Genomic DNA, 72,089 nt, shown 5'->3' with positions numbered 1-72,089 from the left:
GGAGGTTACCGGAACCCCCCGGTAAGTATATGGGCCTTGTTGGGCCCTATTGGAAGGGAGGGAGAAGGAGCAAGGGAGGGGGCGCCCCCCCCCAAGCCCAATCCGAATTGGGAAGGGGGCCGGCCCCCCCTTTCCTTCTCTCCTTCCCCCTCTTCCTTCCTACTACTACTACTCCTTCCTTCCCCCTCCATCTTGGATTAGGAAAAGGAGGGGAAACCTACTTGGAGTAGGTTTCTCCCCCCTATGGCGCGCCTCCCCCTTGGGCCGGCCACCTCCTCCCTCCCTCCTTTATATACGGGGGTAGGGGGCACCCTAGACACACAAGTTGATCATTGAGATCGTTCCTTAGCCGTGTGCGGTGCCCCCCTCCACGATATTACACCTCGGTCATATTGTAGCGGTGCTTAGGAGAAGCCCTGCGACAGGAGAACATCAAGATCATCACCACTCCGTCGTGCTGACGGAACTCCCCCCGTGCCTCTGCTGGATCGGAGATCGGGGTGCGTCATCGAGCTGTACGTGTGTCAAGAACTCGGAGGTGCCGGAGTAACGGTGCTTGGATCGGTTGGACCGGGAGGATGTACGACTACTTCCTCTATGTTGCGTCAACGCTTCCGCTTCGGTCTACGAGGGTACGTAGACAACACTCTCCCCTCTCGTTGCTATGCATCACCATGATCTTGCGTGTGCGTAGGAAATTTTTTGAAATTACTACGTTCCCCAACAGTGGCATCCGAGCCAAGTTTTTATGCGTTGATGTTATATGCACGAGTAGAACACAAGTGAGTTGTGGACGATATAAGTCATACTGCCTACCAGCATGTCATACTTTGGTTCGGCGGTATTGTTGGATGAAGCGGCCCGGACCAACATTACGCGTACGCTTACGCGAGATTGGTTCTACCGACGTGCTTTGCACACAGGTGGCTGGCGGGTGTCAGTTTCTCCAACTTTAGTTGAACCGAGTGTGGCTACCCCCGGTCCTTGTGAAGGTTAAAACGGAGTCTATTTGACAAACTATCGTTGTGGTTTTGATGCATAGGTAAGAACAGTTCTTGCTAAGCCCGTAGCAGCCACGTAAAATTTCCAACAACAAAGTAGAGGACGTCTAACTTGTTTTTGCAGGGCATGTTGTGATGTGATATGGTCAAGACGTGATGCTATATTTTATTGTATGAGATGATCAGGTTTTGTAACCAAAGTTAGCGGCAACTGGCAGGAGCCATATGGTTGTCGCTTTATTGTATGAAATGCAAACGCCCTGTAATTGCTTTACTTTATCACTAAGCGGTAGCGATAGTCGTAGAAGTAATAGATGGCGTAACAACAACGATGCTACGATGGAGATCAAGGTGTCGCACCGGTGACGATGGTGATCACGACGGTGCTTCGGAGATGGAGATCACAAGCACAAGATGATGATGGCCATATCATATCACTTATATTGATTGCATGTGATGTTTATCCTTTATGCATCTTATCTTGCTTTGATTGACGGTAGCATTTTAAGATGATCTCTCACTAATTATCAAGAAGTGTTCTCCCTGAGTATGCACTGTTGGAAAGTTCTTCGTGCTGAGACACCACGTGATGATCGGGTGTGATAGGCTCTACGTTCAAATACAACGGGTGCAAAACAGTTGCACACGCGGAATACTCAGGTTATACTTGACGAGCCTAGCATATACAGATATGGCCTCGGAACACGGAGACCGAAAGGTCGAACGTGAATCATAGAGTAGATATGATCAACATAGAGATGTTCACCATTGAAACTACTCCATCTCACGTGATGATCGGACATGGTTTAGTTGATTTGGATCACGTGATCACTTAGATGACTAGAGAGATGTCTGTCTAAGTGGGAGTTCTTTAGTAATATGATTAATTGAACTTAAATTTATCATGAACTTAGTACCTGATAGTATTTTGCTTGTCTATGTTTGTTTGTAGATAGATGGCTCGTGCTGTTGTTCCGTTGAATTTTAATGCATTCCTTGAGAAAGCAAAGTTGAAAGATGATGGTAGCAATTACACGGACTGGGTCCGTAACCTGAGGATTATCCTCATTGCTGCACAGAAGAGTTACGTCCTGGAAGCACCGCTGGGTGCCAAGCCTGCTGCTGATGCAACTGACGACGTTAAGAATGTCTGGCAGAGCAAAGCTGATGACTACTCTATAGTTCAGTGTGCCATGCTTTACGGCTTAGAACCGGGTCTTCAACGACGTTTTGAACGTCATGGAGCATATGAGATGTTCCAGGAGTTGAAGTTAATATTTCAAGCAAATGCCCGGATTGAGAGATATGAAGTCTCCAATAAGTTCTACAGCTGCAAGATGGAGGAGAACAGTTCTGTCAGTGAGCATATACTCAAAATGTCTGGGTATAATAATCACTTGATTCAACTGGGAGTTAATCTTCCGGATGATAGCGTCATTGACAGAATTCTCCAATCACTACCACCAAGCTACAAGAGCTTTGTGATGAACTATAATATGCAAGGGATGAACAAGACTATTCCCGAGCTCTTCGCGATGCTGAAAGCCGCGGAGGTAGAAATCAAGAAGGAGCATCAAGTGTTGATGGTCAACAAGACCACTAGTTTCAAGAAGAAGGGCAAAGGGAAGAAGAAGGGGAACTTCAAAAAGAACAGCAAGCAAGTTGCTGCTCAAGAGAAGAAACCCAAGTCTGGACCTAAGCCTGAAACTGAGTGCTTCTACTGCAAGCAGACTGGACACTGGAAGCGGAACTGCCCCAAGTATTTGGCGGATAAGAAAGATGGCAAAGTGAACAAAGGTATATGTGATATACATGTTATTGATGTGTACCTTACTAATGCTCGCAGTAGCACCTGGGTATTTGATATTGGTTCTGTTGCTAATATTTGCAACTCGAAATAGGGACTACGGATTAAGCGAAGATTAGCTAAGGACGAGGTGACGATGCGCGTGGGAAATGGTTCCAAAGTCGATGTGATCGCGGTCGGCACGCTACCTCTACATCTACCATCGGGATTAGTTTTAGACCTGAATAATTGTTATTTGGTGCCTGCGTTGAGCATGAACATTATATCTGGATCTTGTTTGATGCGAGACGGTTATTCATTTAAATCAGAGAATAATGGTTGTTCTATTTATATGAGTAATATCTTTTATGGTCATGCACCCTTGAAGAGTGGTCTATTTTTATTGAATCTCGATAGTAGTGATACACATATTCATAATGTTGAAGCCAAAAGATGCAGAGTTGATAATGATAGTGCAACATATTTGTGGCACTGCCGTTTAGGTCATATCGGTGTAAAACGCATGAAGAAACTCCATACTGATGGACTTCTGGAATCACTTGATTATGAATCACTTGGTACTTGCGAACCGTGCCTCATGGGCAAGATGACTAAAACACCGTTCTCCGGATCTATGGAGAGAGCAACAGATTTGTTGGAAATCATACATACAGATGTATGTGGCCCAATGAATGTTGAGGCTCGTGGCGGATATCGTTATTTTCTCACCTTCACAGATGATTTGAGCAGATATGGGTATATCTACTTAATGAAGCACAAGTCTAAAACATTTGAAAAGTTGAAAGAATTTCAGAGTGAAGTAGAAAATCATCGTAACAAGAAAATAAAGTTTCTACGATCTGATTGTGGAGGAGAATATTTGAGTTACGAGTTTGGTTTACATTTGAAACAATGCGGAATAGTTTCGCAACTCACGCCACCTGGAACACCTCAATGAAATGGTGTGTCCGAATGTCGTAATCGTACTTTACTTGATATGGTACGATCTATGATGTCTCTTACCGATTTACCGCTATCATTTTGGGGTTATGCTTTAGAGACGGCCGCATTCACGTTAAATAGGGCACCATCAAAATCCGTTGAGACGACGCCTTATGAACTGTGGTTTGGCAAGAAACCAAAGTTGTCGTTTCTTAAAGTTTGGGGCTGCGATGCTTATGTGAAGAAACTTCAACCAGATAAGCTCGAACCCAAATCGGAGAAATGTGTCTTCATAGGATACCCAAAGGAGACTATTGGGTACACCTTCTATCACAGATCTGAGGGCAAGATTTTCGTTGCTAAATTCGGATCCTTTCTAGAGAAGGAGTTTCTCTCGAAAGAAGTGAGTGGGAGGAAAGTAGAACTTGATGAGATAATTGTATCTACTCCCTTATTGGAAGGTAGTTCATCACAAGAACCGGTTCCTGTGACAACTACACCAATTAGTGAGGAAGCTAATGATATTGATCATGAAACTTCAGATCAAGTTTCTACTGAACCTCGTAGGTCTACCAGAGTAAGATCCGCACCAGAGTGGTACGGTAATCCTATTCTGGAAGTCATGTTACTTGACCATGATGAACCTACGAACTATGAGGAAGCGATGATGAGCCCAGATTCCGCAAAATGGCTAGAGGCCATGAAATCTGAGATGGGATCCATGTATAAAAACAAAGTATGGACTTTGGTTGACTTGCCCGATGATCGGCAAGCCATTGAGAATAAATGGATCTTTAAGAAGAAGACTGACGCTGATGGTAATGTTACTGTCTACAAAGATCGACTTGTTGCGAAAGGTTTTCGACAAGTTCAAGGGGTTGACTACAATGAGACTTTCTCACCAGTAGCGATGCTTAAGTCTGTCCGAATCATGTTGGCTATTGCTGCATTTCATGATTATGAAATTTGGCAGATGGATGTCAAGACTGCATTCTTGAATGGATTTCTAGAAGAAGAGTTGTATATGATGCAGCCGGAAGGTTTTGTTGATCCAAAAGGTGCTGACAAAGTTTGCAAGCTCCAGCGTTCCATTTATGGACTGGTGCAAGCATCTCGGAGTTGGAATAAACGCTTTGACAGTGTGATCAAAGCATATGGTTTTATACAGACTTTTGGAGAAGCCTGTATTTACAAGAAAGTGAGTGGGAGCTCTGTAGCATTTCTAGTTTTATATGTTGATGACATATTATTAATTGGAAATGATATAGAATTTCTGGATAGCATAAAGGGATACTTGAATAAAAGTTCTTCAGTGAAAGACCTCGGTGAAGCTGCTTATATATTGGGCATCAAGATCTATAGAGATAGATCAAGACGCTTAATAGGACTTTCACAAAGCACATACCTTGACAAAATTTTGAAAAAGTTCTAAATGGATCAGGCAAAGAAAGGGTTCTTGCCTGTGCTACAAGGTGTGAAGTTGAGTCAAACTCAATGCCCGACCACAGCAGAAGATAGAGAGAAAATGAAAGGTGTTCCCTATGCTTCAGCCATAGGCTCTATCATGTATGCAATGCTGTGTACCAGACCTGACGTATGCTTAGCAATAAGCTTGGTAGGAAGGTACCAAAGTAATCCAGGAGTGGATCACTGGACAGCGGTCAAGAACATCCTAAAATACCTGAAAAGGACTAAGGATATGTTTCTCGTATATGGAGGTGACAAAGAGCTAGTCGTAAATGGTTACGTCGATGCAAGCTTTGACACTGATCTGGACGATTCTAAATCGCAAACCGGATACGTGTTTATATTAAACGGTGGAGCTGTGAGTTGGTGCAGTTCTAAACAAAGCGTCGTAGCGGGATCTACATGTGAAGCGGAGTATATAGCTGCTTCTGAAGCAGCAAATGAAGGAGTCTGGATGAAGGAGTTCATTTCCGATCTAGGTGTCATACCTAGTGCATCGGGACCAATGAAGATCTTCTGTGACAATACTGGTGCAATTACCTTGGCAAAGGAATCCAGATTTCACAAGAGGACCAAGCACATCAAGAGACGCTTCAATTCCATTCGGGACCAAGTCCAAGTGGGAGACATAGAAATTTGCAAGATACATACGGATCTGAATGTTGCAGACCCGTTGACTAAGCCTCTCTCACGAGCAAAACATGATCAGCACCAAGACTCCATGGGTGTTAGAATCATTACTATGTAATCTAGATTATTGACTCTAGTGCAAGTGGGAGACTGAAGGAAATATGCCCTAGAGGTAATAATAAAGTTATTATTTATTTCCTCATATCATGATAAATGTTTATTATTCATGCTAGAATTGTATTAACCGGAAACATAATACATGTGTGAATACATAGACAAACATATAGTCACTAGTATGCCTCTACTTGACTAGCTCATTAATCAAAGATGGTTATGTTTCCTAACCATAGACATGTGTTGTCATTTGATTAAATGGGATCACATCATTAGGAGAATGATGTGATTGACATGACCCATCCCGTTAGCTTAGCACTTGCTCGTTTAGTATTCTGCTATTGCTTTCTTCATGACTTATACATGTTCCTGTAACTATGAGAATTATGCAACTCCCGTTTACCGGAGGAACACTTTGGGTACTACCAAACGTCACAACGTAATTGGGTGATTATAAAGGAGTACTACAGGTGTCTCCGAAGGTACATGTTGAGTTGGCATATTTCAAGATTAGGATTTGTCACTCCGATTGTTGGAGAGGTATCTCTGGGCCCTCTCGGTAATACTCATCACCTAAGCCTTGCAAGCATGTAACTAATGAGTTAGTTATGAGATGACGTATTACGGAACGAGTAAATAGACTTGCCGGTAACGAGATTGAACTAGGTATTGGATACCGACGATCAAATCTCGGGCAAGTAACATACCGATGACAAAGGGAACAACGTATGTTGTTGTGCGGTTTGACCGATAAAGATCTTCGTAGAATATGTAGGAACCAATATGGGCATCCAGGTACCGCTATTGGTTATTGACCAGAGACGTGTCTCGGTCATGTCTACATTGTTCTCGAACCGTAGGGTCTGCACGCTTAAGGTTTCGATGACAGTTATATTATGAGTTTATGTATTTTGATGTACCGAAGTTTGTTCGGAGTCCCGGATGTGATCACGGACATGACGAGGAGTCTCGAAATGGTCGAGACATAAAGATTGATATATTGGACGGATATGTTTGGACACCGGAAAGGTTCCGGAAGAGTTTGGGAATATACCGGAGCTCCGGGAGGTTACCGGAACCCCCCGGTAAGTATATGGGCCTTATTGGGCCCTATTGGAAGGGAGGGAGAAGGAGCAAGGGAGGGGGCGCCCCCCCCCCCAAGCCCAATCCGAATTGGGAAGGGGGGCGGCCCCCCCTTTCCTTCTCTCCTTCCCCCTCTTCTCTCCTACTACTACTACTCCTTCCTTCCCCCTCCATCTTGGATTAGGAAAAGGAGGGGAAACCTACTTGGAGTAGGTTTCTCCCCCCTATGGCGCGCCTCCCCCTTGGGCCGGCCACCTCCTCCCTCCCTCCTTTATATACGGGGGTAGGGGGGCACCCTAGACAAACAAGTTGATCATTGAGATCGTTCCTTAGCCGTGTGCGGTGCCCCCCTCCACGATATTACACCTCGGTCATATTGTAGCGGTGCTTACGAGAAGCCCTGCGACAGGAGAACATCAAGATCGTCACCACGCCGTCGTGCTGACGGAACTCCCCCCGCGCCTCTGCTGGATCGGAGATCGGGGTGCGTCATCGAGTTGTACGTGTGTCAAGAACTCGGAGGTGCCGGAGTAACGGTGCTTGGATCGGTTGGACCAGGAGGACGTACGACTACTTCCTCTACGTTGCGTCAATGCTTCCGCTTCGGTCTACGAGGGTACCTAGACAACACTCTCCCCTCTCGTTGCTATGCATCAACATGATCTTGCGTGTGCGTAGGAAATTTTTTGAAATTACTACGTTCCCCAACAGGAGGGGCCATGGTGGGCAAGATGCCTAACGTCACCTGGCTTGACGGCTCCTTTGCGGAGACCGTGAAAGGGTGGCAGTTGGGGTGGTTCTACATCAGCGAGCCGCGTGGTGCCAACTGGGCAGCGGCCCCCGAGTTCCGATCCGGAACCCCCATGCGGCTCACCTCCTGGGAAAAGAAGGGCCTGGCCTGGGGCGAACCCACAGAGCTGACCGGACTCCAAAACTGCATCAGGAGCATGAAGGACAAGAACATCAAGCTTGTCAACGTGATCCAGGTCATGCTCGTTTGCCGGATTCTTCCGTGCCAAAGGCGGGCATTTAATTTGTGGGAGTTCGTCCCGGCCGAACACCAGACTCTTCAGAGGCTCTACGGCATGACACATAAAGACGCATGGAAGGCGCTGTTCAAGGCCTCCGAAGCACCTCCTCCCACATCCGAGGACCGTGGACTTCATGCCGCTCGGCCTCCCAGTCCGGTGAGTTTTCTGACTACCACCGGACTCAGCTCTTCCCAGTATATTCATGGGGGAGTCTTAAGTAATGGTGCATATCTAATTAGGATTGTGTGGAGACAGCGGAGCAGATTGACTGTTCAGCTCCGCTGCCAGAAGGCCCAGCTGATTCTCTCCTGACGGAGATGCTAGTCCCGGCGCCCTACAAGGCACCGGAGAAGAAGGCCGAAAAGAAGGCCCCGGGGACCAGGAAGGGTCTCCGGCGTAAGGTTGTACCGGAAGCCTCATCCGAAGATGATGAGGCAAACTCCTCCCTCGAAGGGGAGGAAGAAGAAGAAGAGGCCGCCCCATCCGAAGAGGATGGGGGGGCTGAGAAGGCAGACCAGGGGGCCGGGAAAGGCCCCCGGTGCAAGGCCGTCATTTCGTCATCGTTCGACGACGATGAGGCAGATTCCTCCCGCGGAGGCGGGGGGAAGCAAGAAGAAACTCTCCCTCCCCGCACTGGGGAGGAGAAAAAGAGGAAAGCCGCCCCAGAGGGGGAGGCTGGGACGTCCAAGAAGGGAAAGGTGTCCCTTCCGGACTACTCCGCCATGACCGCTCATAGCAAGGAGGGGTGGCTACCCAGGGGGAAGCCCCTAGCGCGATCGTAAGTATCCGCCCTCTATCATGATTTTACTTCATAGTCTTTTAATAACGCCAAACATATATGCAGTCCGGCCAGGGTTCATCCCGAGGTATCGTCTTCGAATGGGTCCCTGAGCGATTCAGCGATGAACTCGCTCCCGACGGCCACTACTCCTCAGCCCGTGGATGACACGGAGGTGTTGTCCCGAAGGCTCCCAGAGCAGGGGGAGGTGACTCTGGAGATGCCACAAGGCGGAATTCCATATGTCGGACACGCGGGGTTCAAGATCCCTGCAGATCGTATCGATGAGAGCCACAGTAGGCCGGGCTCTCAACCGAACACTTTTCCAGAACCTCCAACGGTTCCGGACTCAGGCGGGCAGCCCCTTGTTAGGGAGGGTGTCGGTGTCAAAACCGGCGGATCTTGGGTAGGGGGTCCCGAACTGTGCGTCTAGGCGGATGGTAACAGGAGACAAGGGACACGATGTTTTTACCCAGGTTCGGGCCCTATCGATGGAGGTAAAACCCTACTCCTGCTTGATTGATATTGATGAAATGGGTAGTACAAGAGTGGATCTACCACGAGATCAAGGAGGCTAAACCCTAGAAGCTAGCCTATGGTATGATTGTTGTAATGGTTGTGTTGTCCTACGGCCTAAAACCCTCTGGTTTATATAGACACCGGAGAGGGCTAGGGTTACATAGAGTCGGTTACAATGGTAGGAGATCTACATATCCGTATCGCCAAGCTTGCCTTCCACGCCAAGGAAAGTCCCATCCGGACACGGGACAGAGTCTTCAATCTTGTATCTTCATAGTCTTGGAGTCCGACTGACGATGATAGTCTGGCTGTCCGGACACCCCCTAGTCCAGGACTCCCTCAGTAGCCCCTGAACCAGGCTTCAATGACGATGAGTCCGGCGTGCATATTGTTCGGCATTGCAAGGCGGGTTCCTCCTCCGAATAGTTCGCAGAAGATTGTGAACACCAGTATAGTGTCCGGCTCTGCAAAATAATTTCCACATTCCACCGTAGAGAGAATAATATGTACACAAATTCAATCTGCTGACGTATTTTGTGGCATGACGTCATACCACCACCAAGCTTTTACTCGAAACGTTTTTTATTATACCACCTCAGCGCGTTTAGCGAAGCGGTTTCCTTGGCACGTCTTGTCGAAGCAGAGATCGTGTTCCCCTTATTCCGGGATTCCCATCAATACGGACGTGGGTAACCCAACCGCGCCATTGATGGTGGCGCTTGGGAGATAAGTGAGTTTTACCAGGCCGGTGGGGACGCATAGTCTTCGTCCGCCTATATATAAGGGGATAAGGATCCACCTTTTCACCTACGCCTTCTTCCTCCTTTGCTTATCCATCTCTGCGCACTCGAGCTCCAGCGCCCAAGTCCGCACATCTCGTCTCAACCTCCTCTAGTCATGTCCGGAGCGGGAGGCAAGTGGTTGGCCTCCTCCGTCACGAAGGAGCACATCGCAAAGCTGCGGTGCCGGATACCTTTCCAGCGACATCGCGCACCGGCTGCCCGACGAGGGGCAGCTCATCCCCACCCCCAGGCCCCATGAGAGGGTCGTATTCCTTCCCCACTTCCTCCGCGGACTGGGCTTCTCACTTCATCCCTTCGTCCGGGGGCTCATGTTCTACTATGGCCTGGACTTCCATGATCTGGCGCCAAACTTCATCCTCAACATCTCGGCGTTTATTGTCGTGTGCGAGGCCTTTCTCTGCATCCGGCCCCACTTCGGCTTGTGGCTCAAGACCTTCAACGTCAAGCCGAAGGTAGTGAAGGGCGTCCAGGCAGAGTGCGGAGGCGCCATGGTGGGCAAGATGCCCAACGTCCTCTGGCTCGAGGGCGCCTTTGTGGAAACCATCAAAGGGTGCCAATCGGGGTGGTTCTATATCACCGAGCCGTGGGACCCTAAATGGGCAGCGGCCCTCGAGTTCAGATCTGGTGCCCCTATGCAGCTCACCTCCTGGAAAAAGAAGGGCTTGCTATGGGGCAGTTCGAAGGAGCTGACAGGACTCCAGTCCTGTCTCCAGACCATGGTGAACAAGAAGCTTAGGCTTGTCAATGTGATCCAGGTCATGCTCGTCCGCCGGATTCTCCCCTGCCAACAGCGGGCCTTTACCTTGTGGGAGTTCGATCCGGCACAACACCGGACCCTGAGCGGGCTCTTCGACACGACGTACGAAGCTGCTTGGAGGGTGCTGTTCAAGGGTGGAGAAGCCCCCGCATCCGCGATAGAAGACCGCGGATTCAGCACCAAGCGCCCGGCCGGCGAGGTAAGCTTTGTTATCCTCTATGGGACACTTATTTCCATTCATAGTTTGACTCTATGTGGGATTTTAAAAACTCCCAATGCCTTTGACAGGACTGGCAGAGGACGTCCAGACAGGTAGACTGTCCGGCTCCCCTTCCCAAAGACCCAGCGGACGCCCGTTTAACGGGGCTGCTAGTCCCGGCACTTTATGTGGTGCCGGAGAAGAAGGCCAAGAAGAAGGCCACGGGAACTCAAAGAAGTTCCCGGCGCCAGGTGATATCGGACTCATCGTCCGATGGCTCCGAGGCGGACTCCTCTCCTGAAGACGAGGAGGAGAAAGAGGACTCTCTCCCAGAGGAGGGAGAGAGGAAGAGGAAGGCTTCCCCAACGGGGGAGGCCGAAGGGTCCAAGAGGGGAAGGATCCTTCCCCCGGACAGCTCCACCAACGCCAACGTTGGTGACGAAGAGTGGCCCTCAAGGGCTAGGCCTCCGGCAAGATCGTAAGTATCCGGATTCCTGAATGATTTATAATTTATCTTTTGTGTCACATAGTGTCCTTCTAATGCCGCACACTGCCTGTAGTCCGGCCGATGATGATCTTCCCGCTTCATCGAGCGGGTCCTTGGCTCCGTCGAACGTGGATTCCATTCCGACCGCCTCCACCCCTTGTGACGCTGACGACGTCGAGGTGGGATCCCAGGAGGGGACCCATCAGGAGGAGGCTCCGGAGGTGCCGCAAGGCAGCCTCCCGGACTTTGCGCCGGACTCTATGCCAGAACCCGCAGTGGTTTCCGAGTCCGGCAGGCGGCCCCTTCTTAAGAAGGGCAAGACCGTGACGCCGGCAGCCTCCGTCCAACCGGAGGCGCCTGACAACTTGTTGGAGGTGCTTAATGGCGCTTCCATCGAGGAAGAACACCGCACTATCATGAGTGCGGTGATTCAGAAGGTTTAGCTCGCCAAGAGCGGGCTGACCGAAGCCTGCAGTAGCCTTCTAACAGGCTTTGAGGTAAGAAGTTTAAAATATGTAATGTAATACCGCATAGACAGTAGCCCCTGATGCTCGGTTTGGTGTTCGGAAAGAAAAACCGGATTGAGGATCTAAAAAAGATAAATGCAGGAGTGCTAAAAATCATGTCAATATGGGTTTGCAGGCTGCGCTGCTGACCTCTGACACACTGACTGCGGAGGTCGATGCTATGAAGCAGGACATCGAGCGGTCCGAGCAAGAGCTCGGCCTTGCCAAGAAGCAGCTCGAGGACAAAGAAGGTGAGTAACACCACTTTAAAATTTGTACCTTACAGAAAAGGATTTTGGTTGCAATAGAAATAACAAGGATAACATGGGTACTGCAGAGGCCACGACGAGGTGGCGATCCTGAAGGAGGCCGTGTCCGCGGCCGAACGCAATGCGGCCGCGGAATGGGAGGAGCAAGAGAAGCAGGAGGCGCGGGTGGCGGAGGTGCGGCAAGAGCTCCAGGCTCTCATGGAAAAGCATGAGAGTTTGGAGCGCGACTCGAAGACTCGAGAGTCCGAGCTTGCCTCGGCTCTTGAAAGTCCCAACGGCGCTAAGGCCGAGGCCCGTAAGGCCCTCCAGGAGATTGAGGAGGTGAAGAAAATAGCAGCGGGTAAGGCATTTTTCATGCAAAGCAAGCATGTGAATGTAAATTATCTGTTACTTACCCGAATTCGGAGCTCTCCAGGGGCGTTTGCAGATCTGCCTCGCAGCGTGTCCGATGCCGCCGCATTCTACCGCGGCGAGGAGGGGACCTCAATGGAGAAAGTCTTCTGGTCTCAGTACGCTGAGGCCAGACATCCGGTGCCCCCTAGCAACCAGCTGAAGCAGCTGGTCGAGCTCCACAAGGTAGCCGAGCAGGCCATGAAGGGCCTCATAGTCCGGTTGTGGCCTGGAGAGGCCATGCCTGGGAGCTACTTCGGCGTCGTGCGGTGGCTGGTGGATGCGTGCCCCTGGGTGGAGGTCATCAAGCGCTCCGCCAGCATTGAAGGTGCCCGTCGGGCCCTTGCCCGCGCAAAGGTGCACTGGGGCAGGCTGGATGCTGAGAGGCTTCTGACGGACGCGCCGCCAGCGGGCAAGGAGTATCGTACGCCCGAAATGTACTATAAGACTGTCTTGAAGGGTGCCCGCAAGATTGCGGATGAGTGCCCCAGAGATGTAATTATTGAGTAAACTCGCAATGTGTTATCCTGTGCGCTGAAAACTTTGTTCATATGCGCTAAGCAACGCTTATTGATTTAAAATATTACCTTCTGTGCGGCCGTTTATAAAATCTGAGAGATGGCAAGTCATCGGCTTCAGCCCCCATGCCACGAGTGCTGGGGTGTTCGGGATAAACTTGAGCGCTCTTGTTCCCATTTTTGGGTCCATCTAGGGAGGCGCTCAACACAACGAACAAGGCAACCGGACTTATAATGCTTGAACACTCTCACTTAGCCATAGAATTCTATAGTTTTAAATTTCTGCGAAGCCCCTAGTATTCGGAAGACCGAGTTCGGGGCGCTATCCACGCCTGGGCCGGACACAGCCGGTTCCTCGCTCGAAGCGGCATAAGTCTTTAGGGACTCGAAAAGACCTCTCGAACAGCGACCAGTCTCTCGCCTTATCATGACAGTCAGTTTTAGCTTTCTCCACTAAGGCGCTCGCCCAGCTCAACCGGGGCGCAATCGCAGTGGTTCTCCCAGTGCTACCTTAGCCGACAAAACGGAACGTAAGGTACCAAAACATGGGAGCCGGGCAAACCCAACTATTGACCCAAGACATGATTCGGAGGCGATGCATATAGTGCTATAAGTTCGGGGTGCCGCACTTGTGAAAGTGTTCGGACTTATCACACCATAATGCGGGGAACATAAGCCCCTGGTGTATTCGGCCGTACCAAAATGTACGGGTGCAAGATGTCATCAATGAACATATATGTAAAAAAAGGTAATGAAATTATAGGCAAAAAGTGCTGCATTGTTTATTCAAGGAATTCTGCTATGAGTGCAGGATGATACAAATAGTGCGGTAAGCAACGGATTGGACTAATTAAACATGTCCCCCTCCAGGGGTGGGCTGCGGACTGGTGTATTTAACAAATTTAATGCTCATAATGGAGACCACCTGAGTGTTCGTCGTAGCCTTTGTCCCTCCCTGGCTGTTGCGTCGTGAGTTCGGCAGATCTACTGCCGGACAGGGCCTCTGGTGAATGGAGTCCTGTGGAAAAATAAAAGAAGAAAAAAAAGGAATGACACACTTTGGAGCCCCTGGTGTGGTTAAGCCGCACTCTGGGCCTTTCGTGGTCGTGCCCCTCCCCCTATGCCCATGGTATCTCTAGGGCGTAATGATGCACGCGAAGAGCTGGTCTTGCAATCATGCAAGGGCTGGGGTTGGGGCCGCATTGCTACGCGTGCTCGGAACGTGCCAGGTGGTCTTGATTGATGTTACTCCGGGCGCGTTTGGCTATGTCCGGTCGTTTAACGGCCGGACTTGAAAATTGCCTTCGAAGGCTGCTCTGTACTTTTGCCGTGAGAGCCGCTGTGTGTTCCTCTGTTCAGAGGGAGCGTTCAGTATTTCCGTTGACCGTGATGACTCCACGAGGGCCTGGCATCTTGAGCTTGAGGTATGCATAATGCGGTACCGCGTTGAATTTTGCAAACGCGGTTCGTCCGAGCAGAGCGTGATAGCCACTGCGGAACGGGACTATGTCGAAGATTAACTCCTCGCTTCGGAAATTATCCGGGGATCCGAAGTCCACTTCCAGTGTGACTGAGCCTGTACAATTGGCCTCAACACCTGGTATGACGCCTTTAAAGGTCGTCTATGTAGGTTTAATCCTTGAGGGGTCTATGCCCATCTTGCATACTGTATCCTGATAAAGCAGGTTCAGGCTGCTGCTGCCGTCCATCAGGACTCTAGTGAGGTGAAATCCATCGACGATTGGGTCTAAAACCAATGCGGTGAATCCACCATGACGGATACTGGTAGCGTGGTCCCTTCAATCGAAAGTGATCGGGCAAGAGGACCATGGATTGAACTTTGGGGCGACTGGCTCCATCGCATATACGTCCCTAAGTGCATGCTTCCGCTCCCTCTTGGGTATATGGGTTGCGTATATCATGTTTACCGTCCGCACTTGTGGGGGGAAACCCTTCTGTCCTCTACTATTCGGCGGCCGAGTCTCTACCTCGTCGTCGCTGTGCAGCCCCTTGTCATTGTTTTTGGCAATTAACTTGCCTGCCTGCTTGAATACCCAACAATCTCTGTTGGTGTGATTAGCTGGCTTTTTGGAGGTGCCATGTATCTGGCAAGAGCGGTCGAGTATTCGGTCCAAATTGGACGGGCCCGGAGTAGTTCTTTTGAATGGCTTCTTGCGCTGACCGGGTTTAGAGCCTCTGAATCTTGCGTTGACTGTCGTATCCTCATTGTTATCGCCGTTAACGTGGCGTTTGTTTTTTTCGACGCGACCTGCCATTGTGGTCCTTAGTATCCGGACTGCCAGCATTTTTGCTGAGGTTGTTGCTGCGAGCTAGCCAGCTGTCTTCTCCCGCACAGAAGCGGGTCATGAGTGATGTGAGGGCTGCCATGGATTTCGGCTTTTCCTGTCCTAGGTGCCGGGCCAGCCACACGTCGCGGATGTTGTGTTTGAAGGCTGCGAGGGCCTCTGCATCCGGACAGTCGACGATTTGATTTTTCTTTGTTAAGAACCGTGTCCAGAACTGTCTGGTCGATTTGTCTGGCTGCTGAATTATGTGGCTTAGGTCATCGGCGTCTGGTGGTCACACATATGTGCCCTGGAAGTTGTCAAGGAATGCGGCTTCCAGGTCCTCCCAACACCCAATTGACTCTGCGGGCAAGCTGTTAAGCCAATGCCGAGCTGGTCCTTTAAGCTTGAGTGGGAGATACTTGATGGCGTGGAGATCGTCGCCGCGGGCCATGTGGATATGAAGGAGATAATCTTCGATCCAAACCGCGGGGTCTGTTGTGCCATCGTAGGATTCAATGTTCACGGGTTTAAACCCTTCAGGGATTTGATGATCCATTACTTCATCGGTGAAGCATAGTGGGTGTGTGGCGCCTCTATATTGAGCAATATCACGACGTAGCTCAAGAGAGCGTTGTCTGCTGTGTTCGGCCCGGCCGGAGTTGCTGTATCCGGCGCGACGGTAGTCGTCGTGGGTCGTGGGGCGCCCACGTGATCCGTAGATAGATTTGGATTGTCTTGCCTTGTCCTCCAATATATCCCGCAAGTCCGGCGCATTCCCTCGTGGCTTCGTACTTTTCGAGCGATATCGGGGTATGGTCCTGATGGAGGGCCTAGATGCCTCTCTGTCACGGCCACGGGGTGGTCGATCTGCCGTATTGTGCGATGGTGATGAAGGTTTGTATGCTTCCTCCTCTAGTCGGGGGAGCAACTTGCGTTTTGGGTAACTTTTGGAGGGGCGTTCGAGTTCATACTCTTCGGCCGCGAGGACCTCGGTCCATCTGTCGGCCAGCGGGTCTTGATCAGCTTGAATTTGTTGCTGCTTTTTCTTTAGGCTATTTGCCGTGGCGATAAGCCTGTGTTTAAAATGCTCTTGTTCGACGGGATCCTCTGGCACGACGAATTCATCGTCGTTGAGGCTTGCTTCGTCTCCGGAGGGAGGTATGTAGTCTTCATCCTCTTCGTCTGCTGCTCTCTCTCGAGGGCTGGCTTCCCCGTCCTCCTGTGCTGAATCTTGCTGGAGGGGGTTGTCTTCGGCACTCTCTAGGGTGTTATTGTCTCCGGTGCCAGAATCTCCATTCTTGTTGTGGCGGGATTTAGAGCGGCGCCGCTGACGTCGGTGCTTGGGCTGTTTCTTAGAAGAATCTGCCTCCGCTGCTTCTTCGCCGTCCCCATCCTTTGGGGTGTCCACCATGTATATGTCGTATGACGAGGTGGTCTTCCAGTGCCCTATAGGCGCTGGTTCTTGATCGTCTCTGGCATCGTCGTCCATACCGTCGATGTCTTCAAAGTCATAGTCTAGCATGTCGGTTAGATCGTCGACAGTGGCTACAAAGTGGGTGGTGGGTGGGCTTTGAATTTCTTTGTCGTCCGCATCCCAACCATCCTGACCGCAGTCCGACCAGGGTTCTCTTGATAACGAGAGATGCTTTAGCGAATTTAGGATGTCGCCAAAGGGTGAGTGCTGAAAGATGTCTGCGGCAGTGAACTCCATGATCGGCGCCCAATCGGATTCGATTGGCAGGCGCGCAGGAGGTTCGGAGTCCGGCAAGGAGTCCGGCGCCTCGGAGTCACGGGCTTTATAAGGGACAAGGTCGGTATTCGGCTCTATCACCGTAGAAGTTGCAGCTCCCGAGGCGGTGTCCAGCCACCTGTCCTCGATCTGCGCGGTCTGCTCCGAACTATGGGTCAGAGCGGACTCGTGTGCGGCCTCCGGGGCACTGTCCGGCGGCAGAGCTAAATCATGCCCCTCGTGACAGCGCGGCACGCTCGGCTGTGGCTCGAATCCGTCGAAGATCAAGTCTCCGCGGATGTCGGCCATGAAGTTTAGGTTTCCAAACCTGACCTGATGGCCACGGGCGTAGCTTTCGATCTGCTCCAGATGGCCAAGTGAATTGGCCCACAGTGCAAAGCCGCCGAATACGAAGATCTGTCCGGGGAGAAAAGTCTCACCCTGGACAGTGTTGTTGTTGATTGAAGAAGCCATCAAGCCTATCGGTGACGACACACAGGAACTCTCAATGAAAGCACCAATGTCGGTGTCAAAACCGGCGGATCTCGGGTAGGGGGTCCCGAACTATGCGTCTAGGCGGATGGTAACAGGAGACAAGGGACACGATGTTTTTACCCAGGTTCGGGCCCTCTCGATGGAGGTAAAACCCTACTCCTGCTTGATTGATATTGATGATATGGGTAGTACAAGAGTGGATCTACCACGAGATCAATGAGGCTAAACCCTAGAAGCTAGCCTATGGTATGATTGTTGTAATGGTTGTGTTGTCCTACGGACTAAAACCCTCCGGTTTATATAGACACCGGAGAGGGCTAGGTTACACAGAGTCGGTTACAATGGTAGGAGATCTACATATCCGTATCGCCAAGCTTGCCTTCCACGCCAAGGAAAGTCCCATCCGGACACGGGACGGAGTCTTCAATCTTGTATCTTCATAGTCTTGGAGTCCGGCTGACGATGATAGTCCGGCTGTCCGGACACCCCCTAGTCCAGGACTCCCTCAGTAGCCCCTGAACCAGGCTTCAATGAAGATGAGTCCGGCGCGCATATTGTTCGGCATTGCAAGGCAGGTTCCTCCTCCGAATAGTTCGTAGAAGATTGTGAACACCAGGATAGTGTCCGGCTCTGCAAAATAATTTCCACATTCCACCGTAGAGAGAATAATATGTACACAAATTCAATCTGCTGACGTATTTTGTGGCATGACGTCATACCACCACCAAGCTTTTACTCAAAACGTTTTTTATTATACCACCTCCGCGCGTTTAGCGAAGCGGTTTCCTTGGCACGTCTTGTCGAAGCAGAGATCGTGTTCCCCTTATTCCGGGATTCCCATCAATACGGACGTGGGTAACCCAACCGCGCCATTGATGGTGGCGCTTGGGAGACAAGTGAGTTTTACCAGGCCGGTGGGGACGCATAGTCTTCGTCCGCCTATATATAAGGGGATAAGGATCCACCTTTTCACCTACGCCTTCTTCCTCCTTTGCTTATCCATTTCTACGCACTCGAGCTCCAGCGCCCAAGTCCACAAATCTCGTCTCAACCTCCTCCAGTCATGTCCGGAGCGGGAGGCAAGTGGTTGGCCTCCTCCGTCACGAAGGAGCACATCGCAAAGCTGCGGCGCCGGATACCTTTCCAGTGACATCGCGCACCGGCTGCCCGACGAGGGGCAGCTCATCCCCACCCCAGGCCCCATGAGAGGGTCGTATTCCTTCCCCACTTCCTCCGCGGACTGGGCTTCTCACTTCATCCCTTCGTCCGGGGGCTCATGTTCTACTACGGCCTGGACTTCCATGATCTGGCGCCAAACTTCATCCTCAACATCTCGGCGTTTATCGTCGTGTGCGAGGCCTTTCTCTGCATCCGGCCCCACTTCGGCTTGTGGCTCAAGACCTTCAACGTCAAGCCGAAGGTAGTGAAGGGCGTCCAGGCAGAGTGCGGAGGCGCCATGGTGGGCAAGATGCCCAACATCCTCTGGCTCGAGGGCGCCTTTGTGGAAACCATCAAAGGGTGGCAATCGAGGTGGTTCTATATCACCGAGTCGCGGGACCCTAAATGGGCAGCGGCCCTCGAGTTCAGATCTGGTGCCCCTATGCAGCTCACCTCCTGGAAAAAGAAGGGCTTGCTATGGGGCAGTTCGAAGGAGCTGACAGGACTCCAGTCCTGTCTCCAGACCTTGGTGAACAAGAAGCTTAGGCTTGTCAATGTGATCCAGGTCATGCTCGTCCGCCGGATTCTCCCCTGCCAACAGCGGGCCTTTACCTTGTGGGAGTTCGATCCGGCACAACACCGGACCCTGAGCGGGCTCTTCGACACGACGTACGAAGCTGCTTGGAGGGTGCTGTTCAAGGGTGGAGAAGCCCCCGCATCCGCGATAGAAGACCGCGGATTCAGCACCAAGCGCCCGGCCGGCGAGGTAAGCTTTGTTATCCTCTATGGGACACTTATTTCCATTCATAGTTTGACTCTATGTGGGATTTTAAAAACTCCCAATGCCTTTGACAGGACTGGCAGAGGACGTCCAGACAGGTAGACTGTCCGGCTCCCCTTCCCAAAGACCCAGCGGACGCCCGTTTAACGGGGCTGCTAGTCCCGGCACTTTATGTGGTGCCGGAGAAGAAGGCCAAGAAGAAGGCCACGGGAACTCGAAGAAGTTCCCGGCGCCAGGTGATATCGGACTCATCGTCCGATGGCTCCGAGGCGGACTCCTCTCCTGAAGACGAGGAGGAGAAAGAGGACTCTCTCCCAGAGGAGGGAGAGAGGAAGAGGAAGGCTTCCCCAACGGGGGAGGCCGAAGGGTCCAAGAGGGGAAGGATCCTTCCCCCGGACAGCTCCGCCAACGCCAACGTTGGTGACGAAGAGTGGCCCTCAAGGGCTAGGCCTCCGGCAAGATCGTAAGTATCCGGATTCCTGAATGATTTATAATTTATCTTTTGTGTCACATAGTGTCCTTCTAATGCCGCACACTGCCTGTAGTCCGGCCGATGATGATCTTCCCGCTTCATCGAGCGGGTCCTTGGCTCCGTCGAATGTGGATTCCATTCCCACCGCCTCCATCCTTCGTGACGCTGACGATGTCGAGGTGGGATCCCAGGAGGGTACCCATCAGGGGGAGGCTCCGGAGGTGCCGCAAGGCAGCCTCCCGGACTTTGCGCCGGACTCTATGCCAGAACCCGCAGTGGTTCCGGAGTCTGGCAGGTGGCCCCTTCTTAAGAAGGGAAAGACCGTGACGCCGGTAGCCTCCGTCCAACCGGAGGCGCCAGACAACTTGTTGGAGGCGCTTAACGGCGCTTCCATCGAGGAAGAACACCACACTATCATGAGTGCGGTGATTCAGAAGGTTCAGCTCGCCAAGAGCGGGCTGACCGAAGCCTGCAGTAGCCTTCTAACAGGCTTTGAGGTAAGAAGGTTAAATATGTAATGTAATACCGCATAGACAGTAGCCCCTGATGCTCGGTTCGGTGTTCAGAAAGAAAAACCGGATTGAGGATCTAAAAAAGATAAACGCAGGAGTGCTAAAAATCATGTCAATATGGGTTTGTAGGCTACGCTGCTGACCTCTGCCGCACTAACTGCGGAGGTCGGTGCTTTGAAGCAGGACCTCGAGCGGTCCGAGCATGAGCTCGGCCTTGCCAAGAAGCAGCTCGAGGACAAAGAAGGTGAGTACCACCACTTTAAAATTTGTACCTTACAGAAAAGGATTTTGGTTGCAATAGAAATAACAAGGATAACGTGGGTACTGCAGGGACCACGGACGAGGTGGCGATCCTGAAGGAGGCCGTGTCCGCGGCCGAACGCAATGCGGCCGCGGAACGGGCGGAGCGAGAGAAGTAGGAGGCGCGGGTGGCGGAGGTGCGGCAAGAGCTCCAGGCTCTCATGGAAAAGCATGAGAGTTTGGAGCGCGACTCGAAGACTCGAGAGTCCGAGCTTGCCTCGGCTCTTGAAAGTGCCAACGCCGCTAAGGCCGAGGCCCGTAAGGCCCTCCAGGAGATTGAGGAGGTGAAGAAAATAGCGGCGGGTAAGGCATTTTTCATGCAAAGCAAGCATGTGAATGTAAATTATCTGTTACTTACCCGAATTCGGAGCTCTCCAGGGGCGTTTGCAGATCTGCCTCGCAGCGTGTCCGATGCCGCCGCATTCTACCGCGGCGAGGAGGGGAGCTCAACGGAGAAAGTCTTCTGGTCTCAGTATGCTGAGGCCGGACATCCGGTGCCCCCTAGCGACCAGCTGAAGTAGCTGGTCGAGCTCCACAAGGTAGCCGAGCAGGCCATGAAGGGCCTCATAGTCCGGCTGTGGCGTGGAGAGGCCATGTCTGGGAGCTACTTCGGCCTCGTGCGGCGGCTGGTGGATGCGTGCCCCTGGGTGGAGGTCATCAAGCGCTCCGCCTGCATTGAAGGTGCCCGTCGGGCCCTTGCCTGCGCAAAGGTGCACTAGGGCAGGCTGGATGCTGAGAGGCTTCTGACGGACGCGCCGCCGGCGGGCAAGGAGTATCGTACGCCCGAAATGTACTATAAGACTGTCCTGAAGGGTGCCCGCAAGATTGCGGATGAGTGCCCCAGAGATGTAATTATTGAGTAAACTCGCAATGTGTCATCCTGTGCGCTGAAAACTTTGTTCATATGCGCTAAGAACGCTTATTGATTTAAAATATTACCTTCTGTGCGGCTGTTTATAAAATCTGAGAGATGGCAAGTCGTCGGCTTCAGCCCCCATGCCACGAGTGCTGGGGTGTTCGGGATAAACTTGAGCGCTCTTGTTCCTATTTTTGGGTCCATCTAGGGAGGCGCTCAACACAACGAACAAGGCAACCGGACTTATAATGCTTGAACACTCTCACTTAGCCATAGAATTCTATAATTTTAAATTTCGGCGAAGCCCCTAGTATTCGGAAGACTGAGTTCGGGGCGCTATCCACACCTGGGCCGTACACAGCCGGTTCCTCGCTCGAAGCGGCATAAGTCTTTAGGGACTCGAAAAGACCTCTCGAACAGCGACCAGTCTCTCGCCTTATCATGATAGTCAGTTTGAGCTTTCTCCACTAAGGCGCTCGCCCAGCTCAACCGGGGCGCAATCGCAGTGGTTCTCCGAGTGCTACCTTAGCCGACAGAATGGAACGTAAGGTACCAAAACATGGGAGCCGGGCAAACCCAATTATTGACCCAAGACATGATTCGGAGCCGATGCATATAGTGCTATAAGTTCGGGGTGCTGCACTTGTGAAAGTGTTCGGACTTATGACACCATAATGCGGGGAACATAAGCCCCTGGTGTATTCGGCCGTACCAAAATGTACGGGTGCAAGATGTCATCAATGAACATATATGTAAAAAAAGGTAATGCAATTATAGGCAAAAAGTGCTGCATTGTTTATTCAAGGAATTCTGCTATGAGTGCAGGATGATACAAATAGTGCGGTAAGCAAGGGATTGGACTAATTAAACATGTCCCCCTCCAGGGGTGGGCTGCGGACTGGTGTATTTAACAAATTTAATGCTCATAACGGAGACCACCTGAGTGTTCGTCGTAGCCTTTGTCCCTCCCTGGCTGTTGCATCGTGAGTTCGGCAGATCTACTGCCAGACAGGGCCTCTGGTGAACGGAGTCCTGTGGAAAAATAAAAGAAGAAAAAAAGGAATGACACACTTTGGAGCCCCTGGTGCGGTTAAGCCGCACTCTGGGCCTTTCGTGGTCGTGCCCCTCCCCCTATGCCCATGGTATCTCTAGGGCGTAATGATGCACGCGAAGAGCTGGTCTTGCAATCATGCAAGGGCTGAGGTTGGGGCCGCATTGCTACGCGTTCTCGGAATGTGCCAGGTGGTCTTGATTGATGTTACTCCGGGCGCGTTTGGCTATGTCCGGTCGTTTAACGGCCGGACTCGAAAATTGCCTTAGAAGGCTACTCTGTACTTCTACCGCGAGAGCCGCTGTGTGTTCCTCTGTTCGGAGGGAGCGTTCAGTATTTCTGTTGACCGTGATGACTCCACGAGGGCCTGGCATCTTGAGCTTGAGGTATGCATAATGTGGTACCGCGTTGAATTTTGCAAACGCGGTTCGTCCGAGCAGAGCGTGATAGCCACTGCGGAACGGGACTATGTCGAAGATTAACTCCTCGCTTCGGAAATTATCTGGGGATCCGAAGTCCACTTCCAGTGTTACTGAGCATGTACAATTGGCCTCAACACCTGGTATGACGCCTTTAAAGGTCGTCTTTGTAGGTTTAATCCTTGAGGGGTCTATGCCCATCTTGCGTACTGTATCCTAGTAAAGCAGGTTCAGGCTTCTGCCGCCGTCCATCAGGACTCTAGTGAGGTGAAATCCATCGACGATTGGGTCTAAAACCAATGCGGTGAATCCACCATGACGGATACTAGTAGGGTGGTCCCTTCGATCGGAAGTGATCGGGCAAGAGGACCATGGATTGAACTTTCGGGCGACTGGCTCCATCGCATATACGTCCCTAAGTGCACGCTTCCACTCCCTCTTGGGTATATGGGTTGCGTATATCATGTTTACCGTCCGCACTTGTGGGGGGAAACCCTTCTGTCGTCTACTGTTTGGCGGCCGGGTCTCTTCCTCGTCGTCGCTGTGCAGCCCTTGTCATTGTTTTCGGCAATTAACTTTCCTGCCTGCTTGAATACCCAACAATCTCTGTTGGTGTGATTAGCTAGCTTTTCGGAGGTGCCATGTATCTAGCAAGAGCGGTCGAGTATTCGGTCCAAATTGGACGGGCCCGGAGTAGTTCTTTTGAATGGCTTCTTCCGCTGACCGGGTTTAGAGCCTCTGAATCTTGCGTTGACTGCCGTATCCTCATTGTTATCGCCGTTAACGTGGCGTTTGTTTTTTTTCGACGCGACCTGCCATTGTGGTCCTTAGTATCCGGACTGCCAGCATTTTTGCTGAGGTTGTTGCTGCGAGCTAGCCAGCTGTCTTCTCCCGCACAGAAGCGGGTCATGAGTGATGTGAGGGCTGCCATGGATTTCGGCTTTTCCTGTCCTAGGTGCCGGGCCAGCCACTCGTCGCGGATGTTGTGTTTGAAGGCTGCGAGGGCCTCTACATCCGGACAGTCGATGATTTGATTTTTCTTTGTTAAGAACCGTGTCCAGAACTGTCTGGCCGATTTGTCTAGCTGCTGAATTATGTGGCTTAGGTCATCGGCGTCTGGTGGTCGCACATATGTGCCTTGGAAGTTGTCGAGGAATGCGGCTTCCAGGTCCTCCCAACACCCAATTGACTCTGCGGGCAAGCTGTTAAGCCAATGCCGAGCTGGTCCTTTAAGCTTGAGTGGGAGATACTTGATGGCGTGGAGATCGTCGCCGCGGGCCATGTGGATATGAACGAGATAATCTTCGATCCAAACCGCGGGGTCTGTTGTGCCATCGTAGGATTCAATGTTCACGGGTTTAAACCCTTCAGGGATTTGATGATCCATTACTTCGTCGGTGAAGCATAGTGGGTGTGTGGCGCCTCTATATTGAGCAATATCACGACGTAGCTCAAGAGAGCGTTGTCTGCTGTGTTCGGCCCGGCCGGAGTTGCTGTATCCGGCGCGACGGTAGTCGTCGTGGGTCGTGGGGCGCCCACGTGATCCGTAGATAGATCTAGATTGTCTTGCCTTGTCCTCCAATATATCCCGCAAGTCCGGCGCATTCCCTCGTGGCTTCGTACTTTTCGAGCGATGTCGGGGTACGGTCCTGATGGAGGGCCTAGATGCCTCTCTGTCGCGGCCACGGGGTGGTCGATCTGCCGTATTGTGCGCTAGTGATGAAGGTTTGTATGCTTCCTCCTCTAGTCGGGGGAGCAACTTGCGTTTTGGGTAACTTTTGGAGGGGCGTTCGAGTTCATACTCTTCGGCCGCGAGGACCTCGGTCCATCTGTCAGCCAGCGGGTCTTGATCAGCTTGAAGCTGTTGCTGCTTTTTCTTTAGGCTATTTGCCGTGGCGATAAGCCTGTGTTTAAAATGCTCTTGTTCGACGGGATCCTCTGGCACGACGAATTCATCGTCGTTGAGGCTTGCTTCGTCTCCGGAGGGAGGCATGTAGTCTTCATCCAATTCGTCTGCTGCTCTCTCTTGAGGGCTGGCTTCCCCGTCCTCCTGTGCTAAATCTTGCTGGAGGGGGTTGTCTTCGGCACTCTCTAGGGTGTTATTGTCTCCGGTGCCAGAATCTCCATTCTTGTTGTGGCGGGATTTAGAGCGGCGCCGCTGACGTCGGTGCTTGGGCTGTTTCTTAGAAGAATCTGCCTCCGCTGCTTCTTCGCCGTCCCCATCCTTTGGGGTGTCCACCATGTATATGTCGTATGACGAGGTGGTCTTCCAGTGCCCTATAGGCGCTGGTTCTTGATCGTCTCCGGCATCGTCGTCCATACCGTCGATGTCTTCAGAGTCATAGTCTAGCATGTCGGTTAGATCGTCGACAGTGGCTACAAAGTGGGTGGTGGGTGGGCTTTGAATTTCTTCGTCGTCCGCATCCCGACCATCCTAACTGCAGTCCGGCCAGGGTTCTCCTGATAACGAGAGATGCTTTAGCGAATTTAGGATGTCGCCAAAGGGTGAGTGCTGAAAGATGTCCGCGGCGGTGAACTCCATGATCGGCGCCCAATCGGATTCGATTGGCAGGGGCGCAGGAGGTTCGGAGTCCGGCAAGGAGTCCGGCGCCTCGGAGTCACGGGCTTTATAAGGGACAAGGTCGGTATTCGGCTCTATCGCCGTAGAAGTTGCAGCTCCCGAGGCGGTGTCCAGCCACCTGTCCTCGATCTGCGCGGTCTGCTCCGAACTATGGGTTAGAGCGGACTCGTGTGCGGCCTCCAGGGCACTGTCCAGCGGCAGAGCTAAATCATGCCCCTCGTGACAGCGCGGCACGCTCGGCTGTGGCTCGAATCCGTCGAAGATCAAGTCTCCGCGGATGTCGGCCGTGAAGTTTAGGTTTCCAAACCTGACCTGATGGCCACGGGCGTAGCTTTCGATCCGCTCCAGATGGCCAAGTGAATTGGCCCGCAGTGCAAAGCCACCGAATACGAAGATCTGTTCGGGGAGAAAAGTCTCACCCTGGACGGCATTGTTGTTGATTGAAGAAGCCATCAAGCCTATCGGTGACGACACAGAGGAACTCTCAATGAAAGCACCAATGTCGGTGTCAAAACCGGCGGATCTCGGGTAGGGGTTCCCGAACTGTGCGTCTAGGCGGATGGTAACAGGAGACAGGGGACACGATGTTTTTACCCAGGTTTGGGCCCTCTTGATGGAGGTAAAACCCTACTCCTGCTTGATTGATATTGATGATATGGGTAGTACAAGAGTGGATCTACCACGAGATCAAGGAGGCTAAACCCTAGAAGCTAGCCTATGGTGTGATTGTTGTAATGGTTGTGTTGTCCTACGGACTAAAACCCTCCGGTTTATATAGACACCGGAGAGGGCTAGGGTTACACAGAGTCGGTTACAATGGTAGGAGATCTACATATCCGTATCACCAACCTTGCCCTCGACGCCAAGGAAAGTCCCATCCGGACACGGGACGGAGTCTTCAATCTTGTATCTTCATAGTCTTGGAGTCCAGCTGACGATGATAGTCCGGCTGTCCGGACACCCCCTAGTCCAGGACTCCCTCAGAGGGCGAGTCGTCCGTGCCGGGGACTTCCGTCACGCCAGAGGCGTCGAATAGTCTGGTGGAAGCGCTTCGAGGCGCTTCCATGGATGACGAGCACCGTACTCTTATGAGTGTGGTGATTCAAAAGGTTCTGTCCGCCAAGAGCGGACTAACCGAAGCCTGCAAAAGCCTCCTAACGGACTTCGAGGTAAGTAGGAAATATGTAAAATTACCACCCGATAGGTAGTAGCCCCTGATACTCTGTTTGGTGTTCGGAAAGAAAAGCCAAACGGAGGGTCAATTATAATCCATAGGAGTCTGATAATAAGTCTATATTTGAATACGCAGGTCGTGTTGCTTGCCGCTGCTGTCCGCACAGCCGAGGTCGCCGGACTAAAGCGGGACCTGGAGCAGGCGCTGGGGGAGCTCGACCTCACGAAGAGGCAGCTCGAAGAGAACAAAGGTGAGTGATTCCCCGCTCTCATGTAGTGAAGGATAGATAAAATTGGTTATTCTAACGACGAAGCATCGTGACTGTGTAACAGGGGCCGCCACCGAAGTGGCGTCTCTGAAGAAAGCATTGTCCGAGGCCGAAAACAAGGCGGCCTTGGAATGCAAGGAGCGCAAAAAGCAAGATGCTAGAGTGGGCGAGGTACAACAAGAGCTCCAGGAGCTCGGCAAGAAGTTCGAGTCCATGGAGCATGACCTTAAGATGAAAGAGGCCGAGCTTGTGAAGGCCCTTGCAAGTATTAAAGATGCCAGGCTGAAGCCGACAAGGCACATCAGGAAATCCAGGCGGCCAAGAAGATAGCGGCGGGTAAGAAATTCTTTATGCAAAGCAAACATGTGGAGGAGGCGTTTCTTTTACTTACCCGAATTTGGAGCTCTCCAAGGGCATTCGCAGATCTGCCACGCAGCGTATCAGATGCCGCAGAGTTCTACCGTGCCCATGAGGGGCACTAAACGGAGAAGTTGTTCTGGTCCCAGTATGCTGGGGCCAAACACCCAACGCCTCTGAGTGACCAACCGAAGCAGTTGGTCAAACTCCGCAGGGCGGCCGAACTGGCTATGAAAGATTTCATAGTCCGGATGTGGCCTGGTGAGCCCCTGCCCACTAGCTACTTCGGCCTAATCAAGCGGATGGTGAATGCCTGTCCGCGGCTTGAAGTTATCAAGCGATCCGTTTGCATTGAGGGTGCCCGCCGGGCCTTTGCCCGCGCGAAGGTGCATCGGGGCAAGCTGGATGCGGAGAAGCTGGTGAAGGACGGGCCGCCGAAGGGCAAGGCGCATCGCTATCCCGAGAAGTATTACGATGGTGTTATGAAGGGCGCTCGTCTCGTGGCCGATGAATGTACCAAGGAAAAGATTTTTGAATAAATGTACCTCTGTCGCTGTTGTAATATAAAGGCAAACTTACTTGTGCTATGTAGCACTGTTTGATTTAAAATATTACCTTCTGTGCGGCTGTTTATAGAATTCTGAAAGTAGGCCAGTCATCAGCTTCCGCCCCCACGTAACTAGTACCGAGGTGTTCCTGGAAAAACTCGGATACTCTTTATCCAAATTTTTGGTCCCTTAAGGAGGTATCCGGCGCAGCGAACAAGGCAATCGGACTATGCGGCTTTATAACTTTCACTTAGCCATAGAAGTCTACAATTTTAAATTTCGGCGAAGCCCCTAGAATTCGGAGGGCCGAATTGCGGCGCTATATACGCCTAAATCGGACGAGGCCGATTCATCGCCTAAAGCGGAAAAAATCTTTAAGGATTTTAAGACCTCTCGAATAGCGACCAACTCTCACCGCATCATGCCAGTCAGTTTTTGGCTTTCTCTACTGAGGTGCTCGTTCGGAAGAACCGGGACACAATCGCAGTAGTTCTCCCTGTGCTACCTTAGCCGATATAACGGAACATAAGGTACCAAAACAAGGGAGCCGGGCAAACCCAACTATTGACCCAAGACGTGATTTGGAGCTGATGCATATAGTGCTATAAGTTCGGGGTGCTGCACTGTTGAAAGTGTTCGGACTTGTTTTGCCGTATTATGAGGCGCTATATGAAGCCCCTAGCAAACTAATCGTACCAAGGTGTACGGATGCAATATTAAATAAATATTTGCAAGAAAAATGCGCAAATAGGAATAATAATCTGACGCTATATATTATCTCCCATTGATGAATAATACGTTTAAGCGTATGCTTACAATGGTTGCCTTTAAGCAGAAGTAAATAGGAATATTTAACATGTCCTATCCAAGGGCAGGTTGCATGTAGGTATGTAAAACGGGTATAACGATCGTGAACAGATTCCACCTGGGTATTTCCTTTTGTGCGCAAAGCCTGTTTCCTCCTTGGTTTTCTCTCCTATGTAAGTCCGACAATCCGGCTCTTCTGAAGAGGCTGCTTCTAGAGCAATGTCCTGAAAAATAAAAAGGGAGGTGTATGAAGGTATGTGGCGGTTATGTCGCACTGTTGACTGAGTCACTGTTGCGCCTCCGCCTATGCCCATGGTATTTTGAGTGCATAATTGTGTACGCGTGGCACGAATGCTGCTTTGACGGGGCTTGAGCGGAGGCCGGACTACTAGTCACGCTCTTGGCGTGCCTGATGATACTGTTGTGGGGCGCTCCGGACTCGCTTGACGGTGCTCGAAGTTGTTGTCGCCGGATTGGTTTATCGGAGGAGGTCGCATTGTACTTCCGCCGCGAGGGCTTCAGTATGCTCCTCTGTTCAGAGAGAGCGGTCCATGTTTCTGTTGACTGTTATGACCCCGCGCGGTCCTGGCATCTTGAGCTTGAGGTATGCGTAATGTGGTACCACATTGAATCTAGCGAATGCGGTTCGTCCCAGCAGTGCGTGGTAACCACTGCGGAAGGGGATGATATCAAAGATTAACTCTTCGCTTCGGGAGTTATCCAGAGATCCGTAGACCACTTCCAATGTTATAGAGCCTGTACAACGGGCCTCTACTCCAGGAATTGCACCTTTAAAGGTGGTTTTGGTGGGCTTGATCCTTGAAGGGTCAATGCCCATTTTGCGCACTATGTCCCGATAAAGCAGGTTTAGGCTGCTGCCGCCGTCCATAAGGACTCGCGTGAGGTGGAATCCTTCGATGATTGGGTCTAGGACCCATGCGGCTGAGCCGCCGTGACGGATGCTAGTAGGGTGATCCCTACGATCAAAGGTGATCGGACAAGCTGACCATGGGTTGAATTTGGGGGCGACTGGCTCCATCGCATAGACGTCCCGTAGTGCTCGCTTCTGTTCCCTCTTGGGAATGTGAGTGGCGTAGATCATGTTGACTGTTTTCACCTCAGGAGGAAATTTCTTCTGTCCCCCCGTGTTCGGACGGCGGGGCTCTTCGTCATCATCGCTCTGCAGCCCCTTGTCCTTGTGTTCAGCATTTATTTTGCCGGTCTGTTTGAACACCCAGCAGTCTCTATTGGTGTGGTTAGCTGGCTTGTCCGGGCTGCCATGAATTTGGCACGAGAGTTCCAGTATACGGTCCAGACTGGACGGTCCCTGATTGTTCCTTTTGAACGGATTCTTCCGCTGACCGGACTTGGATCCACTGAATCCGGCATTGACTGTCGTGTCTTCAGTGTTGTCGCCGTTGTTCCGTCGCTTATGTCTGTTGCACCATGGCTTGCCGTTATTGTCGCGGACATCCGAAGTGCCAGAATGTGGCGTAGTGCTGCTGCGAGCCAACCAGCTGTCCTCGCCCGCGCAAAAGCGGGTCATTAGTGTTGTGAGACCTGCATGGACTTGGGTTTTTCCTGGCCGAGGTGTCGGGCGAGCCACTCGTCACGGATATTATGCTTAAAAGCCGCCAGGGCTTCAGCGTCCGGACAGTCGACTATTTGGTTCTTTTTAGTTAGGAACCGAGTCCAGAATTTCCTGGCTGACTCTCCGGGCTGTTGAGTAATGTGGCTCAGGTCATCGGCGTCTGGTGGTCGCACATATGTGCCCTGGAAGTTGTCGAGGAATGCATCTTTCAGGTTTTCCCAACTGCCAATGGAGTTTGCTGGCAGGCTGTTTAGCCAGTGTCGGGCAAGTCCTTTGAGCTTAAGGGGAAGATACTTGATGGCGTGTAGATCGTCTCCGCGGGCCATGTGAATGTGTAAAAGGAAATCTTCGATCCATACTGCGGGGTCTGTTGTGCCATCGTATGATTCAATGTTTACGGGTTTGAATCCTTTTGGGAATTCATGATCCATCACTTCGTCAGTGAAGTAGAGGGGGTGTGCGGCGCCTCTGTGCCGGGCTATGTGGCTACGCAGTTTGAATTGGTCTGGGTGGCTGTGTTCGGCCCGGTCCTACTTGTTTATGGTGTATCCGTCGCGACAGTCATCGTCGCGTGCTGGGGTGCGCCCCCGCGATCCGTAGATCGATCTTGGCTATCCTGCTTTGTTTTCCAGTATATCATGCAGGTCTTGCCTGTTGCCCCGGGCCGTAGTGCATTGGCGTGGGGGTGCGGGCTGGTATTCAGGCTGATATGCCGTTTTATCCTGTCCACGGGGTGGCCGGTCAGCTGTGTGGCGCTCGAGTCCGTATTCCTCGGCTGCCAGGACTTCAGTCCATCTATCTGTGAGCAGGTATTGATACCCCTGGAGTTGCTACTGCTTCTTTTTCAGGCTCCTCGCAGTGGCCATAAGTCGACGCTTGAAGCGCTCCTGCTCCACGGGATCCTCAGGCACGCCGAACTCATCGTCGCCGAGGCTAATCTCGTCTTCGGAGGGGGCATGTAGTTGTCTTCCTCCGGATATCCGTCCGTCGCCTGTTTGTCTGGGCTGACCTGCTCATCTTCCTGCTCGGCCTTCTCGAAGGCGGGCTGATCAGGGTTGTATTCTTCTTCGGCACCATCCGGATTGTTTTCGTCTCCTGGGCCGGTATTGCTGTGGCGGGGCTTGGAGCGGCGTCGATGACGCCCATGCTTTGTTTTTCTCCCTGAGGGGTTATCCTCCGTTGCCTCATCGCCATTGGTTTCCTTCGGAGTGTCCACCATATATATATCGTATGAGGAGGTGGCTATCCACCGCCCTGTGAGCGGTGGTTCATGTACTTCTCCTGCATCGTCGTCCATACCGTCGATGTCTTCAGAGTCGAAGTCAAGCACATGGGTTAGATCATCGACCGTGGCAATCAAGTGGGTGGTGGGTGGGCAGCGAATTCCTTCGTCGCCTGCTTCCCACTCGAGCCGGACATAGTTCGGCCAGGAGCCTCCTGACAAAGAGAGAGACTTTAATGAGTTCAGCATGTCGCCAAAGGGCGAGTGCAGGAAGATATCCGCAGCGTAAACTCCATCGCCGGAGCCCGACCTGGCTCGGCCAGCTCGAGAGTGCACGGACTGGAACCAACAACCGGATACGAGTCCGGGGGTCCGGAGTCACAGGCTTCCACAGAGGTGAGACATGTGTTCGGCTCCATCGCCGATGAGTGTGCGGCCTGCGGGGCGGGGTCCATCCCTCCGTCCTTAGGCAACGCAGCCTGCTCCGGATTTAGGTCCGGGGCTACTGCAGGGGTGATATCCCGAGCATTATCCGACAGCAGGTCTAAGCCGTGCTCATCACGACTGTCCGGTGCTCCTGGCACAGGCCCGAATCCGTCAAAGATCAAGTCTCCGCGAATGTTGGTCGTGTAGTTCAAGTTTCCGAACCTGACCTGGTGGCCAGGGGCGTAGTTGTCGATCTGCTCCAGATGGCCAAGCGAATTGGCCCGCAGTGCGAAGCCGCTGAACACGAAGATCTATTCGGGGAGAAAAGTCTCGCCCTGGACCGTGTTGTTGACGATTGAAGGTGCCATCAAGCCTTGTAGCAACGACACAGAGGAACTCTCAATGAAAGCACCAATGTCGGTGTCAAAACCGGCGGATCTCGGGTAGGGGGTCCCGATCTGTGAGTCTTAGGCTGATGGTAACAGGAAGCAAGGGACACAATGTTTACCCAGGTTCGGGCCCTCTCGATGGAGGTAAAACCCTACTTCCTGCTTGATTAATATTGATGATATGAGTAGTACAAGAGTAGATCTACCACGAGATCATAGAGGCTAAACCCTAAGAGCTAGCCTATGATGATTATGATTGTAATTGTGATCGGCCTTCTAAGGACCAACCTCTCCGGTTTATATAGACACCAGAGAGGGCTAGGGTTTACATGGAGTCAGTTACAAGGAAGGAAATATAATATCCGGATTGCCAAGCTTGTCTTCCACGCAAAGGAGAGTTCCATTCGGACATGGGACGGAGTCTTGAGTCTTGTATCTTCACACTCCAATAGTCCGGACGATGTATATAGTCCGGCTATCCGGTACCCCCTAATCCAGGACTCCCTCAGTAATCTCACCACTAGTTAGAAGTGGTGACAACACCTTATGCAGGTTGCAACCTGTAGCGACCCGACCTCAGACGGTCAAGTCTCTGTGCTTAAGTGTCATCCCTGGATCGGTATGCTAACACACACAGTACTCGAGGATTTATAACAGAGGTAAATCACATGTATAAAGTAACATAAATACTAGTATTACCTTAATCCAAATAGCGGAAGTAACAACAAGGTCGTGGATTCCCATCAACATCAACGGCAAAGTTGAGTGTAGAAATTGTAACCCTAACGTGTCACTTACTCGTCGTAAGATTCCCGCAACATGAGACGTTACAGCCACAAAGGGTCAGTACATTGAATGTACTGGCAAATTCACACCATAGGATAATGATGAATAATAGCTATCACTACATGCATATTTGGCTGGTGGAAAGCTCTATGGTTATAATGTTTTTGCAAAAAGCCAATTTTTCCCTACTGCAAAGGAATATATCTTATTTAACTACAAAGTTTGTTGAAAACATTGAGAAGGTAAACCCCAACTCAATCCCAATTAAAAGTTAACAACCCAACAAATTAATTAAGTAACATGATGAGATCAACATGATAATCCAAGAACCAGATACTCAAGATGTCCATAACCGGGGACACGGTTAACCATGATTAGTTTGTACACTCCGCAGAGGTTCACGCACTTTTCCCCACAAGACTCGATCTCCTCAGTTGGATTTCTCGCACTACATGGTGTTTGAGAAACGGATGACCGAGACACAGTCTTTCAGAAGCGTTAGCACCTTACGATGGGTAGATAGTTACACCTACTTTCCCCTACATCTGCTAGTCTACCACTATAAGAGTTCACACGACTTAATCAACTATGCTAGAGCCCATAATAGTTTGTGGTTGCACACAAAAGTTTCTAGCATGAATAATCTTATGATCCCTTTGAGCCTGGGTGGCAGTCCATAGGAAAAATCACACGGAACCCCGTGATTTCCAAAAAAATTCAACACTGGATTCCTCAGGTGCCTCAATCCACCCAGATGTGTATTAAAGTAGCCACCTTAAGTTGAACCTTAGTTAACAATAATCTCTCACATCTTTCATGAATTCTCTCAAACCAATCCACGTATATGAGCATAGCATGGCAGTATGAGCATAACGTAAAAGTAACTCCCAAGGTTTGAATGCAGGACAATAGGTTCCTACCTCACCAACTACTTCCCCAATACCCACATGTTATCAAATCCTAACCATGCAATGTTTGAGGGTGAAACTAATGCATAAAAATTGGGCATGTAAGGGATATGATCAAAGTGTGAACTTGCCTTGTACTGTTGATGAAGATGATTCACACTCATAACTCCTGATAGTTCTACTCGTCACACTCCGGTCAATCTATCGTAAGCAAACAATAGTAACCACACATAAGCATTCATTTAAAAGATCGGAAAGAACGGAGAAACCAATTCGGAAAACATCAAAACCAAGCAAATAACTCTTGCAACATAAAACAATTTCTAACAATACCAAAATTATGTGCATTTGGCCTTATCAGTAATTTTATGTCAAGAGCTTCGATTTGCAAAAAGAATCAACTCAAACGGTGTTATAAAACTCAAGTTATGAACAAAAGAAGTTTAAATTCAAATCTGTTTGAAATAAAATTTTAAAACATTCAAAACAGGTTTGATTTGGATTACTGGATAGAGGGGATCATAACAAAGAAGTGGGTGTTGGTTTCGTTGGATTTGGACAAACGGGTAAAAAGTTGTGAGCGTTTGAAAACCAGGGGCTAAACTATAAGAAAAATATTTACTACTAGGTCCCTGGCTGAAACTAAAGAGAAAAAGAAAAATTCAAAATAACGAACGTTCGCTACCGAACTCTAATGAACCAGCTTGTTCACTACAGAAGCTAACATAGCGGACGTTTACTAATTAAAGAAAACATTTCATGGGAAAAAATAAAACGATCTGGATCGTTGGATCCAGATCCGACGGCGAGGGAGGCAGCGGTTACCACGGCGATCGCCGGACTTCGGGAAGACGGCGGCGGCGACTTCGGACTAGGACGGGGCGGTGGCTCCGGGGCTCGGCGACGCCGGTGGAGTAGACGGGGAGGGGCGGCTCGGTGAGGCGGATCCGAAGGTGATGGCGGCGTCGGGCGAGAGCGGCGGTGGACCGCGGGGCGGTGCGGCGGATCTCGTCGGAGTTTTTGAACTCCGGCAAGTGCGGCCGGCGCGAGGCGAAAGAGAGAGAGGGCCGGGGTCCTCGCCTTTTAAAGGAGGAGGGGGAAGCGGTGGCGTGGGGGAGGGGCAAGGTCGAGGCGGCGGCGGGAGTCCGGCTGCGGCACGGGATTGGCGGCGGCGGCGTGCTGGCGCTGGAGTCCGTCGGGAGGTCGGGGGCGACGCAGAGCGGGGCTGGGCTTGGCCTGGCCCGGTTGGCTGGGCCGGCCCAATTCGGCGGGGAGAAACTTTTTTTAATAAACAGAGAGAAAAGGAAATGAAAAGGAAAATAAAATAAAATATTCTATAGGCATATAATATATCAAAATTTTCAGAAAAAGATTTTCACGACTTGAACATTATTCTAACATCAAATAAAATCCTCAATAATTCAAATAAAACAAAGAGTGCTACAGCTCTAATAAAATCCAATAAAAATCATTTTAAAAAAATACCAAAATGATTTCAAATTTATTTCTCTCCAATTTTCTGTTGTAGGGAATCATGTTACCCTATTTTCCATATATTTTATTTTTGGAAAGAAATAATTTGAATAAAATCCAAATAACTCCAAATTGAAAATAATTTCCAAAAGGGATTTTCAGTTTGATTCTTCAAAACTCCCAACTCATATTCCATATGTTTTGAAGAAGTCATTTTATCTTCTCTCATGAAAATCATTGAGTTGCATGAAGTTTATGAATTGGAAATATTTCCGAATGAAATTCAAATCTTTTCAAAACCATTTTTCATTTAATTAAATGGAAGAAGTCATGTCATCTTCTCTCTAGGGTTTTATGATGAAATGAATTTGAATTCACGGAGATTACAAATGCAAAATGAAAGTTTGGGAAAGTCCTTTTATTCCCTCTCATTTAACTTTCAAAAAGTTTCGAATTTCACTCACTTTCAGTCAATCAATCACACAACAATCAAACAATCAATCAAAACTATTTATTTATTATAACATTCCAAAATTTAGAATTTTGGGATGTTACACAACCAAACACCATGTCATATGTGCGCCTAATGCAATGCGGGCAACCAAACCCGGGTCAAAAATGGGTGTCTCATGCAACTAGGGGCATGCAGGCAACCATACTATGTGCATCTGGTTTTTTTGCCTGCATCCCCTCAAACCGACTCACTAGAGCCAGGCTCGTGGGCCAGGCTGGATTGGCAATGTAACCAAACACGCCCTACGTGATTCAGGCAATCCATCCGAACCGTAATATTAGTCTACATGGCCGACCATCAGGCCGAGCTAGGGGAGTAGGGCGCAGCCAGGTGGTACAGTGGGCTGTCTACTTGCAATTATAATGTGTTGGGTTTTAATGATTTCACTAAGCAAGACTAGATGTTAAGTCCAGGGCGAGACTACGCCGACACAGACCATCTGCGCGGTCTGTGGGCTAGGGATGGCATTGTTTACCCATTACCCACGTACCCTATTAGGGTAAAGATATGAGACAAAAATTACCAATGGGTATATAAATAGAAAAATCTAAAACCCATCAATTAGAGCGGGTACAATTATGGGTTCCTATAACCGATACCGGCAATACTCATGTATCGATATAAAATCTGACAAATAGACAAATTATCTCTACACTTAATCATGAGTGTATGAACTTCGGAAGTATGACCATGTACTACTGTTTAGAACTATGTGTTGTTGTTTACAAGAAAGCGACATTGTTTATACAATGTGTTATTGGTTATAAGTATGTGTTGTTCTTGTGATGTGTTGTTGTTTACATATTATGAATTTATGATTATATGTTGTTGTTTCATACTAAGCGATGCTCAAACTGATGTTTTGCGAACATGAGTATTTTTACCCGCGGGTAACCATTTACCTTATTGGGTGACGGGTACGGGGGAAAATTATGCCTGCTTACGGGTATGGGTTGGGTAAGCTTACAAGGATGTGGGGTGTATCCATATCCAAAATTGATGGGTGCCATCCCCAGTGGCTATGTGCTGCCTATTGTGAGGCGCACAGACGCCTCACCTACAGTGCACAGGTGGTGGGCCGGCCCAGTAGGACATGGTGCACCCTCCTGATGTCTCGAGTTTTACTTTTTTGTCTGTTTAATTTTATTTATATTTTATGCTCATTTTTTTATAAAAAATTGCTTATGAAATTAGATATGTGTTAGAAGAATAATACCGATTAAAATCAAAAAAGAAACAAATAGAAAGGCAAAAAAATTGAGAAATACGAAGAGAATGAAGAAAAAAAGAAAATAGAAGTATAACGAATAAATAAAACCCTAAGAAAATCGAGCAACTCTACGCGTCCGCCGATGGATTATTTTCAAAGATCCGCCACCTTCACAGCCATTTGATCTGGCGCATCCATCGGCCCAACTCTTTCCTCACAATTGCAACAAAGACAGTGTTGCGGAACCGTTTGCCATATCTCTTGTTGCGGAAACTTATACAACAGAGATTTTGTTGTAGATTTTTTCACATTAATTTTCTTGAAACATGTGTATCGTTGCAGATGGACTTCTGCAACACAGATGATACTGCAGAAATTTTTTTCTCATCTTAATGTTTTGTAACATGGACATTGTTGTGGGATGACTTCTGCAACCCAGATGATGTTGCAGAAAAATGGCAGAGGCATGCGTCCAGTGATGTAGGTCTTGGCGGCTGATAGAGGTTGCATGTCGTCCGACTGATGGCTGCGCATGCGACGCAACTATAGTCGTGATCAGTCGGGTGATTCTAATCGTTGTTCCTCTTGCAACAAGGCCTTTGTTGCAAAATGTTCTATTATCTAATTTTCTGCAACAAAACCGTTTTTGCAAAACCTTTTTTTCTCTAACTCCTGTAGCAAGACCCATGTTGCACAACCTCTTCTTCCCTATTTTTTTGCAACAAGACCCTTGTTGCAAAAATTGCAGCAACATCTTTGCCGCACCTAATTTTCTGCAACAAGGCACATGTTGCAAAAATTGCAACACATCTCCAGCTGCATCGTGCACTCGTGCAGTCATCGTTCGTTGCCATCGTTCTGCAACAACGATGTTGTTACAAGAAAAGATGAGGGAGATAGACATGTGTGGTCAAGCAGGGCGCGTGTCAAACAAGGAAGGCGACAGACGTCCCGTGCTACATCTACCGGCTGATTAGAATCAGTTCCCAAGAAAATCAACGAAAAACAAAAAAGAAATTATAGAAGGGGAGAATCAAAATAATATGTTGAAAAAATGAAGAAAAATAAAAAATATCTACTATTTAAAAAGAACGTGGAGTTTCCATTTCACCTTTTTTGCCACCACCCCTTCGTCCAACCTTCCAAATATTTGGTATTCCATGACCTTAATTTACTTACCTTCTGAACCAATTCCAAATTTCTAATCAAAATATAAGGTAATTCATGGTCAGAATTTGGTGAAAAATTATTTACGCAATCATATTATTATCAACATGTAAATCATAAGCTAACGTAATAGAATATTTATATCCCATTGCAACGCATCTGCATTATTCCAGTAATAAAAAGATAAGAGCATCTACAGCCGGACTTGGCAAATCCGACCCCTCAAATGCCAGCGGACGTCACCGGGCGTGTCTGGGCCAGTGACCGGGCATGCCTCAAAAAATGCATTCCACATCCGAATACCTAAAATTAGAAACCTCAAATCCATATTATTACATGCAACGTCAAACCTAATCTAAACGGAGCTCGCCCGGTGCCTCTTCGCGCTCGCCCAGCTCCTCCCTAGCAATGCCCGATGGCCGGCTGCGCTCCTCAAAATGTTGGTCCAGTCGCCGGCAAGGTAGGGTAGGGCATGGGACACGAGCAGGGTCACAGGACTCAATGCGCCGCCATCTCCCATGCCCTACTCTTTCTCGTCGGAGCCCGGAACCCGCTGGGCGCCGGTAGATGTAAGATCAATGACGGATCCGTCCGGGGATGAGTGTGTTGGGGAACGTAGTAATTTCAAAAAAATTCCTACGCACACGCAAGATCATGGTGATGATATAGCAACGAGAGGGGAGAGTGTTGTCTACGTACCCTCGTAGACCGAAGCGGAAGCGTTGACGCAACGTAGAGGAAGTAGTCGTATGTCTTCCCGGTCCAACCGATCCAAGCACCGTTACTCCGGCACCTCCGAGTTCTTGACACACGTACAGCTCGATGACGCACCCCGAACTCCGATCCAGCAGAGGCACGGGGAGGAGTTCCGTCAGCACGACGGCGTGGTGACAATCTTGATGTTCTACTGTCGCAGGGCTTCGCCTAAGCACCGCTACAATATGACCGAGGTGTAATATCGTGGAGGGGGGCACCGCACACGGCTAAGGAACGATCTCAATGATCAACTTGTGTGTCTATGGGGTTCCCCTGCCCCCGTATATAAAGGAGTGGAGGAGGGGGAGGGCCGGCCCTCTCTATGGCGCGCCCTAGGGGAGTCCTACTCCCACCGGGAGTAGGATTCCCCTTTTCCTAGTCCAACTAGGAACCCTTCCATGTAGTAGGAGTAGGAGAGAAGGAAAGGGAAGAGAGAAGGAGAAGGAAGGAAGGGGGCGCCCCCCCTCCCTAGTCCAATTCGGACTAGTTCAAGGGGAGGGGTGCGGCCACCCTTTTGGCCCTTTCTCTCCTTTCCCGTATGGCCCAATGAGGCCCAATACGAATTCCCGTAACTCTCCGGTACTCCGAAAAATACCCGAATCACTCGGAACCTTTCCAAACTCCGAATATAGTCGTCCAATATATCGATCTTTACGTCTCGACCATTTCGACACTCCTCGTCATGTCCCCGATCTCATCCGGGACTCCGAACTCCTTCGGTACATCAAAACTCATAAACTCATAATATAATTGTCATCGAAACCTTAAGCGTGCGGACCCTACGGTTCGAGAACAATGTAGACATGACCGAGACACATCTCCGTCAATAACCAATAGCGGGACCTGGATGCCCATATTGGTTCCTACATATTCTACGAAGATCTTTATCGGTTAGACCGCATAACAACATACGTTGTTCCCTTTGTCATCGGTATGTTACTTGCCCGAGATTCAATCGTCGGTATCCAATACCTAGTTCAATCTCGTTACCGGCAAGTCTCTTTACTCGTTTCCGTAATGCATCATCTCGCAACTAACTCATTAGTTGCAATGCTTGCAAGGCTTAAGTGATGTGCATTACCGAGAGGGCCCAGAGATACCTCTCCGACATTCGGAGTGACAAATCCTAATCTCGAAATACGCCAACCCAACAAGTACCTTTGGAGACACCTGTAGAGCACCTTTATAATCACCCAGTTACATTGTGACGTTTGGTAGCACACAAAGTGTTCCTCCGGTAAACGGGAGTTGCATAATCTCATAGTCATAGGAACATGTATAAGTCATGAAGAAAGCAATAGCAACATACTAAACGGTCGGGTGCTAAGCTAACGGAATGGGTCATGTCAATCAAATCATTCAACTAATGATGTGATCCCGTTAATCAAACAACAACTCTTTGTCCATGGTTAGGAAACATAACCATCTTTGATTAACAAGCTAGTTAAGTAGAGGCATACTAGTGACACTCTGTTTGTCTATATATTCACACATGTATTATGTTTCTGGTTAATACAATTCTAGCATGAATAATAAACATTTATCATGATATAAGGAAATAAATAATAACTTTATTATTGCCTCTAGGGAATATTTCCTTCAGTCTCCCACTTGCACTAGAGTCAATAATCTAGATCACATCACAATGTGATTAACATCGATAGTTCACATCATCATGTGATTAACACCCATAGTTCACATCGCCATGTGACCAACACCCAAAGGGTTTACTAGATTCGGTAATCTAGTTCACATCGCTATGTGATTAACACCCAAAGAGTACTAAGGTGTGATCATGTTTTGCTTGTGAGAGAAGTTTAGTCAACGGGTCTGTCACATTCAGAGCCGTATGTATTTTGCAAATATTCTATGTCTACAATACTCTGCACGGAGCTACTCTAGCTAATTGCTCCCACTTTCAATATGTATCTAGATTAAGACTTAGAGTCATCTGGATCAGTGTCAAAACTTGCATCGACGTAACCCTTTACGATGAACCTTTTGTCACTTCCATAATCGAGAAACATATCCTTATTCCACTAAGGATAATTTTGACCGTTGTCTAGTGATCTACTCCTAGATCACTATTGTACTCTCTTGCCAAACTCAGTGTAGAGTATACAATAGATCTGGTACATAGCATGGCATACTTTATAGAACCTATGGCCAAGGCATAGGAAATGACTTTCATTCTCTTTCTATCTTCTGCCGTGGTCGGGTTTTGGGTCTTACTCAATTTCACACCTTGTAACACATGCAAGAACTCTTTCTTTGACTATTCCATTTTGAACTACTTCAAAATCTTGTCAAGGTATGTACTCATTGAAAAAACTTATCAAGCGTCTTGATCTATCTCTATAGATCTTGATGCTCAATATGTAAGCAGCTTCACCGAGGTCTTTCTTTGAAAAACTCCTTTCAAACACTCCTTTATGCTTTGCAGAATAATTCTACATTATTTCCGATCTACGATATGTCATTCACATATACTTATCAGAAATGTTGTAGTGCTCCCACTCACTTTCTAGTAAATACAGGCTTCACCGCAAGTCTGTATAAAACTATATGCTTTGATCAACTTATCAAAGCGTATATTCCAACTCCGAGATGCTTGCACCAGTCCATAAATGGATCGCTGGAGCTTGCACATTTTGTTAACACCTTTAGGATCGACAAAACCTCTTGGTTGCATCACATACAACTTTTCTTTAATAACTCCATTAAGGAATGCAGTTTTGTTTATCCATTTGCCAGATTTCATAAAATGCGGCAATTGCTAACATGATTTGGACAGACTTAAGCATAGATACGAGTGAGAAACTCTCATCGTAGTCAACACTTTGAACTTGTCGAAAACCTTTTGCGACAATTCTAGCTTTCTAGATAGTAACAATACTACCAGCGTCCGTCTTCCTCTTAAAAATCCATTTAATTAACATGGCTTGCTGATCATCGAGCAAGTCAGTCAAAGTCCATACTTTGTTCTCATACATGGATCATATCTCAGATTTCATGGCCTCAAACCATTTTGCGGAATCTGGGCTCATCATCGCTTCCTCATAGTTCGTAGGTTCATCATGGTCAAGTAACATGACCTCCAGAATGGGATTGCCGTACCACTCTGGTGCGGATCTCACTCTGGTTGACCTACGAGGTTCGGTAGTAACTTGATCTGAAGTTACATGATCATCATCATTAGCTTCCTCACTAATTGGTGCAGTAGTCACAGGAACAGATTTCTGTGATGAACTACTTTCCAATAAGGGAGAAGGTACAATTACCTTATCAAGTTCTACTTTCCTCCCACTCACTTCTTTCGAGAGAAACTCCTTCTCTAGAAAGGATCCGTTTTTAGCAACGAATATCTTGCCTTCGGATCTGTGACAGAAGGTGTACCCAACAGTTTCCTTTGGGTATTCTATGAAGACGCACTTCTCCGATTTGGGTTTGAGCTTATCAGGATGAAACTTTTTCACATAAGCATCACAGCCCCAAACTTTAAGAAACGACAACTTTGGTTTCTTGCTAAACCACAGTTCATATAGTGTCGTCTCAACGGATTTAGATGGTGCCCTATTTAACGTGAATGCATCTGTCTCCAATGCATGATCCCAAAATGATATTGGTAAATCGATAAGAAACATCATAGATTGTACTATATCCAATAAAGTACGGTTATGACGTTCGGACACACCATTATTATGTGGTGTTCCAGGTGGCATGAATTTGTGAAACTATTCCACATTGTTTTAATTGAAGAACAAACTCATAACTCAAATATTTGTCTCCGCGATCAGATCGTAGAAACCTTATTTTCTTGTCACGATGATTTTCCACTTCACTCTGAAATTCTTTGAACTTTTCAAATGTTTCAGACTTATGTTTCATCAAGTAGATATACCCATATCTGCTCAAATCATCTGTGAAGGTCAGAAAATAATGATACCCGCCGCGAGCCTTAACACTCATCGGATCGCATACATCAGTATGTATTATTTCCAATAAGTCAGTTGCTCGCTCCATTGTTTCGGAGAACGGAGTCTTAGTCATCTTGCCCATGAGGCATGGTTTGCAAGCATCAAGTGATTCATAATCAAGTGATTCCAAAATCCCATCAGCATGGAGTTTCTTCATGCGCTTTACACCAATATGACCTAAACGGCAGTGCAACAAATAAGTTGCACTATCATTATTAACTTTGCATCTTTTGGTTTCAATATTATGAATATGTGTATCACTACGATTGAGATCCAACAAACCATTTTCATTGGGTGTAACCATATAAGGTTTTATTCATGTAAACAGAACAACAGTTTATTCTCTTACTTAAATGAATAACCGTATTGCAATAAACATGATCAAATCATATTCATGCTCAACGCAAACACCAAATAACATTTATTTAGGTTCAACACTAATCCCGAAAGTATAGGGAGTGTGCGATGATGATCATATCAATCTTGAAACTACTTTCAACACACATCGTCACTTCACCCTTAACTAGTTTCTGTTTATTCTGCAACTCCTGTTTCGAGTTACTACTCTTAGCAACTGAACCAGTACTAAATACCGAGGGGTTGCTATAAACACTAGTAAAGTACACATCAATAACATGTATATCAAATATACCTTTGTTCACTTTGCCATCCTTCTTATCCGCCAAATACTTGGGGTAGTTCTGCTTCCAGTGACTTGTCCCTTTGCAGTAGAAGCACTTAGTCTCAGGCTTAGGTCCAGACTTGGGCTTCTTCAGTTGAGCAGCAACTTGCTTGCCGTTCTTCTTGAAGTTCCCTTCTATCCCTTTGCCCTTTTCTTGAAACTACTGGTCTTGTTAACCATCAACACTTGATGTTCTTTCTTGACTTCTACCTTCATCGATTTCATCATCATGAAAAACTCGGGAATCATTTTCATCATCCCTTGCATACTATAGTTCATCACGAAGTTCTACTAACTTGGTGATGGTGACTAGAGAATTCTGTCAATCACTATCTTATCTGGAAGATTAACTCCCACTTGATTCAAGCGATTGTAGTACCCAAACAATCTGAGCACATGCTCACTAGTTGAGCGATTCTCCTCCATCTTTTAGCTATAGAACTTGTTGGAGACTTCATATCTCTCAACTCGGGTATTTGCTTGAAATATTAACTTCAATTCCTGGAACATCTCATATGGTCCATGATGTTCAAAACATCTTTGAAGTCCCGATTCTAAGCCATAAAGCATGGTGCACAAAACTATCAAGTAGTCATCATATTGAGCTAGCCAAACGTTCATAACGTCTGCATCTGCTCCTGCAATAGGTCTGTCACCTAGCGGTGCATCAAGGACATAATTCTTCTGCGCAGCAATGAGGATAAACCTCAGATCACGGATCCAATCCGCATCATTGCTACTAACATTTTTCAACACAATTTTCTCTAGGAACATATCAAAATAAACATATGAAAGCAACAACGCAAGCTATTGATCTTACAACATAATTTGCAAAACACTACCAGGACTAAGTTCATGATAAATTTAAATTCATTTAATCATATTACTTAAGAACTCCCACTTAGACAGACATCTCTCTAGTCATCTAAGTGATAACGTGATCCAAATCAACTAAACCATAACCGATCATCACGTGAGATGGAGTAGTTTTCAATGGTGAACATCACTATGTTGATCATATCTACTATATGATTCACGCTCGACCTTTCGGTCTCCGTGCTCCGAGGCCATATCTGCATATGCTAGGCTCGTCAAGTTTAACCTGAGTATTCCGCGTGTGCAAAACTGGCTTGCACCCGTTGTAGATGGACGTAGAGCTTATCACACCCGATCATCACGTGGTGTCTGGGCACGACGAACTTTGGCAACGGTGCATACTCAGGGAGAACACTTCTTGATAATTAGTGAGAGATCATCTTAAAATGCTACCGTCAATCAAAGCAAGAATAAGATGTATAATAGATAAACATCATATGCAATCAAAATATGTGACATGATATGGCCATGATCATCTTGCACCTTTGATCTCCATCTCCAAAGTACTGTCATGATCTCTATCGTCACCGGCACGACACCATGATCTTCATCATCTTGATTTATATCAATGCGTCATCACATGGTTGTCTCACCAACTATTGCTCTTGCAACTATTGCTATCGTATAGCGATAAAGTAAAGCAATTATTTGGCACTTGCATCTTATGCAACAAAGAGACATCCATAGGGCTTCTGCCAGTTGCCGATAACTTCAACAAAACATGATCATCTCATACAACAACTTATATCTTATCACGTCTTGACCATATCACATCACAACATGCCCTGCAAAAACAAGTTAGACGTCCTCTACTTTGTTGTTGCAAATTTTACGTGGCTGCTACGGGCTGAGCAAGAACCGTTCTTACCTACGCATCAAAACCACAACGATAGTTTGTCAAGTTGGTGCTGTTTTAACCTTCGCAAGGACCGGGCGTAGCCACACTCGGTTCAACTAAAGTTGGAGAAACTGACACCCGCTAGCCACCTGTGTGCAAAGCACGGCGGTAGAACCAGTCTCGCGTAAGCGTACGCGTAATGTCGGTCCGGGCCGCTTCATCCAACAATACCGCCGAACCAAAGTATGACATGCTGGTAAGCAGTATGACTTATATCGCCCACAACTCACTTGTGTTCTACTCGTGCATATAACATCAAACCATAAAACCTAGGCTTGGATGCCACTGTTGGGGAACGTAGTAATTTCAAAAAAATTCCTACGCACACGCAAGATCATGGTGATGATATAGCAACGAGAGGGGAGAGTGTTGTCTACGTACCCTCGTAGACCGAAGCAGAAGCGTTGACGCAACGTAGAGGAAGTAGTCGTACGTCTTCCCGGTCCAACCGATCCAAGCACCGTTACCCCGGCACCTCCGAGTTCTTGACACACGTACAGCTCGATGATGCACCCCGAACTCCGATCCAGCAGAGGCACGGGGAGGAGTTCCGTCAGCACGATGGCGTGGTGACGATCTTGATGTTCTACTGTCGCAGGGCTTCGCCTAAGCACCGCTACAATATGACCGAGGTGTAATATCGTGGAGGGGGCACCGCACACGGCTAAGGAACGATCTCAATGATCAACTTGTGTGTCTATGGGGTGCCCCTGCCCCCGTATATAAAGGAGTGGAGGAGGGGGAGGGCCGGCCCTCTCTATGGCGCGCCCTAGGGGAGTCCTACTCCCACTGGTAGTAGGATTCCCCTTTTCCTAGTCCAACTAGGAACCCTTCCATGTAGTAGGAGTAGGAGAGAAGGAAAGGGAAGAGAGAAGGAGAAGGAAGGAAGGGGGCGCCCCCCCTCCCTAGTCCAATTCGGACTAGTTCAAGGGGAGCGGTGCGGCCACCCTTTTGGCCCTTTCTCTCCTTTCCCGTATGGCCCAATGAGGCCCAATACGAATTCCCGTAACTCTCCGGTACTCCGAAAAATACCCGAATCACTCGGAACCTTTCCGAACTCCGAATATAGTCGTCCAATATATCGATCTTTACGTCTCGACCATTTCGAGACTCCTCGTCATGTCCCCGATCTCATCCGGGACTCCGAACTCCTTCGGTACATCAAAACTCATAAACTCATAATATAATTGTCATCGAAACCTTAAGCGTGCGGACCCTACGGTTCGAGAACAATGTAGACATGACCGAGACACGTCTCCGGTCAATAACCAATAGCGGGACCTGGATGCCCATATTGGTTCCTACATATTCTACGAAGATCTTTATCGGTCAGACCGCATAACAACATACGTTGTTCCCTTTGTCATCGGTATGTTACTTGCCCGAGATTCGATCGTCGGTATCCAATACCTAGTTCAATCTCGTTACCGGCAAGTCTCTTTACTCGTTTCCATAATGCATCATCTCGCAACTAACTCATTAGTTGCAATGCTTGCAAGGCTTAAGTGATGTGCATTACCGAGAGGGCCCAGAGATACCTCTCCGACATTCAGAGTGACAAATCCTAATATCGAAATACGCCAACCCAACAAGTACCTTTGGAGACACCTGTAGAGCACCTTTATAATCACCTAGTTATGTTGTGACGTTTGGTAGCACACAAAGTGTCATAATCTCATAGTCATGGGAACATGTATAAGTCATGAAGAAAGCAATAGCAACATACTAAACGATCGGGTGCTAAGCTAACGGAATGGGTCATGTCAATCAGATCATTCAACTAATGATGTGATCCCGTTAATCAAACAACAACTCTTTGTCCATGGTTAGGAAACATAATCATCTTTGATTAACAAGCTAGTTAAGTAGAGGCATACTAGTGACACTCTGTTTGTCTATATATTCACACATGTATTATGTTTCTAGTTAATACAATTCTAGCATGAATAATAAACATTTATCATGATATAAGGAAATAAATAATAACTTTATTATTGCCTCTAGGGCATATTTCCTTCAGAGTGATAACCCACAAGTATAGGGGATCACAATAGTTTTTTAGGGTAAGTATTTAACCCAAATTTATAGATTAGACACAAGGGGAGCCAAAGAATATTTGAATGTATTAGCAGCTGAGTTCGCAGAAAAACTGGCCTCAACATTTCAGCAAAGCATTCAAATTCTTCATCATCATTCTTTTTAATTGACTTGGATGGAAAAGGCATAGGTTTTTGAACCCATGGTTCTCTTTCTTTACCGTGTTTTCTAGCAATAAAGTCTCTTTTATCATATCTTTTATTCTTAGGTTGTGGGTTATCAAGATCAATAGGTGGTTCTATCTCAACATCATTATCTGGTTCTTTATCATTATTTGGTTGAGTGTCTTCATGAACCTCATCATTGTCTTTTTCATTATCACTAGGTGGATGTTCATTACCAGATTGATTTTCAGCATCAGAGATAGAAGTTTCATTTTCATTATCAGGAGGTTTGTCTATTTCAGGTTCACTAGAAGAATGCAAAGTCCTATCACTTTTCTTTTTCTTTTTCTTTTTAGAAGGACTAGGTGCACTAATGTTATTTCTTTGCGAATCTTGTTCAATTCTTTTTGGGTGTCCCTCAGGATAAAGTGGTTCCTGAGTCATTTTACCTCCTCTAGTTGCAACTCTAATAGGAAAGTCATGTATATTATGATTCATTTCATCAAGTAATTCTCTTTGTGATCTAGCAACTTGTTCTAGCTGGGTTTGAACCATAGGAGCATGTTTTCCAACACCTCTAACATCATTTGAGATTCTAAATAACAAGTCACTCAATTCAATTGTTTCACAACATTTGCATTGAAGTGGTCTTGTTTTCTAATGTAGTTATCAAACTCATAAAGGCATTGACTAGGATGTTTACCATGAGGATCATCACTATCATTGAATTTCAATAAAGATTTTACCTCTACCACCTTGGGTGGTGGTGGTGCTTCAAGCCCATGTATTTCTTCGACATGTGGTAAATTTTTAACATTCTCGGCCTTAATACCTTTTTCCTTCATAGATTTCTTTGCCTCTTGCATATCTTCAGGACTCAGATATAATATACCCCTCTTCTTCAGAGTGGGTTTAGGCGGTGGTTCAGGAATAGTCCAATCATCATAATTTTTCAATATGTTATTCAATAATTCTTCATCTTGAGCAATAGTTCGCTCTCGGAAAACACAACTAGCACAACTATCTAGGAAGTCCCTAGAAGCATCGCTTAGTCCATTATAGAAGATATCAAGTATTTCATTTTTCTTAAGAGGATGATCAGGCAAAGAATTAAGTAACTGGCAAAGCCTCCCCCAAGCTTGTGGGAGACTCTCTTCTTTAGTTTGAACAAAGTTAAATATTTCCTGTAAGGCAGCTTGTTTCTTATGAGCAGGAAAATATTTTTCAAAGAAGTAGTAAATCATATCCTGGGGACTACGCACACAACCAGGAGAAAGAGTATTGTACCAAGCTTTAGCATCACCCTTTAATAAGAAAGGAAATAATTTGAGAATAAAGTAGTATCAAGTTTTCTCATCATGAGTAAAAAGGGTGGCTATATCATTCAACTTAGTAAGATGTGCCACAACAGTTTCAGTTTCATAATCATAGAAAGGATCAGATTCAACCAAAGTGATTAACTCTGGGTCGACAGAGAATTCATAATCCTTATCAACAATAACAATAGGTGAAGTAGAAAACTTAGGATCACATTTCGTTCTAGCATTCAAAGATTTTTCTTTATACTTGTGTAATAATTTTCTAGATCATCTCTATCCTTACAAGCAAGAATATCTCTAGTAGCCTCTTCACTCATAACATAGCCTTCCGGTACCTTAGGCAATTCATATCTAGGAAGGCTGGCTCTAGCAAGTGTTTCAGGAGTTTCAGTTTCAAGCTCATCATCAGATTCAACAACATCATGTTGTATTACTCTAGCAATTTGTTCATCAAGAAAATCACCAAGTGGCACATCATCATTATCGAGCATGGTACTAGCATCATTCATAGTAGAAGTAGCATCATCAATACCTTGCGACATATCAGAATTAATAGCATGTGGTGGTGTTGCGAGTTTACTCATAACAGAAGGTGAATCTAAAGCAGAACTGGATGGCAGTTCCTTACCTCCCCTCGTACTTGAGGGAAATATCTTAGTCTTTGGATCCTTTAGATTATTCATAGTGATAAATTGATAATAATCTCAAGTGACTCAACAAATATAGCTATGCTCCCCGGCAACGGCGCCAGAAAAAGGTCTTGATAACCCACAAGTATAGGGGATCGCAACAGTTTTCGAGGGTAAGTATTTAACCCAAATTTATAGATTCGACACAAGGGGGGCCAAAGAATATTTGAAGGTATTAGAAGCCGAGTTGTTAATTTAACCACACCTGGAGATTAATTATCTGCAATAAAGTGATTAGTAGCACAGTAGTATGATAGTTTTGATGATAGCGGCAGTAGTAACGGTAACAGTAACAGTGATAGCAGTGATATTGTAGCAGTAATGATAGCAGTAGCAACAGTAGTAACTTAGCAAGAACAATGTGAGATAAATTTGTAGGCATTGGATTGGTGACTTGTTGGATGATATTCATCATGCCACAGTTATAACCTAGGGCGATACGTCACTAGCTCCAGTTCATCGATATAATGTAGGCATGTATTCCGTAAATAGTCATACGTGCTTTATTAAAAGAACTTGCATGACATCTTTTGTCCTAGCCTCCCATGGCAGTGGGGTCCATATTGGAAACTAAGGGATATTAAGGCCTCCTTTTAATAGAGAACCGGAACAAAGCATTAACACATAGTGAATACATGAACTCCTCAAACTACGGTCATCACCGAGAGTGGGCCCGGTTCTTGTCACTCCGGGGTTGTTGGATCATAACCATAGTAGGTGACTATAACTTGCAAGATCGGATCTAAAACATGGATATAATGATGAATTCATAAACGGTTCAGATCTGAGTTCATGGCACCCGGGCCCAAAGTGACAAACATTAAGCATAGCAAAGTCATAGCAATATCAATCTAAGAAAATAATGGATACTAGGGATCAGGCCCTAACAAAACTAACTCGATTACATGATGAATCTCATCCAACTCCTCACGGACCAGTGAGCCTATGAAGGAATTACTCACTCCCGGTGGGGAGAATCGTGGAATTGGCGATGGAGATGGGTTGGTGATGACGAAAAACGAAGATCCCCCTCTCCGGAGCCCCAAACGGACTCAAGATCTGCCCTCCCGAGGAAGAATAGGGCTTGGTGGCGGCTCCATCTCGTGATCATGATAATTCTTTCTTCCTGGTTTTTTTCTGGAAATGTGTGATTTTATAGTATCAGTGTTGGGGAACGTAGTAATTTCAAAAAAATTCCTACGCACACGCAAGATCATGGTGATGCATAGCAACGAGAGGGGAGAGTGTTGTCTACGTACCCTCGTAGACCGAAGCGGAAGCGTTGATGCAACATAGAGGAAGTAGTCGTACGTCCTCCCGGTCCAACCGATCCAAGCACCGTTACTCCGGCACCTCCGAGTTCTTGACACACGTACAGCTCGATGACGCACCCCGATCTCCGATCCAGCAGAGGCGCGGGGGGAGTTCTGTCAGCACGACGGCGTGGTGACGATCTTGATGTTCTCCTGTCGCAGGGCTTCTCGTAAGCACCGCTACAATATGACCGAGGTGTAATATCGTGGAGGGGGGCACCGCACACGGCTAAGGAACGATCTCAATGATCAACTTGTGTGTCTAGGGTGCCCCCCTACCCCCGTATATAAAGGAGGGAGGGAGGAGGTGGCCGGCCCAAGGGGGAGGCGCGCCATAGGGGGGAGAAACCTACTCCAAGTAGGTTTCCCCTCCTTTTCCTAATCCAAGATGGAGGGGGAAGGAAGGAGTAGTAGTAGTAGGAAGGAAGAGGGGGAAGGAGAGAAGGAAAGGGGGGGTCGGCCCCCTTCCCAATTCGGATTGGGCTTGGGGGGGCGCGCCCCCTCCCTTGCTCCTTCTCCCTCCCTTCCAATAGGGCCCAATAAGGCCCATATACTTACCGGGGGGTTCCGGTAACCTCCCGGAGCTCCGGTATATTCCCAAACTCTTCCGGAACCTCTCCGGTGTCCAAATATATCCGTCCAATATATCAATCTTTATGTCTCGACCATTTCGAGACTCCTCGTTATGTCCATGATCACATCCGGGACTCCGAACAAACTTCGGTACATCAAAATACATAAACTCATAATATAACTGTCATCGAAACCTTAAGCGTGCGGACCCTACGGTTCAAGAACAATGTAGACATGACCGAGACACGTCTCTGGTCAATAACCAATAGCGGGACCTGGATGCCCATATTGGTTCCTACATATTCTACGAAGATCTTTATCGGTCAAACCGCACAACAACATACGTTGTTCCCTTTGTCATCGGTATGTTACTTGCCCGAGATTTGATCGTCGGTATCCAATACCTAGTTCAATCTCGTTACCGGCAAGTCTCTTTACTCGTTCCGTAATACGTCATCTCATAACTAACTCATTAGTTACATGCTTGCAAGGCTTAGGTGATGAGTATTATCGAGAGGGCCCAGAGATACCTCTCCAACAATCGGAGTGACAAATCCTAATCTTGAAATATGCCAACTCAACATGTACCTTCGGAGACACCTGTAGTACTCCTTTATAATCACCCAGTTACGTTGTGACGTTTGGTAGTACCCAAAGTGTTCCTCCGGTAAACGGGAGTTGCATAATTCTCATAGTTACAGGAACATGTATAAGTCATGAAGAAAGCAATAGCAGAATACTAAACGATCAAGTGCTAAGCTAACGGGATGGGTCATGTCAATCACATCATTCTCCTAATGATGTGATCCCATTTAATCAAATGACAACACATGTCTATGGTTAGGAAACATAACCATCTTTGATTAATGAGCTAGTCAAGTAGAGGCATACTAGTGACTATATGTTTGTCTATGTATTCACACATGTATTATGTTTCCGGTTAATACAATTCTAGCATGAATAATAAACATTTATCATGATATGAGGAAATAAATAATAACTTCGTTATTGCCTCTAGGGCATATTTCCTTCAGTCTCCCACTTGCACTAGAGTCAATAATCTAGTTCACATCGCCATGTGATTTAACACCAATATTCATATATGTATATGATTAACACCCATAGTTCACATCATCATGTGACCAACATCCAAAGGGTTTACTAGAGTCAATAATCTAGTTCACATCGCTATGTGATTAACACCCAAAGAGTACTAAGGTGTGATCATGTTTTGCTCGTGAGAGAAGCTTAGTCAACGGGTCTGTCACATTCAGAGCCGTATGTATTTTGCAAATATTTTATGTCCACAATGCTCTGGACGGAGCTACTCTAGCTAATTGCTCCCACTTTTAATATGTATCCAGGTTGAGACTTAGAGTCATCTGGATCAGTGTAAAAGTTTGCACTGATGTAACTTTTACAACAAACTCTTTTATCACCTCCATAATCGAGAAACATCTCCTTAATCCTTACTAAGGATATTCTTGACCAATGTCCAGTGATCTACTCCTAGATCACTATTGTACTCCCTTGCCAAATTCAGAGCAAGGTATACAATAGGTCTGGTACATAGCATAGCATACTTTATAGAACCTCTGACTGAGGCATAGGGAATGACTTTTCATTCTCTTTCTATTTTCTGCTGTGGTCGGGATTTGAGTCTTACTCAATTTCATACCTTTGCAACACAGGCAAGAACTCTTTCTTTGACTGTTCCATTTTGAACTATTTCAAAATCTTGCCAAGGTATGTACTCATTGAAAATCTTATCAAGCGTCTTGATCTATCTCAATAGATCTTGATGCTCAATATGTAAGTAGCTTTTACTGAGGTCTTTTCTTTTTAAAGAACTCCTTCAAAACACTCCTTTATGCTTTGCAGAAAAATTCTACATCATTTTTTATCAACAATATGTCACTCACATATACTAATCAGAAAGGTTGTAGTGCTCCCACTCACTTTATTGTAAATACAGGCTTCATCGTAAGTCCATATAAAACTATATGCTTTGATCAACTTATCAAAGCGTATATTCCAACTCCGAGATGCTTGCACCAGTCCATAGATGGATCGCTGGAGCTTGCACATTTTGTTAGCACCTTTAGGATTGACAAAACCTTCTAGTTGCATCATATACAACTCTTCTTTAATAAATCCATTAAGGAATGCAGTTTTGACATCCATTTACCAGATTTCATAAAATGTGGCAATTGCTAACATGATTCAGATAGACTTAAGCATCGATACGAGTGAGAAAATCTCATCGTATTCAACACCTTTGAACTTTGTTGAAAACCTTTTGCAACAAGTCGAGCTTAGTGGATAGTAACACTACTATCAGTGTTCGTCTTCCTCTTGAAGATCCATTTATTTAACATGGATTGCTGATCATCGAGCAAGTCAATCAAAGTCCATACTTTGTTCTCATACATGGATTATATCTCAGATTTTATGGCTTCAAGCCATTTCGTGGAATCTGGGCTCATCATCGCTTCCTCATAGTTCGTAGGTTTATCATAGTCTAGTAACATGACTTTCAGAACAGGATTACCGTACCACTCTGGTGCGGACCGTACTCTGGAAAACCTACGAGGTTCTGTAGTAACTTGATCTGAAGTTTCATGATCATCATCATTAGCTTCCTCACTAATTGGTGTAGGAATCACTGGAACTGATTTTAGTGATGAACTATTTTCCAATTCGGGAGAAGGTACAAATTACCTTATCAAGCTCTACTTTCCTCCCACTCACTTCTTTCGAGAGAAATTCCTTCTCTAGAAAGGATCCGAATTTAGCAACGAAAATCTTGCCCTCAGATCTGTGATAGAAGGTGTACCCAATAGTTTCCTTTGGGTATTCTATGAAGACGCACTTATTCGATTTGGGTTCGAGCTTATCAGGATGAAACCTTTTCACATAAGCATCGCAACTCCAAATTTTTAGAAACGACAGCTTAGGTTTATTGCTAAACCATAGTTCATACGGTGTCGTCTCAACGGATTTAGATGGTGCCCTATTTAATGTGAATGCAGCTGTCTCTAATGCATAACCCCAAAACGATATTGGTAAATCAGTAAGAGACATCATAGATTGCACCATATCCAATAAAGTGCGGCTACGACGTTTGGACACACCATAACGTTGTGGTGTTCCAGGTGGCATGAGCTGTGAAACTATTTCACATTGTTTTAATTGAAGACCAAACTCGTAACTCAAATATTCATCTCCACAATCAGATCGCAGAAACTTTATTTTCTTGTTACGATGATTTTCCACTTCACTCTGAAATTCTTTGAACCTTTCAACTATTTTAGACTTATGTTTCATCAAGTAGATATACCCATATCTGCTCAAATCATCTGTGAAGGTCAGAAAATAACGATACTTGCCATGAGCCTCAACACTCATTGGATCGCATACATCGGTATGTATTATTTCCAATAAGTCAGTAGCTCGTTCCATTGTTCCGGAGAACGGTGTTTTAGTCATATTTCCCAAAAGGCACGGTTCGCAAGTACCAAGTGATTCATAATCAAGTGGTTCCAAAAGTCCATCAGTATGGAGTTTCTTCATGCGCTTTACACCGATATGACCTAAACGGCAGTGCCACAAATAAGTTGCACTATCATTATTAACTTTGCATCTTTTGGTTTCAATATTATGAATATGTGTATCACTAAGATCGAGATCCAATGAACCATTTTCATTGGGTGTGTAACCATATAAGGTTTTATTCATGTAAACAGAACAACAGTTTATTCTCTTACTTAAATGAATAACCGTATTGCAATAAACACGATCAAATCATATTCATGCTCAACGCAAACGCTAAATAACATTTATTTAGGTTTAACACTTATCCCGAAAGTTTAGGGAGTGTGCGATGATGATCATATCAATCTTGAAACTACTTTCAACACACAACGTCACTTCACCCTTAACTAGTTTCTGTTTATTCTGCAACTCCCGTTTCGAGTTACTACTCTTAGCAACTGAACCAGTACCAAATACTGAGGGGTTGCTATAAACACTAGTAAGGCACATATCAATAATCTGTATATCAAGTATACCCTTGTTCACTTTGCCATCCTTCTTATCCACCAAATACTTTAGGGCATTTCCGCTTCCAGTGACCATTCCCTTTGCAGTGTAAACACTCAGTTTCAGGCTATGGTCCAGCTTTGGGCATCTTCGCAGGAGTGACAACTTGCTTGTCTTTCCACTTGAAGTTCCCTTTCTTTCCCTTTGCCCTTCTCTTGAAACTAGTGGTCTTGTCAATCAACACTTGATGCTCTTTCTTGATTTCTACCTTCGTCGATTTCAACATCATGAAGAGCTCGGGAATCGTTTTCGTCATCCCTTGCATACTATAGTTCATCACGAAGTTCTAGTAACTTAGTGATGGTGACTAGAGAATTCTGTCAATCACTATCTTATCTGGAAGATTAACTCCCACTTGATTCAAGCGATTGAAGTACCCAGACAATCTGAGCACATGCTCACTAGTTGAGCGATTCTCCTCCATCTTTTAGCTATAGAACTTGTTGGAGACTTCATATCTCTTAACTCGGGTATTTGCTTGAAATATTAACTTCAACTCCTGGAACATCTTATATGGTCCATGACGTTCAAAAACGTCTTTGAAGTCCCGATTCTAAGCCGTTAAGCATGGTGCACTAAACTATCAAGTAGTCATCATATTGAGCTTAGCTAAACGTTCATAATGTCTGCATCTGCTCCTGCAATAGGTCTGTCACCTAGCGGTGCATTAAGGACATAATTCTTCTGTGCAGCAATGAGGATAAACCTCAGATCACGGATCCAATCCGCATCATTGCTACTAATATTTTCAATACAATTTTCTCTAGGAACATATCAAAATAAACATATGAAAGCAACAATGCAAGCTATTGATCTACAACATAATTTGCAAAATACTACCAGGACTAAGTTCATGATAAATTTAAGTTCAATTAATCATATTACTTAAGAACTCCCACTTAGATAGACATCTCTCTAGTCATCTAAGTGATCACGTGATCCAAATCAACTAAACCATGTCCGATCATCACGTGAGATGGAGTGGTTTCAATGGTGAACATCGCTATGTTGATCATATCTACTATATGATTCACGCTCGACCTTTCGGTCTCCATGTTCTGAGGCCATATCTGTATATGCTAGGCTCGTCAAGTATAACCTGAGTATTCCGCGTGTGCAACTGTTTTGCACCCGTTGTATTTGAACGTAGAGCCTATCACACTCGATCATCACGTGGTGTCTCAGCACGAAGAACTTTCGCAACGGTGCATACTCAGGGAGAACACTTCTTGATTATTTTAGTGAGAGATCATCTTAAAATGCTACCGTCAAACAAAGCAAGATAAGATGCATAAAGGATAAACATCACATGCAATCAATATAAGTGATATGATATGGCCATCATCATCTTGTGCTTGTGATCTCCATCTTCGAAGCACCGTCGTGATCACCATCGTCACCGGCGCGACACCTTGATCTCCATCGTAGCATCGTTGTTGTTACGCCATCTATTGCTTCTACGACTATCGCTACCGCTTAGTGATAAAGTAAAGCAATTACAGGGTGTTTGCATTTCATACAATAAAGCGACAACCATAAGGCTCCTACCAGTTGCCGATAATTTCGGTTACAAAACATGATCATCTCATACAATAAAATATAGCATCACGTCTTGACCATATCACATCACAACATGCCCTGCAAAAACAAGTTAGACGTCCTCTACTTTGTTGTTGCAAATTTTACGTGGTTGCTACGGGCTTAGCAAGAACCGTTCTTACCTACGCATCAAAACCACAATGATAGTTTGTCAAATAGACTCCGTTTTAACCTTCACAAGGACCGGGCGTAGCCACACTCGGTTCAACTAAAGTTGGAGAAACTGACACCCGCCAGCCACCTGTGTGCAAAGCACGTCGGTAGAACCAGTCTCGCGTAAGCGTACGCGTAATGTCGGTCCGGGCCGCTTCATCCAACAATACCGCTGAACCAAAGTATGACATGCTGGTAGGCAGTATGACTTATATCGTCCACAACTCACTTGTGTTCTACTCGTGCATATAACATCAATGCATAAAACCTAGGCTCTGATACCACTGTTGGGGAACGTAGTAATTTCAAAAAAATTCCTACGCACACGCAAGATCATGGTGATGCATAGCAACGAGAGGGGAGAGTGTTGTCTACGTACCCTCGTAGACCGAAGCGGAAGCGTTGACGCAACGTAGAGGAAGTAGTCGTACGTCCTCCCGGTCCAACCGATCCAAGCACCGTTACTCCAACACCTCCGAGTTCTTGAAACACGTACAGCTCGATGACGCACCCCGATCTCCGATCCAGCAGAGGCGCGGGGGGAGTTCCGTCAGCACGACGGCGTGGTGACGATCTTGATGTTCTCCTGTCGCAGGGCTTCTCGTAAGCATTGCTACAATATGACCGAGGTGTAATATCGTGGAGGGGGGCACCGCACACGGCTAAGGAACGATCTCAATGATCAACTTGTGTGTCTAGGGTGCCCCCCTACCCCCGTATATAAAGGAGGGAGGGAGGAGGTGGCCGGCCCAAGGGGGAGGCGCGCCATAGGGGGGAGAAACCTACTCCAAGTAGGTTTCCCCTCCTTTTCCTAATCCAAGATGGAGGGGGAAGGAAGGAGTAGTAGTAGGAAGGAAGAGGGGGAAGGAGAGAAGGAAAGGGGGGGCCGGCCCCCTTCTCAATTCGGATTGGGCTTGGGGGGGCGCGCCCCCTCCCTTGCTCCTTCTCCCTCCCTTCCAATAGGGCCCAATAAGGCCCATATACTTACCGGGGGGTTCCGGTAACCTCCCGGAGCTCCGGTATATTCCCAAACTCTTCCGGAACCTTTCCGGTGTCCAAATATATCCGTCCAATATATCAATCTTTATGTCTCGACCATTTAGAGACTCCTCGTTATGTCCGTGATCACATCCGGGACTCCGAACAAACTTCGGTACATCAAAATACATAAACTCATAATATAACTGTCATCGAAACCTTAAGCGTGCGGACCCTACGGTTCGAGAACAATGTAGACATGACCGAGACACGTCTCTGGTCAATAACCAATAGCGGGACATGGATGCCCATATTGGTTCCTACATATTCTACGAAGATCTTTATCGGTCAAACCGCACAACAACATACGTTGTTCCCTTTGTCATCGGTATGTTACTTGCCCGAGATTTGATCGTCGGTATCCAATACCTAGTTCAATCTCGTTACCGGCAAGTCTCTTTACTCGTTCCGTAATACGTCATCTCATAACTAACTCATTAGTTACATGCTTGCAAGGCTTAGGTGATGAGTATTACCGAGAGGGCCCAGAGATACCTCTCCAACAATCGGAGTGACAAATCCTAATCTTGAAATATGCCAACTCAACATGTACCTTCGGAGACACCTGTAGTACTCCTTTATAATCACCCAGTTACGTTGTGACGTTTGGTAGTACCCAAAGTGTTCCTCCGGTAAACGGGAGTTGCATAATTCTCATAGTTACAGGAACATGTATAAGTCATGAAGAAAGCAATAGCAGAATACTAAACGATCAAGTGCTAAGCTAACGGGATGGGTCATGTCAATCACATCATTCTCCTAATGATGTGATCCCATTTAATCAAATGACAACACATGTCTATGGTTAGGAAACATAACCATCTTTGATTAATGAGCTAGTCAAGTAGAGGCATACTAGTGACTATATGTTTGTCTATGTATTCACACATGTATTATGTTTCCGGTTAATACAATTCTAGCATGAATAATAAACATTTATCATGATATGAGGAAATAAATAATAACTTTATTATTGCCTCTAGGGCATATTTCCTTCAATCAGGGGGTCGTCTGCGAGGCCACCAGGTGGGTACAACCCACCTGGGTGCGCTAGGAGAGGGGGGGCGCCCTGGTGGGTTGTGCCCACCCAGGTGCCCCTCTCCTGCAGGTCTTGGCTCCAGAAATTCTTATTATTGATATAAAAAATCCTTGCAAAGTTTTGTTCCATTCCGAGAACTTTTATTTCTGCACAAAAACAACACCATGGTAGTTCTGCCGAAAACAACGTCAGTCTGGGGTTAGTTTCATTCAAATCGTGCAAATTAGAGTCCGAAACAAGAGGAAAAGCGTGAGAAAAGTAGATACGTTGGAGACGTATCTACTTGGCCAAGCTGAAACATTTGCTTGTCCTCAAGCAATTCAGTTGATAAACTGAAAGTGAGAAAGAAAAACTTTTACGAACTCGTTTGCTCTTGTTTGCATAAATAAGCTTAAACAACACCCAGGTTTTCAGCCAACATTATTTTTTTTTGATAGAAAGACTGTAAGGGAACCCCCTATAGTATAACTAACCATGTCAACAATAACATTTAAAGATTATAATGACTCATACAATGACATAATCAGCTAGCGAGCAATAATAAAATATCTCAAACAGCAACACGTTGTCAAAACAACCATGATATAATATGACAATAGTGGTATCTCGCTAGCCCTTTCTGAGACCTTAAAACATAAATGCATAGCACCTCCAAAGTTCAAGCAGCGACTAAACATTGCAATTCATGGTAGAAAAGATCCAGTCATGATGCACCCAACATTAGCTACACATAATGCATAAATCATGACAGTTGTGCTCTACTCAGTTTTCGGTGCTTGTTTTAGAAGGTGGTGACACAACATAAAAGTAAATAGATAGTCCCTTCGTAGAGGGAAGCAGTGATTTGCAGAGATGCCAGAGCTCAATTTTTTTAAAACATAGATAAATGATATTTTGAGACATGCACCCCTCTTATTCGCTTCACGACCATCAGTTATCAATATCTTCCATGCTAAGCACGCTAGTGGAGGTTCCCAAGCGATAAAAGTAAAGGTTTACTTCCCCTCCACCATCAATCACACTCCACGGCTTGTCCGAAACAACGGGTGTCGTCCATACCAACATCAGTCCTGAGGGAGTTTTGTTTAATTATTTGTATTTTTGAGTTCGGGACTGGGAATCCCTAATACCGCCCATTTTATCATGCGATGGCGAGTGAATAAACACTCGACCTGAGAATAACCCGCTTAGCATGGAAGATGCCCACCACCTCCTGTCGTTCCACGAATGATCCAGGCACACAAAAAAAGATAACTTTTAGAAGTTTTTAGAGGTGGCACATGCAAATTTACTTAGGACGGCAGGGTAATACCGCATATAGGTAGGTATGGTGGACTCATCTGGAATAACTTTGGGTTTCAAGGTTTTTGATGTACAAGCAGAATTCCCACTTAGTACAGGCAAAGGCTGGCAATTAAGATTGAGAAGCGGCCAGCTAGAGAACAACAACGATCATAACCATGCATTATGCGTAAGTAATATTGGACACTAGCATGAGTAGGATATGAACACCATGAACATAAATATCATAGAGGCTATGTTGGTTTTGATTCAACTACATGCATGAACATGTGCCAAGTCAAGACACTTGAACATTGAGAGGAGGATACCATATCATCATACTACATCACAATTATTTTAACGCTATGTTGATATACAAGATAAATCACCATCAACTCCCAGCTACTTATGCATGGCATGAGAAACTATAATCTCTAATTGTCATTGCAAACATGTTTAATCATAATGGGCTGAATCATGGACACTAGGTTAAACATATTTACAAAAACAGAACAAGTCGAGTTCATACCAGTTTCTCCCTGCCACGACCAGTCCATCGGATGTCGTCATTATTGCCTTTCACTTGCACGACCGAAAGATATGAAAATAATAATAGTGCAAGAATGCTGTGGACTAAGCTGGAATCTGCAAATATTTTATTCAACAGGAGAAGGCAGGGTAAAATGTGCTCTTATTAGTTCAACAATTATTCATATGAGTCACTCAACATTTTCATTGTGGTCTTTTCCTTGGTAAGACTCGAATAAAAAGAAAAGAAGTTCACAGAAACACACTGAAATATTTTTGGAGTTTTTGATTTTCTAGAATGGGAAAATAAAAGGGAAAAGAAAAAACGAGAAAATATTTACACGGGAAAGCTCCCAACAAGCAAAAGAAGAACAAGGAAATCTTTTCGGATTTTCTTTTTAATACTACTACTAAGTATCCAAAGAAAGTAAATTACTACAACTACTTTTTTTGTTTTTCTAAAGTTTTTAAAACACACAAGAAGAAAGTAAGAAAATAAATCTAAGCATGGATGATACAATAAAAAAGTGTGAACACCGACAAATAGAATGATGTGCATGAACATGAATATAATGTCGATGAGAAACACGTACTCCCCCAAGCTTAGGCTTTTGGCCTAAGTTGGCAATCGACCAGTAGCCTAGAGGGTAGTAGCGGTGCTGAGGAGCGGGCATCCACTCATCCCACTGCCGAGGCTCCTCCTGTGCTGCCTCCGCAGCAGCCTGAGCGTTCCGGTAGGCAATGATGTCTGCAGGCATAATCCTATATCCGCCCCTGGCAACAGAATCAAACAAAGCAGGAGTACGTAATGGAATTATATCACGAGTTCTTACACTAAAAACCAGGTTATACGGAATAGGGATGTGAGGACATTCGATATCAGTAAAATGGTGGTGATCCATGGCTGCACGGTCGAGGTAAACTTTGGTCAGAGAGTAATCATGAGGGCGTATCTCAACCTCGAAGTGATCCTCCAAACGGGTAGCAAAAATCCCACCATGTATTTTACCCTGGGATTTATTAAGATGCAGGCAACGAGCCACGATAGCTCTCAAGCTATGCGTGTTGTTGCCCTCAAGTGCACGACGTAAAACAGCAAGGTCTGGTGAACTAAGGGGTTGTTTGGTTCCTAGCCACACCTTACCACACTTTGCCACTGATGACCCACAAGTATAGGGGATCTATCGTAGTACTTTCGATAAGTAAGAGTGTCGAACCCAACGAGGAGCAGAAGGAAATGATAAGCGGTTTTCAGCAAGGTATTCTCTGCAAGTACTGAAATAAGTGGTAACAGATAGTTTTCTGATAAGATAAATGGTAACGAGCAACAAGTAACAAAAGTAAATAAAGTGCAGCAAGGTGGCCCAATCCTTTTTGTAGCAAAGGACAAGCCTGGACAAACTCTTATAATAGGAAAAGCGCTCCCGAGGACACATGGGAATATCGTCCAGCTAGTTTTCATCACGCTCATATGATTCGCGTTTGGTACTTTGATAATTTGATATGTGGGTGGAACGGTGCTTGGTACTGCCCTTACTTGGACAAGCATCCCACTTATGATTAACCTCTATTGCAAGCATCCGCAACTACAACAAAAGTATTAAGGTAAACCTAATCATAGCATGAAACATATGGATCCAAATCAGCCCCTTACGAAGCAACGCATAAACTAGGGTTTAAGCTTCTGTCACTCTAGCAACCCATCATCTACTTATTTCTTCCTAATGCCTTCCTCTAGGCCCAAATAATGGTGAAGTGTTATGTAGTCGACGTTCACATAACACCACTAGAGGTTAGACAACATACATCTTATCAAAATATCGAACGAATACCAAATTCACATGACTACTAATAGCAAGACTTCTCCCTTGTCCTCAGGAACAAACGTAACTACTCACAAAGCATATTCATGTTCATAATCAGAGGGGTAATAATGTGCATAAAGGATCTGAACATATGGTCTTCCACCAAATAAACCAACTAGCATCAACTACAAGGAGTAATCAACACTACTAGCAACCTACTAGCACCAATCCCGGACTTGGAGACAAGAATTGGATACAAGAGATGAACTAGGGTTTGGAGATGAGATGGTGTTGGTGAAGATGTTGATGGAGATTGCCCTCTCCCAATGAGAGGAGCGTTGGTGATGACGATGGTGATGATTTCCCCCTCCCGGAGGGAAGTATCCCCGGCAGAATAGCTCTGCCGGAGCCCTAGTTTGGTTCCGCCAAGGTTCCGCCTCGTGGCGGCGGAGTCTCGTCCCGAAAGGTTCTCTTCTATTTTTTTCTCATCGAAAAACTTCATATAGGAGAAGATGGACGTCGGAGAGCCACCAGGGGGCCCACGAGGTAGGGGGCGCGCCCAGGGGGGAGGGCGCGCCCCCCACCCTCGTGAGCAGGGTGTGGGACCCCTGGCCGTCATCTTTGGCGACGGTTTTTCTTTATTTATTTTAAGGTATTCCGTGGGGTTTTAGGACTTTTGGAGTTGCGCAGAATAGTCCTTCAATATTTTCTCCTCTTCCAGCCCAGAATTCCAGCTGCCGGCATTCTCCCTCTTCATGTAAACCTTGTAAAATAAGAGAGAATAGCCATAAGTATTGTGACATAACGTGAAATAACAGCCCATAATGCAATAAATATTGATATAAAAGCAAGATGCAAAATGGATGTATCAACTCCCCCAAGCTTAGACCTCGCTTGTCCTCAAGCGAAAAGCCGATAACAATAAATATGTCCTCATGTTTAGAGGTAGAGGCGTCGATAAAAATAAAATACGGACATGAAGGCATCATCATTATTTCATAACAGCAACATATATAGAATTTGTCATAAGGTCATTCAAGTTCAAGTGATGATCTTTTCACAAAGCCAAAGTATGAATCAGAAACCTTATTGAGCACCAAAAAATTATACCCTCAGTCATTGAAACAATTGCAATTTATCATAACATCGGGAAGAGTCTATGTTAGAGCTTAAAAGCAAGTCAACATACTCAACTATCACTTAGTCCTTCATAATTGCTAACACTCACGCAATACTTGTGGTTACGGAGTTTTAACCAGACACAGAGAAAGATAGGGGCTTATAGTTTTGCCCCACAACCTTTTACCTCAAGGGTAATGTCAACAATAATAATTCATGCTCCCCCACATCCAATTAGATATATATATCATGTTCTTTCCAACATGCTGAGCTTGCCAAATGATAAAATAAAAAGGAGAAGGTGAAGATCACCGTGACTCTTGCATAAGGTAGAGGATAATAATAAAAGATAGGCCCTTCGCAGAGGGAAGCAGAGGTTGTCATGCGCTTTTAGGGTTGATGCACAAAATCTTAATGCAAAAGAACGTCACTTTACATTGCCCCTTGTATGTGAACCTTTATTATGCAGTCCGTCGCTTTTATTGCGTCCACAACAAGTTCGTGCAAAGTTTATTTTCTCCGCACTAATAAATCATGCATATTTAGAGAGCAATTTTTATTGCTTGCACCGATGACAACTTACTTGAAGGATCTTACTCAATCCATAGGTAGATATGGTGGACTCTCATGGCAAAACTGGTTTAAGGGTATTTGGAAGCACAAGTAGTATTTCTACTCAGTGCTGAGAATTTGGCTAGCATGAGGGGGAAAGGCAAGCTCAACACGGTAGAGGATCCATGACTACATACTTTATCCCAGATATAAGAAAACATAACTCATTATGTTGTCTTCCTTGTCCAACCTCAACTCTTTAGCATGTCATATTTTAATGAGTGCTCCCAATCATAAAAGATGTCAATGATAATATATCTATATGTGAAACCTCTCTTCCCTTATTACTTCCTATTAATTGCAACGATGACCAAAGCTATATTTGTCAACTCCCAACAACTTTTAATCATTGTATTCTTTCTATGTGAAGTCATTACTTTCAATAAGATCAATATGAACTCTTTGATTCTTTTTATTCTTTTTCTTCTAATCACCCAAGATCATGGCAAAATACTCAAGCCCTTGACTCAACACTAATCTTTATTATATAGCTCACGGACTCGATTACAACGAAGGATCATAAAGCAAAACTTAAAACTAGATCATGCCATGACTTCATTCTACTAAATCAAGATACTACTAATAGGATCGAACTAAGAAAAACGGTAAAGATAGGAGTTGTGATGGTGCGATACCAGGGCACCTCCCCCAAGCTTGGCAGTTGCCAAGGGGAGTGCCCATACCAATGTGATTATGTCTCCTTCTTGTTGTTGGCGGTGGAGGTGTTGATGATGATGCAAGCTTGTCGTCCACCTTCCATGGCATAGGCTCACCATCATAGAAGGATGATCGAGTCTCCGGAATCCTCAAATCTGCAGCCAAACTCATCCTCTTGAATCTATATTCATACTCACAGTTTTGGTTTTGCAGATCATAGATTTGGGCTTGGAGGTGCTCGATCTTCTCATGTAGCTTGAAGATGGCTTCCTCGGTCTTCTTGGCATCCGGCTCATAGTTGTTGGTGAACTCCGCGAGCATCTTGTGGGTAGCGTTGATTCCACGCTCCACCATCCCCTGGCACTTGAAAACTTGTTGCTCCATTGCTTCGAGCCTCAACTCCACGCTTCCGGTTCCCTTTGGTCCCTCAACATCGCGGATGTGCAGCAACCCATCACGCATCTCAAAGGTTTGAGGGTGTCACAGCACCTCCGCGAGGTAAGGGTTGATCACCTTCTCGAAGAACTTGTCCTTGGAAGCACTTGGGGTCGTCATGATGATCTAGACATGTCAGAAAAACAGCTCGAAACAAGAACAGGGGAGATTCGCGTGATACAAGAGTCAAAACCTTCGGGAGTATATATAATGATTTTTTACCGACCAAAATACGTATCGTGCAAGGAAACGGAGTCCAGAGGGCACACGAGGTGCTCACGAGGTAGGGGGCGCGCCCTCCACCCTCGTGGAGGCCTCGTGTCCTCCCCGGACTGCTACTTATTTTTCTATTTTTCTAAATATTCCAAAACAGAGAAATATTGCCTTAAAAATTGTTTTGGAGTCAGTTTACTTACCGTACCACATACCTATTCCTTTTCGGGGTCTGGAACGTTCTGGAAGGTGTCCCTTATGTACTCCTCCGGGGTTACGGTTTCAATAATATTAGTTTCAACATTTATAGGATTACCTGAGATATAGTGTTTGATCCTTTGACCGTTTACCACCTCCGGATTTGTGCCTGCAAAGTTGTTGGTTTTTATGGCACCGGAACGATAAACCTCCTCGATAACGTTGGGACCTTCCCATTTGGAGAGAAGTTTTCCTGCAAAAAATCTTAAACGAGAATTGTATAGCAATACATAATCACCTACATTAAACTCACGTTTTTGTATCCTTTTGTCATGCCATCTTTTAACTTTTTCTTTGAACAACTTGGCATTTTCATAAGCTTGGGTTCTCCATTCATCTAGTGAGCTAATATCAAATAACCTCTTCTCACCGGCAAGTTTGAAATCATAGTTGAGCTCTTTAATAGCCCAATATGCCTTATGTTCTAGTTCGAGAGGTAAGTGACATGCTTTTCCATAAACCATTTTATATGGAGACATACCCATAGGATTTTTGTATGCAGTTCTATAGGCCCATAATGCATCATTAAGTTTCTTGGACCAATTCTTCCTAGACCTATTGGCAGTCTTTTGCAAAATTAATTTGAGCTCTCTATTGCTCAATTCTACCTGACCACTAGACTGCGGGTGATATGGAGATGCAATTCTATGATTAACATCGTATTTAGCAAGCATCTTACGGAAAGCACCATGAATAAAGTGTGAACCACCATCAGTCATTAAGTATCTAGGGACTCCAAACCTCAAAAAAATAACTTCCTTAAGCATTCTAATAGAAGTGTTATGATCAGCACTACTAGTTGGAATAGCTTCTACCCACTTAGTAACGTAATCAACAGCAACTAAAATATGAGTATATCCATTAGAGGCAGGAAAAGGTCCCATATAATCAAAGCCCCAAACATCAAATGGTTCAATAACAAGTGAATAATTCATAGGCATTTCTTGACATCTACTAATATTACCAATTCTTTGACATTCATCGCAAGACAACACAAACTTACGGGCATCCTTGAAGAGAGTAGGCCAATAAAAACCGGATTGCAGTACCTTATGTGCAGTTCTATCTCCAGCGTGGTGTCCTCCATAAGCTTCGGAGTGACACTTGCGTAGGATATGTTCCTGTTCATGCTCAGGTACACAACATCTAATAACACCATCTACTCCTTCTTTATAAAGATGTGGGTCATCCCAAAAGTAATGTCGCAAGTCATAGAAAAACTTTTTCTTTTGTTGGTATGTGAAGCTAGGTGGTATAAATTTAGCAACAATATAATTAGCATAATCAGCATACCATGGAGTGCTACGAGAAGTGCTTATGACATTTAGTTGCTCATCAAGAAAGCTATCATCAATAGGTAGTGGGTCATCAAGAACATTCTCTAACCTAGATAAGTTGTCTGCAACGGGGTTCTCAGCTCCTTTTCTATCAACAATATGCAAATCAAATTCTTGCAGCAGGAGAACCCATCTAATGAGTCTAGGTTTTGCATCTTTCTTTTCCATAAGATATTTAATAGCAGCATGATCAGTGTGAATAGTAACTTTAGAATCAACAATATAGGGTCTGAATTTATCACAAGCAAATACAACTACTAAAAGTTCCTTTTCGGTAGTAGCGTAATTTCTTTGAGCATTGTCTAGAGTCTTACTAGCATAATGGATAACATTCTATTTCTTATCAACTCTTTGCCCTAGAACAGCACCTACAGCATAATCACTAGCATCACACATAATTTCAAAGGGTAAATTCCAATCAGGTGGCTGAACAACAGGTGCAGAGACTAATGCTTTCTTAAGTATTTCAAATGCTTCTACACAATCATCATCAAAGACAAATGGTACATCTTTTTGTAATAAATTAGTCAGAGGCCGAGAGATTTTTGAGAAGTCCTTAATGAACCTCCTGTAAAATCCGGCGTGACCAAGGAAACTTCTTATACCTTTGATGTCCTTGGGACATGGCATCTTTTCAGTAGCATCAACCTTGGCTTTATCAACTTCAATACCTCTTTCAGAAACTTTGTGCCCCAAAACAATACCTTCATTAACCATAAAGTGGCACTTTTCCCAATTCAAGACAAGATTAGTTTCTTCACACCTCTGCAAAATTCGAGCAAGATTGCTCAAGCAATCATCAAAAGAGGGACCATAGACGGAAAAGTCATCCATGCCATCTTTGAAAGGTAGCGGGTGCATTACATGAACCAAAAGGCATACGTCTATAAGCAAAAGTACCAAAAGGGCATGTAAAAGTAGTCTTTGATTGATCTTTAGCCGACACGGGTATTTGAGAAAAACCAGAATAACCATCTAGAAAGCAATAGTGTGTATGTTTGCATAATCTTTCTAGCATTTGATCAATAAAAGGTAAGGGGTAATGATCTTTCTTAGTAGCCTTATTTAATTTGCGGAAATCAATTACCATCCTATAACCTGTGATAATTCTTTGTGGAATCAATTCATCTTTATCATTAGGGACAACAGTAATACCTCCCTTCTTAGGGACACAATGGACAGGACTTACCCACTGACTATCAGCAACGGGATAAATTATACCTGCCTCCAGAAGCTTGAGTATTTCCTTCCTTACCACTTCTTTCATTTTAGGATTCAAACATTGTTGAGGATCACAAACTGGTTTGGCATCAGCTTCCAAATTTATTTTATGTTGACATAGAGTGGGACTGATGCCCTTAAGATCATCCGGAGTATATCCAATAGCAGCACGGTGCTTCTTCAGAGTTTTCAATAATCTTTCTTCTTCATGCTCTGAAAGGTTAGCGCTAATAATGAGAGGATATATTTTCTTTTCATCAAGATAAGCATATTTAAGAATATCAGGCAACGGTTTAAGCTCAAACACGGGATCACCCTTGGGTGGAGGAGGATGCCCTTGGATTTCAATAGGCAAATTGTGTTGCGGAATAGGTTCTTGTTTAAAGAATACTTCATCTATTTCCCTTCTTTCATTCATGAACATATCATTTTCATGGTCTAGCAAATAGTGCTCTAAAGGATCACTAGGAGGTACGGCAATAGAAGCAAGACCAATAATTTCATCCTTACTAGGCAATTCTTCCTCACGATGTTGTTTACTAAATTTAGAGAAATTAAACTCATGAACCATATCATCCAAGCCAACAGTAACAACATTCTTTTCGCAATCTATCGTAGCATTAACAGTACGCAAGAAGGGTCTACCAAACATAATGGGACAAAAGCTATCTTGTGGAGAACCAAGAACAAGAAAATCAGCGGGATATTTAGTTTTCCCACACAAGACTTCAACATCTCTAACAATTCCCATAGGTGAAATAGTATCTCTATTGGCAAGTTTAATTGTGACATCAATTTCTTCTAACTCAGCCGGTGCAATATCATGCATAACTTCTTTGTATAAGCCAATGGGCATAACACTAGCACTAGCACCCATATCACATAAGCCATGATAACAATGATCTCCTATTTTAACAGAAATAACGGGCACGCCTACCACAGGTCTATGTTTATCTCTATCACAGGGTTTAGCAATTCTAGCAGTTTCACCAGAGAATTGAATAACATGCCCATCAATATTATCAGACAAGAGATCTTTAACAATAGCAATATTGGGTTCTACTTTGGCTTGCTCAAGAGGTGTATAAGTCCTAGTATTGCTTTTACGAACAACAGTTGAAGCTTTAGCATGATCCTTCATTCTAACAGGGAAAGGTGGTTTCTCAACATAAGAAGTAGGAACAATAGGATCATTCTAAGTGACAATCTTTTCTTTAACTTTAATAGGTGCAGCTACTTTTACTTCTATGGGAGGATGATATTTAAACCACTTCTCCTTGGGGAGATCAACATAAGTAGCAAAAGATTCACAGAAAGAAGCTACTATCTCAGAGTCAAGTCCATATTTAGTGCTAAACTTACGGAAAATATCGGTATCCATAAAAAGATTTAACACAATCAAACTTAGGTGTCATACCTGACTCCTTACCTTCGTCGAGGTCCCAATCTTCAGAGTTGCGTTTAATTCTATCCAATAAATTCCATCCAAATTCAATAGACTTCATCATAAAAGAGCCAGCACAAGAAGTATCGAGCATGGTGCGATTGTTATTAGAAAGCCGAGCATAAAAATTCTAGAGAATTGTCAATTTTGAGAGCTCGTGATTGGGGCATGAATATAACATTGATTTAAGCCTCCCCCAAGCTTGAGCGATGCTTTCTCCTTCACGAGGCCAAAAATTATATGTATAATTGCGATCACGATGAACAAGATGCATAGGGTAATACTTTTGATGAAATTCCAATTTCAATCTTTTATAGTTCCATGATCTCGTATCATCACATAGCCTATACCATGTCAATGTGTCTCCCTCCAAAGATAAAGGGAAAGCCTTCCTCTTAACAACATCATCGGGTATACCTGCAAGCTTAAATAGTCCACAAATATCATCCACATAGCGTAGATGTTCATCAGGATGCTTTGTTCCATCTCCTGCAAAAGTGTTAGCTAGCAGTTTTTCCATCATACCTGAAGGAATCTGAAAAGGAGTTTCATTTTCAATAGGTTCAGTAGGTTGAGGAGCAACTCTTGGCTCAGCTGGACGGGGTGAAGATACCCCGAACAATCCCCTCAAACAATTACTTTCCATAGTAACAAGTGACAGAAAATTTCAGCACACTAAATAAATTTTTCCTTACCAAATTCCACCTACCAAAGGCGCTTCACTCCCCGGCAACGGCGCCAGAAAAGAGTCTTGATGACCCACAAGTATAGGGGATCTATCGTAGTCCTTTCGATAAGTAAGAGTGTCGAACCCAACGAGGAGCAGAAGGAAATGATAAGCGGTTTTCAGCAAGGTATTCTCTGCAAGTACTGAAATAAGTGGTAACAGATAGTTTTGTGATAAGATAAATGGTAACGAGCAACAAGTAACAAAAGTAAATAAAGTGCAGCAAGGTGGCCCAATCCTTTTTGTAGCAAAGGACAAGCCTGGACAAACTCTTATAATAGGAAAAGCGCTCCCGAGGACACATGGGAATATCGTCAAGCTAGTTTTCATCACGCTCATATGATTCGCGTTCGGTACTTTGATAATTTGATATGTTGGTGGACTGGTGCTTGGGTACTGCCCTTACTTGGACAAGCATCCCACTTATGATTAACCTCTATTGCAAGCATCCGCAACTACAACAAAAGTATTAAGGT

The sequence above is a fragment of the Triticum dicoccoides genome, chromosome 2B (genome assembly GCF_002162155.2).
Source record: "Triticum dicoccoides isolate Atlit2015 ecotype Zavitan chromosome 2B, WEW_v2.0, whole genome shotgun sequence".
Taxonomy (NCBI): domain Eukaryota; kingdom Viridiplantae; phylum Streptophyta; class Magnoliopsida; order Poales; family Poaceae; genus Triticum; species Triticum dicoccoides.
The sequence above is the reverse complement of the archived record's forward strand: the minus strand, read 5'-3'. Positions refer to the sequence as shown.